The 72,089-nt window shown below is 42.3% G+C and overlaps 1 protein-coding gene across 1 annotated transcript; it reads left to right on the forward strand.

Moving 5' to 3' along the window:
• The first annotated feature begins 8,227 nt into the window (after positions 1-8,227).
• SLC38A1 (solute carrier family 38 member 1) lies at positions 8,228-48,177 on the forward strand. Its single transcript, XM_056482057.1, has 16 exons — positions 8,228-8,258; positions 14,429-14,511; positions 16,512-16,730; positions 23,777-23,801; positions 28,253-28,327; positions 29,949-30,041; positions 30,340-30,421; positions 31,578-31,660; positions 32,554-32,612; positions 33,284-33,403; positions 35,530-35,609; positions 36,743-36,843; positions 39,986-40,104; positions 40,660-40,801; positions 40,911-41,008; positions 42,038-48,177. The coding sequence occupies exons 1-16, from the start codon at positions 8,228-8,230 to the stop codon at positions 42,137-42,139; spliced, it is 1,512 nt and encodes a 503-aa protein (XP_056338032.1). The 3' UTR covers positions 42,140-48,177.
• The last annotated feature ends 23,912 nt before the right edge of the window (positions 48,178-72,089 follow it).

Raw genomic sequence — 72,089 nt, forward strand, 5'->3', positions numbered from 1 at the left:
TAAATAATGTATTCTCCTTTTTCCCCCAAGTTTTCAATTTGCAATGGGACTAATAATACTTGCCCCTTGTAGCAAAATACTAAGATATTCTGAGATGAAAAAAACTGCTTAAGTTCAAAGTACTTAATGTAATCAATAATTCTGCAATATGATAGACTCCTCACTTCAATCAAGTGCACTTAAAAAAATAAATTATGTGCTCTAAAGATAATTTCCCAAACACTATCCTTGAAATCAGAGGATTCAGATATAGAGTACTTAACTAGATTGCAGGAGCACATGCCATTTCTAGTCCTGTAATTAGGCAACAGAGCAGATCTAATCACTTCATTACTGTAATGACAGCTGCTACACAAAGCCCAAAACCAGGGAGAGAAATAGGTTACTATACAGGTACCTCAGAATGTGTTTAAGCATGACTGCTAATAGAGCTGCATTCTTTGACATTTTTGCCTCTTTGCCTTTTCTCCTCATCTGCAGTGTGAGCTCAATAGCTTTTCTGTGAGGCACAACTGCTGTTGACCTGCACATGGCAGCCACACCAGCAGGGCTTGAACCTTCCCTCTCTTGAGCAGATCAGGAAGTCTTGCTGTATTTATAACATGAAATTCCAGTGTGTTTAATTTATTAGTTTAATATTTTTTCTATGGACCTTTACTCTTCCATAAACATGTAATTAAAGACATGCACATTTCATAACCACTGAACATGGCCTCGGCCTCCAGCACTGTCACAATCTAGGACTTGCATGGAATATGCAATACCCAAAGCCTTGCAAATGATGAGATAAATTCTGTTTTCACTGATTTAATTTATATTTAATGAATATTGAATATGTTTGTATTTTACAGAATTGCAAAAGCTAATGTAAATACTAAAAGAAGTATGGGATGGGTCCTGGGTACCACATGAGGCATCTGCCTGGTCTTACAGATGTGTTAACAACATCAAATTTTAAATAAACTGACTATTTCTGCCAGATTTCAGCCACAATTCCTGAAAAGCCCTCAGGCATGTCAATAGCTTTATTTTATTTTATTCTTATAAAAAATATTTGCCATGAAGATGTTATTAACAGACTTCATTTTAACCTAGTCCTCTACTCCCTGAGTCTGTATTTCTTGTGTGTAAATCTAAGCTTTATTTGTTGTTTGTTTACTGTGGTGATTTAAAGAATTCATCATTTTTCCACCATCCTGAAAATCTTATCTTATTAGATAAGAATTGTAAAAAAACCCTCATTCCTTTTTTCCAAATTCTCCCATGTTATAATGTTTCATGATACATGATGAGGTCAGCAAACCACATTTTTGCAGGGTTACACTAAGATCAGTATGTACAACCTGGATACTTACAAGTCAGCTTTTAATTTCACACACAGGCAGGTGAACAAGCACTCTGCTTTCTGAAGATACTGATTTCCCTCAACACCCATGGATTTAAGCAGAAGTGAGATATGCTCATCAACTTCAAAAGCTTTTAATTAATGTTATGGATTTAGATATATAATATTTGGCACCTAAATTCTGAACTAAGGTTTCATTTCTTTTCTTTCATATCTATCTATCTATCTATCTATCTATCTATCTATCTATCTATCTATCTATCTATCTTTTTAATCTGTCTTCTTAAACAGAGGATAATTTCATTACTGGGCTCTGCACTAGCAGGCCAGTTCTAGATTAAATGAATTGTATTTAGTATAATTTAATACAATACATAACTAAGCATTTTTAGGATAATTTAATTCACAACAGTTATGAATGATCTCATGTTTCTAGACACATCCCATTCTCAGTAGCTGTGCTGTATATGCTGGGACTAGGAGTTGCAATTTGCCAGGACAATTTCTGACAACATGACATCACAGGTATTATCCCTCAAAATGCTAAGCAAGCCCTTGAAGTTAAATGGAATGGCAAAACCCATTATTTTCTGGGGAAAAGAAAAGAGGATCTCTATGTTGTAGCACAACTCAGCATCCTGGTCACCACAGTCTGAATTTACTCCTTTCAAAAAGATCAAAGTTTTATGGTCTACTCAGACCATATAAACTGGTCTATAGTGCTATAAACTGACGTCAAGAAGCAACACCTTAAAGGCAAGTAAATAAAAGAGCATTTTGTTACACCTACTTTTAAAATCTGTTTAAATGAAACTTTTAGTATCACTGCAGGCATCTATCATATTTGTAAATCTCTTTTACTTTAGCCACTGCTGTTTCCTTAGCCTCATGCAAGAAGTTTGAAAACTTTGTATCCCAGTAAAACACTTGTTCTGACCAAAGAAAAGAGTTAGAGCAGATGATCAGGAGTTAAGGAGAAAAAGCACAACTACCTGGTTCGTAGGGTGAATTCCTGAATCTAAAGAGGAAGTGCAGAGGACAACTCCTATTAAACCTGGATTACTCATCACCATATAGTTGTATACCATACTTTGGCCAGGAAACCAACGAGTGATAACATCTCATGGTCACAGCATTACAGACATGCATGCGAGATTTTGCAGCCCTGGAAAACTGATTGTCTCAACATGCAGAGATGGAGGCGGCTGAACACATGTTTAAACAGAGTTGATGCTATCAGTGTTCACGAAATCTGTGACAAGTGTGGGCAGTTCTTTTCAGAGTATCACACAAGACCAGTCATGTACAGATCGCACATTATGCATCGTAGTCAGTGATGTTCTCCCTTGCTCACTTGGCTGCCGGGCAAAATATCCTCCTCTGCTAATGTCACAGACTCAGTGTCAGGACCCTGCTAGCACCAGAAGGCTTTTAACATGGTGATAGATATCCCCAAAACCTTTACTTTTGTTTGCTAGTAAATCCTGGCATGGCAGACTAGAGAATCCATAGATATTTGTTGAAACATTTACTTTATTTCCAAGAATAAATTTGTACTGTGCAGTCAACAGCTTGCTGTTCCACCCTGAAAGACTTCATCCACCTCAGCAAGCCCCATGGTGTGTTTGGGCTTGAACTACACGCAGCTTAAGCGAGAACCAGTATTTTGTTTGTCCTTGCAGCACATCCCCAAGACTTTTTGAGCCCACAGTCTCTGTGAAGCCTTGGTGAGAAAGGGATCTGCCTGTCTAATTACTTCCTTTAAGAGGACCAGTACTGCCCCCTTCTGTGAGCAGCCCCATGGCAAAGACACCGTGTTATCAAACCTAAGCTTGTTGGCTCTCCGCAGCAAATGGACACAAATTCCTCTTTCCAAAAATTGAAAACAGAGAACAAAAGAAAAAAGGTCACAAAGTTCTATGTGCGTTTTAGCTCAACTTGATTTAGGTGTAGTACTCGTGCAAAAATAGCCATTGCTCACACCCTGTGCTTCATCACTATTCTTGAATGGCAGGCAGAGACTTCAAAGATGCTCAAGGTCACTTTCTGGCAGCAAGCACCTTCTCTGAAAAACACTGGATTTTCTCCTTCAGCTGGCTTTTCACTTCTGATCTGCTCTCTTTTATTCTCCTCTCTTTCACACAAGCACTAACACGTAAGTTCAAGCATGCCAATGACGGATGTACTAAAATAGAGGTGAAGAGAACTCTGTAAGCACCTCCAGCTCCACCTGTCAGGCTCATCACATCAGCCATGAATTCCTCTGCCCCAGGCACAGCCACCTCCAACTCCAGCAACTCCATTCCCCTGGGCTGTAGCCATATATTTGCCCCAGGGTAAAATAGTTGAACGGATAATCATACAAAATTAATGATGCTCTGTCATCAGCTTTGTTTCAGGTGTAAGAATTGTGTCTGGAATGTCTGGTAGGCTTTGCTGCAATTTGGAAGCAAAAGACAACAAAGAAGCCAAACAAGCCCCACTTTCAACAAAATGCGCGCCAAATCAAACAGCATTCTGAAACTGCAGGAAGAAAATTGCTAAATGTTCACACGTGCAATAATTTAGTCAACCAAAGAAGTATTTGGTGTCTTTTGATTTGAGTTCACTTTTATTATGTAGATTTTTTTTTTGTTGCATACCAGCAGTTTCCACTAGTAAGTGTAAGTTAGTCAATAAGCATAAATTTTTGAAGGACAGTACAGAAGGGAATTTTCCAGACTCTGGAAGAACATTGTACTTCAGAGGGTAGTTCTGAAAATGAACATGGCTGCTGATTCATATTAGGCAGGCAAAATATAATTTAAAGGATATTTGGAAGTTGCAAGTCTGAACAAAAGCAGGATGAGAATGGTGATACCACAAAGAGAGAAAGGCTCAGGGTTATTTCAGAGGAAAGAAAAGAGGATCCATTTTGACTTGATAAAAGCACATTGAAAGGCATCCAAGAAGAGATTTGAGATGGATGCCCATCTTATACCAGTTTAAGATGGGCAACAGAAAGAAAAATATTACAGTGAATTCCTGCATCTTTGTGGTTTATCTCTAAACCAGAAATAGGAATGAGATAATGAGTGAAAAGAATAAAGAGAAAAACACAGGAGGAGTGGATAGGGTCAATAAGGAGTGACTATCATGAAAACCCGTTGAAGAAAAGCTTACAAGAAACCATGCCACAAGCATCAAAGTTTCACAGCATATCAATGCAGAGTCAAGAGTGATAAAAAATCAGAGAGATATTGAGAGGGAGAGTGGAGAAATTTGAAACACTAAAGATGCCAAGTAAAATAACTTACATTCTTGAGAAGTGCTATCATTTTTGTGGAGCTGTGTTAAGATATATTAAAAATATTTTTTTCAAAATTCTATGAAAAATAATTACCTCTATTCTAAGGATGCACATGACAAAGTAAGGATCAAATAACCTGCCTTTACAACTATAAAAGGAGAGCAGGTAGCAGAACACATCAAATCAATGACCATTCACCTGATAGCCTGATACATGTCTTGTTTTAAAGAAACGAAAGTGGTTTCCTCTTATTCCCTACAGCAACACCACCTGACCTCATCCACTATATAATACACATTTGTATTCAATAATCTGGGGAGAGATTGATTTCCAGTTTACAGTATGTAAGTCTAATTGAGTCAGAGTGAATTGACACTATTTGCTTATTTGCTTTCAGGCATGGTACCTTTCACAGAGGGCTGGGTGGGGACTGAGGCCTCTGACTTGGAACCCAGTCCCACATCTTTTGTCAATTTTAAGTTTTTCTGGAACTGCATATGATTCTGATGTGAGAAGTTTAATCGTATGAGTAAGGCTGAAAGATCTGCCCTTGCCTTAATGCCCTTGTTCATCTAGCTCTTCCTCAGGCTTCACCCTCAATATTGGGATGATATTGCTCTTGACCTTGTGTTAATCAAATTACTGTTTGCCCAGTATTTCACATTCAGAGAACTCTGGAGTCCCCAGAGCACAGGAGGCTGTTAGAGCAGAAGGGCCATGATGATGATCATAGGTATGGAGCACCTCTCCTATGGGAAAAGCTGAAGGAGTTGGTGTTGTCCAGCCTGGGGTAAAGAAGTCTCCAAGGAGACCTTATTGTGGCCTTTTAGTGCCTAAAGGGGGCCTATAAGAAAGAGAGTGACAAATTTTTTAGCAGGGCCTGTTGCCATAGGACAAGAGGTGATGGTTTTAAACTGAAGGAGGGTCAGATAGATGTAAGGAAAAGGAGGGTGGTGAAACACTAGAAGAGGTTGCCCAGAGGGGTGGTGGATGCTCCATCCCTGAAAACATTCAAAGTCAGACTTGGTGGGGCTCTGAGAAACTTGATGCAGTTGAGGATGTCCCTGTTCATTGCCGGGGATTGGACTAGATGGCCTTCAGAGGTCCTTCCAACCCAAACTGTTCTATGATTCTGTGAACTGCCCTACTGGAAAAAAAAAAGAAAAAACGTGGTGAAAGCACCAAAACAGGAATCCAATTTGTATATGCAAAGTCAGTAATTTGAAAACCACAGTTCTTCATGTGTGTCATCTGCCTTTTTGGCCTGACATTTAGCAGACCCAGTAGTGGAAATTCCAGAGCAAGCACCTCAAGAAGCTTCTGAAAGAGTTGCCATGAAAGCTTCCCAGAAGCCATCACCCTCCATGGGTGGCCAGGCAAACTGTTCTCAAACCCACAGGCTCCATCACCCTTTCATTCTTTGCCTTGTGATATCCCATGCAAGTCATGTGTTTGCCAGGGGGAGGGGGGGCCAAGGACAGATGCAGTATCTTGCTTCAGGTAAGTTCTTGAAAAGTTTTTCCCAAGCCAAAAAATTCATACTTTCTAGATACTAGTATGGAAATAACAAGCTACAGCAAATCATCTGTGCATTGAATTCCCCATTCATTTTGAGGAAGTGTCTTGCCCCAGCAGGAAATGCTCTGACCTCTTGCACAGGTGGCAGCATTTTCAGCATACACATTTTGCATGACAAAACAGGAAATAATAATGCCAAGACAATAATGCCAGATCTCCCGTAGGCATTTCAAGCCACAAAAATCCAGCCTGGCTGTCGGGAGGGATTCTCCTGTGGCCAACCGGGGCGTGAAAAAAGAGAGAAAAATGGTGGTCCGTTGAAAAAAGTGTAAAATATAATTTAAAAAAATAAAAATAAAGAAGGAAAGGCGCTGAAGGTCCCTGGTGGGGGGAGCTGTGTGTGCCGGGGCCCGGACACGCGTGAGCGCTCGGCCCCGCAGCACCTGGCGGCGCGGCCCCGCTCCGGCCCCGCGCGGCGGCGCGCACGGCGCGCTCCCGCCAGCCCGCCCACCTCCGTGCGCGCACACCCGCGGCGGGAGGAGGAAGGGAACAAGGGCATCTTCCTCGCCGTTTGCGCCAGTTTCATTTCCCCCCCTTCCTCGCCCCTTTTTCTTCTTATTTTTCTTCTTTTTTTTTTTTTTTTTTGTAATTAAATTTTATTTTATTTTTATCCCTGTAATTATTTGTGGGGGTTCTCCAGCCGGATCCCGGCGGGAAGGCGGATCGCTTCTCGGAGGGTCCCCGCGGCTCCTGGGGAAGGTAGGCAGCGCTCGCAGGCAGCCGGAGGCTCCCCGCGCCCCCTTTGTCTGGGCGCAGCGCGGGCCGGACCCCCAGCCCCAGCCCCAGCCCGAGCTCCCCGCGCTTTGTCCCCGCCGTGTGCGCAGCCCTGCCCCATCCCCCGCACGGCGTGTCTGCTCGCCGCCCTGCTGCCCGGCGCAAACGCCGAAAATGCGGGCAGGGGCCGGGGCACGGACGGGGCGGCCATGCGGCATCTGCCGCGCCGGAGGCGGGGGGCGATGCCGTGAGGCGGGCATGGAAAAAACCCACCGGCGAACAGATAAATCCCGCGGAAATAAAACCTGGCAGTCTGCGGCTGCGGGCTTTCGCTGGCAGCGAAAAGCAAAAATAGTAATGCTAGCTGAGCTTGCCCCTCATGACGGGCGGGCGGCGGGTGCCGCAGCCCCCGCAGAGCGCGGCCGCCGTGCAGCCGTGCCCGGGGAACATTGCCGCCTCTCCCTGAAACCCAGCGCTGCCGTGGGGTCAGCGCGAGTTTTACGGCATTCGCAAAATGCAGGCTGGGCCCGGGGCGCGCACGCGTGTGCGTGGTGCCCGTAAATTCATAGTAGCAGCTGGGGTGGGCGCTTGCGGCGAGCACGGGCGAGAACAAAAAGAGGCCCGAGTGAAGAGTGCCCGGGTGCGTTGGCTCACGTGTGCGTTCTCCAGCTCGCCTTTGTGGCAGGCGGCTGGTTCCATTGTTTTGCAGAGTTCGTGGTGCAACCTGTAGCTGGGATGCGTCTGTTTCCTTGAGAGAGGGAAGGTGAGGTGTGTAAAACGTGCTTTGTTTATGTGGCATTGGAAGGAGTGAAATAAACCCTGGATCTGGCAGCTGGTTTTATGGAAGGCGAAGCTGTAGTTTCCCTGTGCCACCGTCCTTAGGCTGTTCAGAGTCCCAGACTGATGTGGGGCATTTCTGCCAATCTCTTGTCCAAATTATAAATAGGAACCTGTGCTGTGCTTCGTTCACCTTCAGGTTTGGTTGGCTTTTACTTGTGCTTGAAAGGCAAAATAATAGAACAGACGTTGTTCTAAAAGTAAAATGTAAGAAAAAGATACGTGTTAGTTGATAAAATGTATTGCAGGAATGACAGGCAAAACAAAGCAAAGCAAAAATCTCCTGCATTCTGAATTTAACCTTCATAGTTCAGAAGTAAAACAGCATCCTTCATCTGAATTTTACTTCATTTGCTACCAAAACACCAAGTTTGTTTAAAAAGCCTCTCTAAGGAAATTCCATCTGTTGCTGAAGGATGTGGGTATCAATAGCTGCCCTTCCCAGGCTAGGAGCCCCTGCCGAAATGGCGCTGCAATCCGCTTTGCAAAACCTGCGTGAGAGCTCCGAGCTGCCATATTGCTGGGAAGCTGGGGCCTTCTGCTGAGGCTCGGTGGAAATTCACTGACTAAAACGGGATCTGCTTCACTGTCACACCGAATGACTCCTATCTGACTTTGCCTTTTCAGAAGGTCGGGGTTTTTTTTCTTTTTAAGAGGCACCATAGAGAGAGCACTTCACTGAAGCACACTGCAGCATCCTCTGTCTTGTCACTTGAGACTATTTATGCTGTGGTTGGACCAACTGGGCTCTCCAGGCTGGCTGAGGATGGGAGACAGTTGTTGGCAGTGAGCACCAAGCTGCACATTCCCGTGTGAAGAGGATTATCCCCTGAGTTTGAGGCTTTCTGCAGACTGCTGTAAAACGTGGAGGAACAATTGTCCTTCGTGCCCAAATCCTGCTTTTTACAAGGGCTTTAAAGGATGCAAGGGGAGGCAGTTCTCTCTCAGCCTTCCTGCTTGCAGGCTGCTCATCCTGGGTCTTTGTCCTACATTTTGTCTGTGTTTGCTGTTTTGGGAGCTTGTTCTTAGCAGTGTAAGAGTGGTGACCGAGCAGAAATGGGACTCTCTCCTGTGCTCTTCTCTCTCTTTTTAGCATCTTGCTCATTTCTGTTGGAATTTGCCAAGCAAGTGACATGATAATAACCATCACTTAAAAGTTTGTATTGTGAAGGCAAGTGGGTGTTGTGGAAATACTTAAATATTTTAAGCCTGAATTCAGTTTTCTTTTTGATGGATACTTACTTCTGTGACCTTAATCAAATCCAAGAAGTTTGAGCAGCTGCTCTTGGGAAAAATGGCAGCTTTTTCATGTTTTGCAGATAACTTACAATATTTGCCCAAGCTTATCAGGTAAATGATGCTTTGAGTCTCTACAGTCAAGAAAACTGAGGCAGAGAAATTACTTGTAAACTGGGGCTGAGGAAAAGTGAGTGACACATGAACTTATACAAAGCATTCTTCCTTCTGTAATACAAAAGTTTATTTAAATGGGAATTTCAGAGCTGCTTTTAACCCTTAGAAATACATCTGGATAGTGTATTTTGTTGCAGTGACCCATAAAGCCCCACTCATACAGCATTTCCACTTTCTGTGGAAGACAAGAGTGCATTTATTTGTGGCAGTGTGTTGTGGGATCTCTTCTGAAAACCAAGACTGTCGAGAGGATTTCACAAAGAAATATAATTAGGAAAAAATGCGACTATATTCCTCTGCCAAATGCCTTTCCCAAATTGACTGGGAAGGGCTCTAAACAAAAATGTACTTAAAACCATTTTCCTTTATGGCTCATCCTTAAGTGTTTTGCCTAAAGTAATGAATCACTTGGTGAATCAGACTGGGATTTTATGGTTTCTTATTTGCCTGCCTTTGATCAGCTGAGTAGCCTGTCGAGACTTAATTTGGGACTGTCTTCCCTTCCTTTATGGCAGCATGGAAGGGCAGTGTGGAGAGAGATGGGGCAGAGCAGGAACTTTCCTGTTGCAGCACAAGGTCATGCACTGCCAAGAGAAATGTTGACAATCCACATTTGTTCTCGTCGCTTGCTTTTTATAATGCCCTTTTCTGAGCTTCCTTCCCAAGACTTCTGCCACTTGTTTTCCCACCCCCATCTTATCTTTTAACTGTTTGCCAGCACTTTGTTGGTCGTCTGTGGCACCTTGGGGCCAGCTGGGGCACCACTGGGGCCAGGGTGAGCCCACTTCCTTCCACTGCTCCTGTGGCTGCTGCCTGCTGCAGAGGGGCAGAGCTCAGGAGCTGGAGGCAATGACATTTCAAGCACTGCAGATGTTTGCTCAGTGGATGTGAGTCAGTCTAATTTCCAAGCTCTTTGTTATCTTAGTGGCTCTTCTCTAATCTGTCCATTTTGTCCTTTCTGTAGATGAGGAGTAAGTCTGGAGCTTTATGTCCCTCATGTCAGGTGTCACCAATGCAGAACAAAAAGGAGATAGTTGCTTCCCTGCCTCCCAGTGTGATACTCTTACGTATAAAGCCTATTCTTGCTTTTTGTCCTTTAAGTGAATAGTCCATATGCAGAGTTTCAGTCTCTGTGTTTCATTATTTATAATCCATGGTGTCTTACTGGTCATATTGCTCTTCTTTGAAAGAACTTTCAGAAGTGTGAGCAAAGAAAGACGTATCACATCTCAGGCTTTGCAGGAATAAAAACAGCTTGTGCGAAACTCAAGTGCAGAGTTCTGATGACTTGTAAGCAAGAGGAGTTCTTGGCAAAACTCCCTTTGGGAAGAAAGTTGAGTCACATTTTGTCTTTTGAGAAAATTACCTTGAATTCCATAGTTAAAAGTGCTTAGTGTGTCTCGGGTGTGTTTACCAGCCCCGACACCGTTTGGCCGCGGGAGGCGCGCAGTGAATGAAGCGCCTGGTGAGAGGGCACATTGCAAAACCAAACCCAGAGATGGACTTGGTGTTGTCCAGCTTGACCACTTACCCAAATGCCTCTCACATACTGGGTCAGCTTTTGAGCAGCCATGTGCCTTAAGATGACACTTTTGGAACTGTGTCATTTACAGGATATGACCAAAAAATGGCATGTGAATTAAGGCGTTGTGGTTACTACCAAGAGTGATGATGTTCTTTCTAGAAACACAACTTCCAGTGAAGTGTTTTCTGAGATTATACCTCTTCCACATGTGGCCTAGAAAGGATTCATGCATGAACCAGAAGAAATAGATTGTCAGTATTACCCTTTTTTTTTTTTCAAACATAAAATTCTTGATCTCATTACTGTGCTTGTGGAATTTTAACAGGAAGCTCCAGGAAACTAGATTTTTATTTTTTATGTTTCACAAGTCAACAGAGAAAAAGACCAGAGTTCGTGGAATGTGTTTTAATGGCTTGTGAAGGTCTTGGTATCCTTGAAAATAATAAACTCATTTTATCTTCTTGTGTCATCTCATAGTCCTCCTGAAGTTGTGACCAGTTGTTATCTTTCCCATAGGAAAAGCAGCACACAACAAATAAATTATCTGTAACGGCTTTAACAAGACCTATCATGGGATATTTAAAGAGAAAGATATGCTGCTAGGCCAGAACAGTGCTTTTTCTGCTAAACAGAGATGCTGGATCAGCTAGCAAACACAGATCCTTGAGGTTCATTTTGAAGATTCATTAGCTCTTAGCTGGTTTCCTCTTGGTGTAATGTCTTCTTCAAGAAGGAGTGCTTGACCATCTGGGTAGAACAAAAGAGCAAGTAGAGCAAGTAAGAGCAAAATTCTGATTTGTCCTTTATGATTGACTGTGTGTCTGGAAAGAGAGATTTGATGGCAGATCACTGGACGTTTTCCCTTTGAGGGGTTTAAGGGTGGACAGAGCAGTAGGCACAGTGACTGAGGTAATTGGGATTTCTGCAGTCACTATTCACGTGATTCTTTCCTGTCTTTCAATGTGAATTAGGAGTAAAGCTCAGCCTAAGAACTCTTGCCAACATAACATTTTTATTTGCATTTCTTTTAAGACATTTCTTGAATGAAAAGGCCGTAAAAGTACAAATACTATCCTGCTGCTTCCAATATAGCTCAGTATCAACATATGGTGAATTTTTATTAGTTGAAGCAGTTTTGGGTTTCTTTCTCACAGCACTAGTGGCACGTACACCTGAGGTGGCAGCTTGCTTAGCTCAGCTATCCCAGCGTTGAGCCTCCTTTTGGGAGCAAAGCTATTGCAATTTCAGGGAACAGCTCAGTGTGACTGCAGACCCCTCCCATGGGTCAGGGGGGTTATCCTCCAGCAGCACCAGGCTCCCCTGAAGAGGCCAAGTGGCAGGCCTGCAGTGGACTTTTGGCTTGTAGAGAATTACACTAGTTGACATGAACCCTAACCTTTGGGATTTTAGATTTTATTTAGGCTGTGATTTGTCACATGGGTGAACTTGAAGGTTAGAGTAGGTGGTTTGGGGATGAAATTCATGTGACCACCTACACTCCATTGACTGTGGAGAGTGCCCAGAGGAATTAGCCGTGACAAAGGTTTTTCTCTGTTTATCTCTAAGATAAAGTTATCATTGCAAAAATTTTGTGATTTGCATGGTGTTTTATTCCAGGTATCACACTTCTATGACCCTCTGTCTCTGAATCTTCAAGCATTTCACAAACTGAGTGTTAGTGTGGCTGTTATCATCTTAATTTTATAGGTGGAGATGCAGAGGACATATGGGTTCTACTTTGCCAAAGGTCTGTGATGAGTTCATGCCACGACAATGAAAACTTCAGCTCCCAGCCCCACCACTCTCTCCTCACCCACCTCATGTTTTGACACTGACATCAAGTTTTCTCATACTTGGAAGTGCTGTGCATTATTTCATTCAAGATTTTTTTGTTTGTTTCAGGGTTTTGTTTTGGTGGTTTTTTAGTAAATTACTTACCCTAACAAGAGCCTGATGCATATTCGGAGATGTGCCCACTGTCACAATGCTTCAGGAGCAACTGGCCTGACTGAAACATGGGATCTGCTGAAATGATTGCTGGTGTTTCAGCTTGCTCTAAGATTTTGCTCTGCCTTATAGAATCCTTGAAGGGTTTGGGTTGGAAAAGACCTTCAGGATTATCTCGTTTCAGCCCCTCTGCCTTGGGCAAGGACACCCTCCACTACACCAAGCTGTACAAAGCTCTATCCAACCTGATCTTGAACTGTTCCAGAGATGGGGCAACCACAGCTTCTCTGGGCAACCTGTTCCAGTGCCACACCACCCTCACAGTAAAGAATTTCTTTCTAATATCTAACTTAAACCTGTCCTCCTTCAGTTCAAAGCAATTATTCCTTGTCCTATCACTACATGCCGTTGTGAAAAGTCTTCAGTTAGTTTTCTGTAGAGGCAGGGTTTTGGTTGAAACAGACAAAGCTTGTCACTTTTGTGCTGCAGAGGTTCCTTGGGAGTGAGGCAGGGAGCTGTGTTGGTGCCAGTCTGGGGCTGTGGTGTTTCAGAGGGGCAGAGGGTGAAGCTGGAGGCACACGTCAGGGGCTGTGCAGCCGGCTCTCCTGTGCGCCGCTTACCTCACACGCTGCTAATTCCAGCACCTGCTTTTGAAACACTTCAGGGGCAATTTATTTAGCACAGGCAATGTCAAGGCAGTTCTGAAAATCCTCCTGGGCATCACTATGCAAAACGGTGCCCAAAGGAAAAGCTTCTCTGCTTGAATCTCAGATGAACCTTTACACAGGCTTTAAAATGCCAGGAGACACAGATCCTGGTGCAGAGCTTTCCAGGTCTCTTAAGAAATTGGTTATTTTAGGAACTCCTGGTCACAAGAAATATCAGAATTCAGTGGGCTTGGTCCTTGCCACCTCAGCAGTCACCATCTCCTGTGGCTTTATCCTTTTATAAAAAGGTTGTGCTTCTCTTCCAAAATAGGTAGACTATTTTATCCCTGCAGCCTCCGGGAAGACTGTTCCAGAATGCTAAAACCACCCTCTGCTTGCCAGTCTGCATTTATTTATCAGCGACCTGAATCTTTTTCCTTTTTTTTTTAAAGTATTTTATTGTGCCAACATTTTAATACCTGAGCAGTTTTCTCGTGGTATCTGTAGTGGAAATCTTTTGCAGAGGAGTTGAAAAGTACCCAGCTCTCACAGCCCAAACTCTACCCTTACACCAGGCAGTGTTCCACCATAATCACATGCCTGGCTGCTCCTTCAGCTGAAGAGAAGGATCCTGCCCTGCTGTGCTGTTAGCCTTTAAACCTTGCACCTGAAGGTTAGACAGGGTGGGCTCGTGAGGAATTGGTAAGAGCATGTGTAAACTTAAATATGGCATTTCTGAGAAAGTATTTACAAGGAAAAAACTGCTCGTTTGCAAAGCCATCTTCTACGTGGTGGGGATGTGGTATAAAACAGAAGCACTGGCTTCTGCAGACTTAATTTGAAACAGGCAGATGTCATAACTGAACAAGTGAACTACATCCTCCTGTCTCGCCCTGCAAGAGCCTGGGGATGCTCATGCCTCTTCAGTTGCCTGTAAGCAGTTTGATGGCTTTGAGGTAGCCCTGAGAATTTAAAAATATTCCCAAATTAATCTGGTATCTGAGAGTTCACCACGTACCCCAGGCTGAATTGTTATTTGGCAATACTGCAGGAAATTCATTCACAAAGTGAAATGGAGAGAGCTGTGGTGCAAGAGCTTGTTTGTGAGTAACATGCTGTTGCCTCACTACCAGGCTGGAGTTGTAGCTCAGCCGAGAGTGGTTGGACTCCAGAAAATATTGGTCTTTCAGTTGATTTGCTGATTGCTGATGAGAAAGTATGTCACTGTAGCAGACTTCTCTGATCTGCCTTTGGTGTTATTCTCTGTGCTTTTATGGAGCACATCTATCAGAGGAGAGATCACCTGATCTCTAGAAAAAAAAACCTGCTTGATAAAAGGTATACATTGCTCTTTCTGTGATACATGAGCTTAGGGATTTAGGTTTTTTCTGTTTCTCTCCTTGTTCATAACAAGTTTGACCATCCAAAAACTTAAACAAAGCATCCACTGCACCTCTGCTTTCCCAGAAATCCTTAACAGGTTGGAATACGTGTATTAGTAGAACATACTGCTGGGGTAACTCTGTCCCTCTTTCTTAGCATCAGCATGTATTTTGTATTCTTAAGTAAGAATGGAGAACACACAGAAGACAAACACCAGATATTGAATTAGGGCTTGGACAAGCAAATAATTTTTGTTTCTTAGTTTGTAGGAGGTTAATCTTTTTCTTGAAACACACAGGCTTGGTTTGCTCACAAGTTAAAAAAAAAAAAACTGTCTTCAGCAATTGATTGCAGGATGGGGTAAATTTATAAGGTTAGTGACGTTGATCTCATTAAGACATACAAGGTTACTACTGTTCTGCAGTGTATTTGGGTGATAACCTGAGGTCCACCTAACAATGCAAAATTGGTTGGTATGGATGTCCCTCCTGTGCAGGTTTCACTGGTTTTTCCTGGTGATATAGCCTGCTGATGGTGGTGTACATCTTGGATTTTTTTGTTTTATTTAGGTCCTGACACTGTGGCTGCAGTTTACCCACGAGATACCAACCAAACACTAGTATTTGAAGAACCACTTGGATAGGCAGAGTTCCTCACCCAGCATGCATTTCAAAGCTGGATTAGAACTGACTGAATTGCAGAATATGACTGTCCCTGAAGATGATAACATCAGCAATGATTCAAATGATTTCACAGAGGTGGAAAATGGCCAGATAAATAGGTGAGTATTTTTCCACTGACGTTGCCTGTGCTAAGAAACACACTGTTTAAAAACAGCATTCTAATTTTCAATATATGTCTTGAATTATTCATTACCAAGTCATGCTCCATTTGAAGATGTAATTTGAATTTCATACGTAACATCTGTTGGGCATAGGCTGCAATAGCAGATAAAGCAAACAAAGTAGCGATTTATTCATCATTTTGAATATTTCAAATTAGTCTAATAAAATTCACAAGCATATAATGCAGCAAAAAAGCCAAAATTTTTAGATGTCTGCTTGCACACAGCATAGAAGTAATAACAATATGATGGCATAATTTTGGGGAAGTCTCTTAGTTGACCTTTGATCTGTGATATGACAGCTTTAACTTGACTGGCCACCTCCATATATTCAAGCTTCTGGGGAGTTACAGCTGGTGTGGTTGGCAGCAAATGTAGTTCCAGTCTGCATTTGCAATTTGGCAAGATAAACTGGGCAGCAATTTGCTCTCTTGAGGCAGAAGTGGCAAGAAGATGGTGAAAGAGTCTTACACCTAACTCAGATCAAGTTTAAAAAATTGCTCAGTTTTGGTGAAAATTATTAGTTACCATTATTATTGATACAATTATTAGGCTGTTGGCTTTTTCCATAAGCTCACAGTCATTTCTGAAGAGCTGCCTTTTCCACCAGAGAGCAGTTCTCCAGCCCTTCCTGCCAGCCTCCAACAGGTGCTGAGCCATCCAGTTTACAGCAAAGACCTGCTGACAGACCCTGTTTGTATTTTGTGAGCTGTAAAATAGGAAGCTCTGTTTTGATCAAACTTCCTGTTCAAATATTGCTAACCAAGGTGGAGCACAGGGCCAGTCAGTGCCTGCACAGGGATCCAGCCCTGATGGAAGCCTGTGCCGGCACATCATTCTGTGCCCTTCTGCCGGGCTGCCTCCACCTAGCTTATGATCTTTAAAATCTTCTTCTCTTGCCTTTTCTTCCTGTTGGCAGTATCCTCTCCAGCTACATAAGAATCTCACTTTTCAGTGTTAAAACAAAATTCAGAGCTGTTTTTTCCCAGGTGAGATTAGAGTCAGTTTTGGGACCCACAACTGCATGGGTGGACACGGATTTGGCGACAGTTGTGGGAATAAGCACCCAGCATTGCCCACAGCATTCAGGTAGCAAAACCAGCCAGCCATACCGTGGGACAGAGCAGGGCACCGGGCTGGTGGCAGGGGAGGGGCAGGAGAGAGCAGCCTGTCCCCCTGGGGGAAGTCCTGGGGCCGTCACCAGCAGGGTGGGTGGTGCTGTGACCGCAGCGCAGCTGCGCTGATGGAGATTAGAGCTGGTCAGGAATTTTCTGATGCAACTGCTTTGATGGAAAGTGCCAAAATGAAACACAAACCACTTCTGTTAAAAAAAAAAAAAAAAAAAGCCAAGAGAGAGACAAAAACCCCTCCAACTTTGCCAAAACAAAACAGTTCCAGTATGAACCTGCTTGCTTTCCTGCTGGTTCATGTTGTAAGGAGAGGAGCTCAGGGGCTGACAGCAGTAAATTCACTCCCTGGAGCCTGTTGAGGATTTATATCCTTGAGACAAGGAGTGGCTACACCGGGCTGGCTGTGCCTCCCCAGCACTTTGGCTGATGCCATCAGTAACTGTTGTGGGGAAAAACCCTGCTGGCACTTCATTGTTGGTGAATGTTTATGGAGGGTGGGGAAGGAGCGTGCTGTATGTGCCTGGTCCTCTGTGGTCACAGTGTGCTTTGTGGAGTTAGGGCACAGTAAGCGTGGCAAGATCTGGGCTGGATCCAGACTGCCTGCAGAAAGAAGAAGAAAAGTGGAGTGAAGAAAGAGGGTCAGAAACTCAGAGGCAGAATTTCTGATTGTTGTTCTGGCTCTGAGGGCAGGTTAACATATTCCACAATTTTCTGTTGCTTTCTGGAGAGCTTGCTTCCTCTGCAGAAGGAGGAGCTATCATCTGGCTATAGAATATAGCCTACTGTGGTTCTCTTAGCCCCCTGCCCAGGCACTCATGGGACACCTGTTGCATCCCATGCATGACTGTTTTGTCCTGTGTATCCCAGTTTGTTCATGTTCCTTTCCATGTCCAAACCAAGAGTTTCAAGGCAGCTGGCCTTGCCCACAGCTTCCAGTGCAGCCCTGCCAGCGTGTCCTGGGCTGAGCTGTCCCTAAGCCACCTGCAGCCACTGCCCTGTGCAAGCACCTCCACGTGTGAGGAGCAGGAGGGCATAGCCTGCTCTGCACCCGTGCTGAGCACATCCTGAAAGGATGTGGTTAGTCCCTTTTGATAACTATTTTGGCAAACACCTTTTTTTCCATGGAGTAAGAGGTTAACAGGCATAGGGAACAACACATCCTGTGCTGCCTGGCACATGATGTGAGGCCTTGTAAAATGCCCAGGTCCATCAAAATCAGTGGGACTTTTTCTGTTGATTTCACTTGAGCTTTAGATTAGATCTGTAATTTTCAACTAACTTACCTTTTTGTTGTTTCAACTTGTTTGATTTTGCACTCTGTATTTAATTTTAAATTTTTTTTTCTCTCAGGACGTAGTTTATCAAGCTCAGTGTAGAGCAACTTTTTAAGGGTCTTTTGGAAATAGTACACCAGGCACAAGCTGATTCCAAATCTGTCTCTAAACTCCAAATATTTCTTGATCTTGGGAGGGAATCCTATATGTTCCTTTGGCTTTCCAGCCTTTTATATATATAGTTATAGTTAATATATAGTTATATGTAGGGAGGGGATGTTGATTTGAAGAGGCTGTATTAAGAGGGGTTTTTCTTTGTATGCAGATGTTGAATGAGAATGTCTTCTGAAAATGTCGATTCAGAGATTTGCATGAAACCCAGACATAGATTTTGTGACTTCTAACTATGTCTCCTGGCTATAAAACTTTGCAATCTCTGCACATAATTGTAAATCAGTATTTAGATAACTTGCTCCTTAACTATAACTATGACAATGCTCTCAGGAAGCTGGTGTCTAAATGTGTGTTTTGGTTTGTAGCTGCTAGTAAGTTATCAGCACCCCTTGTTCATTTAACAAGGTTGTTAATAGGTATGCTAAGATCTAGTCCAAGTTTCATAGTGTAATTCAGATCAAGCATTTCTTGTTCATGCCTGCTCTGGAAATCTTTGCCACTGCTGAAGTTAACATGCAGTTTAGGAAGCTGCCTAAGGATAAAGTTCTGCCATCTTGGCAAAACTAGCTTTCCCTAACAAATGTTTAAGTCATTGTAAAATACCATTTTAATTTAATTATGTTTAAACGTATCTGAGATGGCTAAATGGTTTTTGGCTAACTGCTTAGCCAAAGTGGTTAGCATAGGGGTATCACCTTAATCAAACATTTCTCATTGAAGTCCTTAAATAAATTAAATTTGGAAACCATAGTTAAACATCATCCTTTTAAACCACTTTATCAATAAGGCTAAGTTTCTACTTTGCACTAAATCAAACCAGGAAAATAATTAGATTAAGCTATTCTTTCCAGGCCAGCTGTGAGGCTTCATGCATCACAAGGATGAGCTCATTATATCTTGGCCAGGATATTTCATTAATGTATCTGAAAAGTTTTGAATAGTCTCTTCATACTCAGCTGTGATACAGGAAACAAAACAGGAAAGCACAAATATGTAAGAACGGGTTATGTCTTTCAGTGATGGGTAAAGCATTTGAAATGAAGACAACAAACAGTGCAAATGGATTTCATGCTTGTCAGGGAGTCTCAAGGTTTTGATGGCACAGACAGTTCTACAGTGCATTGCCACAGCACCTCTCACAGTGGCCTCTGATCCTTGGGAGGGCTGGGAGAGGCTGGCATGAGCAGGCATTTCACTTAATTTGTGTCATATTCATAAAGGTCAAAAACACAACATTCTGTGACAATGAATGGCTTGTTTTCTAAGCACGTTTATTAAGCAGAGCAGATGCGTGGCACAGTTGAAATTCCAGTATTCCAACATATGTTTCCTTTCATATGCTCTAGGGGGAGAAAAAAAACCACCCTGAAATAAAAAAAATCCATGTTTATAAAAAGCAGTATCTTGATAAATTTTGTTTTTGCTGAATTCATTGGATTACCTTTCACCCTACTTTTTAAAAATGTTATTTTATTTCATTTAAGATCAATAATATTTTTCACGTATGGAAAGCTTGTCTGTGCTATGGTGTGGCTGCACCAAGCATTGTCCCAAGGCAGACCTCTCCTGGATTTGCAGGTTAAGTTGCCTGCAACAGCAAATGCAGCACAGGCAGAGCCCACATTCCCCTGTGCTGCATTGCTGCTGAGCTGTCTGGGCACGCTGTCCTGGGGCTGGGAGGCAGGGGCTGGGAAATGCCCCATTAGAAAGCTGAGCTCAGTGCTCTGTACCTGATGGTTTGGGGTCCCAGAACCTGCATTCCCTTGTCTGACTTTGCCCTCCTGTACAGATCACTCAGCATAAATGGAGAAATGTGCAGTGTGACGTGGGAAATGCAGGGTAGAGCTTGCTGGTAGGAGCCCAGCTGGACAACAAGCCCACTCCATTTTTACTCTAGAACTAACTCAGAAGAAGATACTTTGGATCAATTTATCAAATCAGACTGGTTTTCTCAAAGTCCCATCCAAAAGGAAATAACGTGCTTGTTGGCCATGGAAGATGGCCAGCTGTGCAGAAGCTGTTTATTCTGTCAGAAGTCAATTCTAATGGAAAGTCCAATGGTCACTTTTATATTCAAGCAATGTTACTCAAGTGTTGTCTTTTTCATCTATTAGTTTTTTAACAATAATTTTCATGGAAATTTAATACCAGAAGGCAATAATAATAGTATCTACAAATTTGTTATTTCTGTAATTATTAAGGGGGAACTGGCTGCAGGGGGATGAGCAGAACTGGCGGGAGCAGACTAGTGACTTCTATCATAACTCTTGACAAAATCTAAAATGACACATGGTCTCCATAAATGACAGAAGAAGGCAAAGTCCACAGATGTTCCCAGCAGCAGTTACAAATCCAAAAGAGACAAAACTTTTCTCTGTGCTCCTGCCTGTACAAATTGCCTGCAGGGTGTTTCGAGAGAGAGCTGGAATGTCTTTTTCAAACTGTTCACACTCTGCTGCCTGTGTTCAAGAGATGGGCTTTAAACAGACATGAAAGAGAAAAAGCACATGCTCTGAATCAGGTTGAGATTTTGTTCCATGAGGATGAAATACCTACAAGGTGTGCTTTGGAAAGCTAATTCCGGATCAGTCTATCTTGGAAGTGGTTGCTTTTCACTTCATAAAACGGTGGGGGAGGTTCAGCCATCTATTCCAACTGTGTTAGGGCTGGTAAATCTGATATCATGTCTATATTTTGCAGCAAATTAGTTGCTGGAGTTAGTATTTTAAAAATACAGGAGAAGTCTATAGTTCTTTTTTATTGATATAAAGGAAGTCAAAGCAGACCAATGGGCAGCAGTCAAAATTGAAAAAAACCCAGCTAAAATACTACTTACATTTTGCCATCTATGGCCGGATTTAAGGCATAAACACAAAATGTTAAAGACACAAGGCACAGTGTATCAGTGGAAGCCAAGTCAGCAGCATTATGGCTGCATGGTTTTGGTATAGCCTTAGAAGCTGTTCTAGCATACATATCACTAGTAATTAGGCCACAGCTGGGGCAGAAAGGAAGTTTGCTCAGTCTCTGTCTTTACAAGCTCATGGATTTATTACCAGCCTCAATACTGCTCTATGTACTGAGATGATGCAAGGTCTTGAGTCACAGTTTGAACTATACATCCCTGGCCAGTAGATGTTTCCCACTGGGAAAAGACCAGCAGTGCTGCTGTTTGTGTTCAGTGATGTTTGTCTGTTTCAATTTAAGAAGAGCCAGCTTAATGTAGCTACAGCTAAAATGGGCTCTGACACTTGGTGACAGCCCCTGGTTAGGTATGTGACGTGTACGATGGCTGAGGCATTAGCCAGTGCAGACTAAGAACCATCTGTGGATTAGCAAAGATGCCAGGGACTTAATTGTGCATAAACCTTCCAAAGATGAAAAGCTGAAAGAATGCTTTATACAAACTAAAATGTTTGCTGAAGAGACGATCTGTGAGAACATAACAGCTTGTCCAAATCAGCAGTGTCGTAAATCCCAAGGATGCCAGCACTGCCACAGGGGGACAGTAAGTTCCTAAATGTGGATACATCAAGGACACAGAACAAGTAAAGGGTAAAGAGAAAGAAAAACTGTTTAGTCTATGTTTTCCTGCACAGGAATGTTTAATTTTGCAGTATGATGAATTCAGCGCTGAGTTTTGAAAGACACATGGAAATCCCAGAAGAGTGTACCAACAGACTAAATTGCCTGGTTCAGGACTGTCCAGCCAGCACTGGCACGTGTGTCACATCTTCCTCCTCTTCACTCCAGCCATACCAGCCCTATGTGGCTACTTAAGGTTTTAGTGGCAATGTTGAGTTTTGCAGTGCCACCTGACAGGGAGAGGACAGATGAAATCTTCTAGGGATTCTTGGCAGAATGATTATGGCAGTAGTTCATAGTTACAATTAAAGTTTTATTTTTTAGCAGGGTGTTATGATTAATGTAGCACAAAATTTATTATTAGAATGGCACAGGATTTAAACAAGCAGAATCAAAGCAGTATAGTCTGTAAGGAGCATAATATAGAATTTACAGTACAATTTGACTTAGAATTTCTAGTCACCTGGATTCTCAGCAGATGGGGTCAGATCTTAATCTATGGTTTGTTTTATCAGTATACAGTCATAATCTTGACTCAAAAATCTTGTAAAATGATATAAGCCTCTCCCATAATCCTTGGAGGATGCAGAGGACAGGGGTTTGTCTCTGGCCAGTGGCAGCTGCAGTCCCATGTTCCCCACTTAGTACTTGAAACTGCTTGATTTTATAGTCAGTGCCCAGGATGCTGTTATGGCTTTCCTCTTCTGTGGAAGGTCATCAGCACTATCTGGTGGGCTGTGTGTCTGGGACCTTCCAGCCTGGCAAGGCAGAAGTAATTGAGCTGATGCCCAGGAGTCTTGAGGTCGATAGGGAGGGGAAGAAGAAGTCTGTTTGGTTTCTTGTTGTGTTTGCTTCACAGGACCTTCAGGGCCTGATAACAAGGAAAAGGGATAAGTACAACCCATTCAGCTGCAGGGAATGGCTGCTTGCCTTGTAGAGTGGTGTTAGTTACGCTCACCCCACATGCTGGGGCTGGGAGCAGAGGGTCACACGTGCCTCTGCAGCACCCTGGAGAAGTATCTCCTCTTAGCTTCTGTGCAAACAAATTACTCTTCCATCCATAAAATTGATTGTGCTTCTTTCCTAAGAAGCCTAAAAGACCATTTTGTATATACATATATTTTGTATATATGCACATTTATTCTGATCTTATAGTGATGTTACCTTTATTGATGCCCAATGTACACTGCCTCGGTGAGGCATAATCTGGCTCATTGAACAGTTCTGAGTTTCACCTCTTTTCACATACAGCTTTTATACATTGTGTATTTTGTAATCACATGCTGCTTATGGAATGAATGTGTTCATATTTTCTAAGCACTCGCTGGAAATAAATCCTCTGACTTTTTTCAGTAAGTTTATTTCGGATCGAGAAAGCAGAAGAAGTCTCACAAACAGTCACCTTGAGAAGAAGAAATGTGATGAATATGTAAGTCTCTCTCATTGTTCTGTTCCCTGTCAGGATGAACTGCATCTTGTGTGTATGAAAGGCCTTCAGACATTGTCTTCAGAAGTGCTGGGCACACACAACTATAACCGAATTCAATTTCCAGTAGGAACTGCCTGGGATCAGCACTTAAATGAAACCCCAGAACAAAACCCCCAAGCTTATTGGTTGGGTTGAGGCAAGGGAATCCCTCTGGCCTGTGTTAAGGCAGGAAGTTGTGGTGGTTGCTTGTGGCTTCCATATATACCATATATAAATTACACGTCCAGGATGTTTCTCAGGTGTAGTGGAAGATGGGGTTTAAAACTGAAAGTGCAGCATGACCTGTGTGTCACCTGTACAATTTGGGTCAGTTTACAAAATCTATCAAGCAGCATAGCTGTGACAGAGTTCAGCAACGCTTTCTCCTCTTTCAAACACTTACTATTAAATTGTTTCCATAGCAGTAGTTACTTATGTCTGATACGTCACAAAACACGGGGTTTGAAGCAGGAGTTATATTTCCCTGCTCTGTTCCAAGCTGTTGCTGACACATCTGTCTTTATTTTTCCAGATCCCAGGAACTACTTCACTGGGAATGTCTGTCTTCAACCTTAGCAATGCAATTATGGGCAGTGGGATTTTGGGTCTTGCTTTTGCCTTAGCCAACACAGGAATTCTTCTTTTTCTGTAAGTATTCATGTGGTGAGTAGCTGATCTCCATGGAATTTCACTGTGTTTTAAAGAATGCATGCACTGCCAGCAAGTGGAGGGATTTATAGTCCATGTATAATCAGGTACAGCATTCAAGCCTGAAAATATTAGCTAGAAGTTTCAGACATCTTTTTTCAGTGAAATTTTTTTGTGGAAAAAGTCACTACTTGGAGTGCTAGAGAAAATTAAGTCCATGTTATTTACTACAGAAGTAGACAGGGATTTTTCTTGTGCTCTGCAAGCTACATAGACATCAAAAATATTCAGTAGTAATAGTTGCAGTGAGTTAGTACCTAGTTCTTACTTGTGTCACAGGATCTCCAGAGCTTTATTCGAAGCGTGGTGCAATAAACACTCTTTTTAAAGCAAGAATATTTATATTCCTTTATATGTTACATATAATGTTTTCATCTCACTCCTACAGTTTATTCAGTGAGAGTCCTTGAAAGCCAACATAAATACAGCCAAGATTTTAGTATAGAAAAGAATTGAGGTAGACTACTTAACTCCAGGAAAAAAAAAAAAAAAAAAAAAAAAAGAGACTTTTTATAAAGGAGAATTTAATAGTTTAAAAATGAAACAGTGCCATTGAATGAGTAAGTGTTATTCTGGATCTCAGTACAAGACGTTTCATTTTGAAAAACAATCGTTAAGAAATCAGTTGGGAATTGTGTGCAGATTTCAGTGATAAATGTTCATTGAGAGAAGAAATACAATAATTTACAATATTTGAGAACTATTCAACATAGTTATTGAGTTTAGAGATTGCTTTAAAGAGATGTCATTTCTTGAATGTCAAATCTAAAAATATAGAACTTTTGTCATTTCTTAGGATTTTGGGAAATACATAATTTGAGCCCTGTGTAAAGCAGAGTAAATGGCCAAAGTGGTACATATAGCCATCTGCTCTGGAGTTTTGTGCCAGCATAGCTAGAGTCATGCTGCTAGCTTACAGTTTGCTGTGGTTGGAAAAATCTAAGAGTAATCAAAGGAGTTAATGCATTTACTTTAGGAGCGTAGAACGTCTCATTATTGTGTTGTCACTAAGCTAGGCTGGGCAGTAATTTACATCTTTTGTTAGCAGAGTGGCCTGAGTTTATTTTATTTTTGCTGCTTTTTTTACCTAGTACTTTAACCTATATGTAATATTCCACCCATGCTCCATCTCTGAAAGTACAAACTGATGGTTGCAGTAACTGATGTTGATGCCTTAGGCCTCTATTTTTAGGTAGCCCTGAAAAGGCATCATTGTAAGGAGAGAAAAAGAAGTTACCTCTTCTGTGATAATAGGCTGTCAGCAAAGGAACATCCTCAATTTCTCCTTACTGCTTTAGTTTTTTATAAACTATAAACCCATCCTCTTCTCATTCTTTCAGAAGTTTTTATGAGAGTTAAGTGATATGCTTGTTCCAAAGGATGTAAAAATGCATTTCTTTTAAGTGATGTAGATCAGACAGGGGTGTGAACACCAGGGAAACTTCTAGCAAGTTGCAGTTGGTGACTAAGCTCAACCCAAGTGTGTAGATCTGCACCAGCACATTGTACAAAAAACTGCCAAACTTAAATGTGGAAGTCTCATTCAGTAAATGACAGCATTGTTCTCCCTAAAATTAACTGTGTGTATTTAGAAGTGGATCATATTTTTTGTTAGATTCATGATACCTTTAGATCTGTTGGCCTTGAAATAGAGCAGCCAGCTGAGATCAAAGGAAGTAAGTTAGGAGGACCTAACTAAGCAGGCTAGTAGACCTTCCCTCTTTGAAGCTTGGAGATGCAGGATCCTAACGTGATGTCTGTAGTTAGGCTTGAAAGTTGAACTGCTTTAAATGCTCTGCTCTCATGCCATAATCTCAGCATTAAACCTAGTCTATTAGTGATAGATTTTTTTCTTACACTCTAATTCTTTCATTTTTCCCATAAATGTATAGTTCTGCTGTCACTGTCACAGATAGATCATTTCTGCTCTGCAGGTGATTAAAGTCCTAACAATACTTTCACTGCTTTTTGCACATTAGAAAGATCTTAAATTCACTGCTTTTGAGAAGTTCTGGAAAGGTTCTAGGTTGCTTTATCCAGTATTGACATGCACCATCCCTGAAAATTCTGCAAATGCAGAAAAATTAAGGGAGCATTTTCAGCACTAACGAAGCAGACCCAGCCTGTTCTCCACTCTCACTCTCACAAGTTTTGGGCTCCTGCAGTGTGAAATGTGCACTACCATGAACATCTGAATCAATTCAGATCTGATATCCTGAGCATAAGATGTGCAAAATAAACATAGCAATGGCACATCTTATTTGCTTAACAGTGCCATTACAAAGCATTATACTTTCTAGGCAAAATTAGTGAGAGTAGGAAGTCAGAGGAACTTACTATAGTTACTGATATCAGTCAATACCGATATCAATCCAGCCCATAGAGAGGCTGTGTGAGAGCAAACCCTGTGCTTTTCCATCCTCTGCGCCTTTTGAGGGTTCAGAATGGCTCAGTGAAATAATTCTTGTGACTTCATATACCTCACAGGTCTTCTGGCCTGGACTTCACAGAGGGGAGGGACAGCACAGGTTTCAGTTTACCTGGTAAATGTGGCATCTGGGAGAAAACAGCAGTGGCATCACAGAAGCACTTTGTTCTTCCCAACACTGTATCAGTCCTCTGGCCAAACTGTTTATTCTTTTGGGGGAAGGTAACTTTTGCATTAGCTGTTGGCTTCCATAGCTACCAGCACTTCTTTGAAAGCAGACAAAATAAGAAATAGGGGAATGCTTTTGGGACTGCAGTGCAAGCTCCCCCTGCTTCTGTTTTGAATTTGTGCAGAGCAAGTGGCATGGACATTTTCATTCCTGTCCATACCCCAGTCCTAGCACAAACAAGTTTTTCATACAGTGCTAATGAAAATGCCAAGTGTCTGTAGGAACCCTATGGGGAGCTGAGGACAGCAGATCAGATAAATACCTGGCTGCTTGGGAGTGTTATTTTTACCACTGCAGAGGCTCCATGAGCTCAGTGCCTGAAAAACAGAAGCTTTTAATACTAAGACAGACTGGATGCTGGCATGCAGAGTTGTAGCCATTTGGGGCTGGGAGTGAGTCAGCCCCAGCAGCTGAGCATTGGGGCTGAGCGCTGTGTCTGTAGGCAGGGGTGGAACGGCTCAGCAGGGAACACGGGCAGGAGCAGGGCTTAGCAAATCCATAAAAAATGGACCAGAGTGACCTCAGCCAGCACAGTCCTCCTTCCCTTCTCCACCTTCTCAAGGAGAAACACCCTTAGGGCTGTACAAAGAGTGTGTTGTTGTTCACCATCGTTCTTTGCTGGTGAAAGGACTGTTCCTCCTATTACCTCTTTATGTTTCTCCCTGCTCATCTGGCCCCAAGAAACTAGCTGGTCATTATTTGGCACTAAAATATTTCCAGTCTAAACTAATAAAAAAGTGCGGGGAGGAGGCTTCTTATTCTGTTCTTTCTGTGTATTCCTATGAAAAAGATGTGTTGCTGCCTATCTGTGGCAGTTTGTTTTCTCTTGAATTTTAGCCTTGTTTTTCTTGATGTCCGGAGGGTAGTTGTCATAAGTAAAGGAAGGAATTGCCAACAGATTGTCTGAATGCTCCTCGCACACATCATGAAAACATCATCGGGTCTTTGTGTGTCAGAGTGTTGGAGAGGAAGGCACACATGGTGCTTGGATTAAAGACATTGAGCAATGAGAAAATGTGCTTTTATGCACTTGGCCCCCAGCACTGACTAATAATCATTTGTGCCTGCAAGTTCCCTGCACAAACAGTTTGGTCATTACTTCCTGCAATTCTTCTGCATGAAGTTAATTTATGGATCATGTCAGACCAGCACTGACATCAGTGAGGGAACACTGAATCCCTACCTGGACAAAGTACAAGCCTTTGGTTACAGCCTTTTTTCCCAAGGGAAGCCAGTCAAGCCTTAACTCCCCACGTCTTCCTCCTTCCTTGGGCACATAAAAAGCCATTTGGGCACCCCTTTGGTAGTATATGAAACATGTCCTGGGAAAAGATGCTTTTGTTTGGTCTGGAAGTCCTTAAAATACAGGACTCTCCATTAAATTTTCACTCTGCTTCCAGAAAAAAAAGCCTTAGAATGGATTTTGAATGACAAATCTGACTTGTCTGTGCTCTGATAAATCTTCATTCCTGTCTGATAAAACAACTTTATTCTTGCTTTTTTCAATACAGCTAAGTTTTATTTGGTTGTGTACCTCTACGTGCAGAGTTTTCTACTTCCATTGTGGAACTGCAGGCATGTGCAAGGTTGTGAATCACATGTATTTTAGGGCTTTTTGCATTGTCAGAAGAATAAAAAACTATCTCAGAATTTATAGGAACATGACCTGACATGAAATATTGTAATGTCAGACCTCATCTTGTATGGTAAACTTTATTTTCCATTCTTTTTTAGGCTGCTTTTGGTTTCAGGTCACACTGCTTTCTATTTATTCAATACATCTCCTGTTGGTGTGTTCAAAGGAAACAGGTAATTTGTTACACCTTTCAGTAGAATGTAGAAATAAAGAGGTGACAAGTGTTCAAATGAGGCCAGGTGCTTTGTGTAAGATATGTAAGATGGGGTTTCTATCACTTTGCTGATTCGATAGGAAGGTCTGACTCACTTTGGGTCAGAAGCCTAGAATTAACAAGAATTTCGAAGAATTTATGGCATGACAATGGAGAACAGCATCACTGTAAAGAGAAAAACTTAGGACAAAGAATGAATTCTGCTGCCCAGAAATGTTATCTTCTATGACCTAGAAGGGACAGCTTATATAGTTTCTTTGCATTACAAATTAAATTGCAAATGAAATATAATGAATCTTTGCCTATAGTGAAGCTTACCTGGAAATAGTTTGTCCTTAGTGGTTAGTGTGAAACTCCTGATAATCTTTGTGGTGAGTTTTCTTAGAATAAAATAGAAGTTCCTTCACAGGCAGAAGTGTAACTGTAACACAGATACACTATATAAACAAAGAAATTAGAAGTTGCCTACAGTATTATGTCAAATTGCAATGTGCTCTGAAGTCCAAGAGCCTCTTTCCTTGTTAACAATGTCTTAAAGCCATATTTAAAAAAATAATCTGTGCACAAGAATACTGTAATATTTAACTATGCAGTTTGGACACACATGATTACTGTTGCAGCATGTATGATGTCAGCAACTGCCTGTTTAAGCTAGGTACAGGTTCCTCAATGTGGATACATTTGTGCCCCATTACTTCCCAAAATCTAAGTCCTGTTTTCTATGTTGTTGGTACATTTAAGCTCAAACTTACTTTTTACATGAACTTCAAAACAGAAGTGTCAGCTGTAAGATAGTATAGAGAAAACCAGATAATGGGATACATTTTAACAATCATCTGCCCAGTATAACATCTGCAGTGTTTTTCTTTCTGTTCCTCTGTATCTCACCATCTTCACAATGCCCAGTCTTTTTATCAGCCTATATCACAGCTGAGTAAAAAAAAATTTAACATAGACACAAAACAATTAATAGAGGAGTTTCACAAGTTTGACAGATATTTGAAAAGAAACTTTAGTTGCATTTTACACTTTTTCCTGCTGTAGCAAAAACACACAGCACTGAGAATTCACAAGTTAAGGCTTTGTCATTAGAAGCCATAAATGATCCTCTAAACCAGTGGCTGCCCTCATTTGATCATTCAGTCAGGGCAAGCAGAGCTGCAGATTGGCAGTAGTGTGTGTCCAGGCTGCCAGGGCTGACTTGTGGATCCTGCTGTGTCGGGCTTTTTCTGGAGAGGAGCCTTCCTACATTACTCTCACTGCAGGTGCAAAACTTAATATGCTGGGATGAGGATGAATTTAACATGTCACTCAGGATATAGACAGACTCATTAAAAGGGTGTAAGACTCTCGTTAAAAGCTTTCATTTCAGAAGTGACTGGTAGCCAACAATAACATTTATAGAAGTCAAGAAAACATTCCTACATAATTTTCAGTCCTAGAAATTACAAGAGGGCTCCCTATTTACTTGCAAAGGGCAGGTTTGGCTGTATAGATGGGTGCTTGGCTGAAAACGAATTGTAAATGCTTTGACTCAACAGCCGTCAGTAGTTTGTTACCTTTCTCTTCTTCTCATGCAGGCTGCATGGTGTATGAAAAGCTTGGTGAGCAGGTCTTTGGTACTCCAGGGAAAATGATTGTCTTTGGAGCTACATCTCTTCAGAATATTGGAGGTAAAGGAAATAAGGAATATTGAAAAACAAAGCCCAAGAATATCTCAAACAAGTCAGGTTCCTTCTCTCCATGATATCCAGGGATCTTCATGCTCATCAGTATTGTTGTGGCTATCATTTTGCATGCAACCCTTTAAACATACTGCATTACTGACTGATCAGTAATTTACAGTCAGTCATAGTTTGGGGTGTCTTCTATCATCAGACACTCATGTGGGAAAAGGTTAAGGATGCTTCTCGGTACTTGTTCCACAAACTGTTTTAACTGTTTTCTAAAATTATCTTCTTCTTCTTCCAGCAATGTTGAGCTATCTCTTCATAGTCAAAAATGAGCTACCTTCTGCCATAAAGTTTCTAATGGGAAAAGAAGAAACTTTTTTGTAAGTTGAATTAGTTCTGGTACTTAGACTATAGAATTTACATTTATAGTAAAGTTTAAGCTTATGTTTACAAAAGCTGTGAAGCATTGGATACCCTTTGGGTTTATAAAAGTAGATTTTCACTGGAATATCTCAGGGGGTTAATAAAAGACAAGACAAATTTGGGAATGAGAAGATGGATAGGAAATGAAAGCTTTAGTTGCCCTTTTTGCACACCAGCTTTTCATTAAGAATTTTGTTATATACAAAACTCTTAACATAGAATCCAGTATTTTACAGTGTTAGGCAGCACCTGAAATATTTGGAACTATGCTAGTTAAAGACACTATGTGTTTCCCTGAGTTCTCAACCTCTTACATGATTTTGCCCCTGAAACAATGTTCACAGAGTGAAATTCTTTGATACTAGCATATGACAACTGCAGAATACAATACTAAGATTTCTGCCCTTTATCACTCTTTGGCATTTACCAGCTACTTTAGTAGAGGGGTGACATTTTTTTTATACTAGTAAATACCCCTTGCACTGGATTGTACGTTGTGCTGCAGTGTAGGAGAAGATGGTAGAGATTCCATTCTTCAGGCTTTCCTGCTATACTGGACCAAGCAATGGAAATAGGTCATACAGAACATCATTAACACTGCCCCTTCTTATCTTTCTTTATTTACAGTAGGATGCAAAGCACTTTGGTAAAGGAGATACAGACTTGAGCCAGCTAGTAAATGCCAGCCTGCTGGAGCCTGGTTTGCTGTTCCACTCCCATGCCTGGGTGGTTTGGCAAATGACTCATGGTGGCCCCCTAGCCCCAGTGTGCTCTCTGGCCCTTTGCACAATCTTTTGTCATCATGGCAGGGTGGCTTGTGTCAGGTTACAGAGGTGGTGGTTCTGCCTCTCAGACCCAGGCACTGATCTCCATGGTAGGATAATACTTTGGTGACCCTGGAAATCTGCCCTACCTGAGTTAGAGCAGTGCCACGAATACTTGGTGAGTCTACAAAGCCAAGATGTGGTCCCTTCTCTCCTTTAGTAGGAGCTTGTAGGGTAAGGAGACCAAAGATAGTTCCCTCAGTATAGCAATCAGAGGATGACTGAGCAAGGAAAACCAGAAAATGTTTGAGATGTGCTCATGGTTTGTTTTTTTTAATGTTTTATGCAGGGAATGGTACGTGGATGGACGGATTCTTGTTGTCACAGTGACATTTTGTATAATCCTCCCTTTATGTCTCCTGAAGAACTTAGGTAAGATGAAAGTATCAAAAAAGGAACCCAGACATCATGCCACTCATGGCCAAAGTGACAATTCAACTATAATAAGAAAAATATGCTCTCATTGTTATCTAAGCAACCTCCCTGATCCAGAAATGATCTGTGTTCTGAGCATTTTGAAACAAGTAGGCCTAAATTATCACAGTGATTGAGCCTAGTATAAACCAGCTTTATCCATACAATTGTGGAAATTTATTTTTAAAATTATAGTTAAGAGGGTCTTCATTTCATAAGGTAATTTAGTTTTATGTGCGATTCATACAAACAAGTTCACAAATGGTGAGATTACAAAAAATGTTACTTTTCTCTCAGCATCAAAATTTTTACTGGTGAGGTTAATTGAACTTTGAAGTGAGATATGCACAAAGAATTGCATTTTCAGATGTGTTTGAATCCACACCTACTGAGATGCCAGTAGGTACAAAGTGTATTTTTTTAAAACCATGCTGGTAACAACATTTGGCACCGAAGTCCATTTGGGATCTTCCTTTTGTGACAAAAAACCAAACTCAGCTGATGTGACTGAGGGAACCTGGATCACATTCAGATTGTAATTGCACAGTTTCAGGTTTTTCTCAGTTATCACAGTGTCTTTTAAAAGTAAAGTTAGTTAAATTGTGGTAAAGGTGACCCTGAGGAAGTCACAACAGGTCAGAGCAAGGCTCAGGCTTGCCTAAAAGCTAGGATACTTGAAAGATTTTGGGAGACTCCCACACCAGCAGGACATGCTTTTGTCTTGCCCAGACATATTAATACATATTAAATGTTTGATACATTTGAACTTCATGAAGAAGCAAAAAGCAGTAAAGACAAAGATAAGACTAATAAAATTATTCTGTATGAGACTTCCTCTTAATTTCTTTCAGGATACCTTGGCTATACCAGTGGATTTTCATTAAGCTGCATGGTTTTTTTCCTGGTAGTGGTAAGTTCAGCTCACTTTCTTTGTTGGATGAGTCACTTAGAATCATAGAATTGTTATGTGAAGAATTCCTAGAATTGCACAGAATTCCTCAAGTGAAACATTCACTTCTGTGTGTTTTGAGCACTTCTAGGGATAGTGACTGTACCAATTCCCTGGGCAGTCTTTCCAATGCTTTACAACCATTTCTATGAAAAAAAAAATCCTAATGTCCAATTTGAGCACCCCCTGGTGCAACTTAAGTTCATTTCCTCTTGTCCTGTCACTTGTTACCTGGAAGAGGAGGCTGAACTCCACCTGGCTATAGCCTCTTATCAGGCAGTTAAAAAGAGTGGGAAATTCTGTGCTCAGCCTCTTTTTCTTCAGGCTAAGCATCTCCAGCTTCCTCAGCATCTCCTCTTGTGACTCTAGGCCCTTCATCAGCTCTGTTATCTTTCTCTGGATATTCTCCAGCACCTCAATGTCCTTCTTGTAGTGAGGGTCCAGGAACTGGGCACAGCACTTGAGGGAAAGCCTCACCAGTGCTGAGTACAGAGAAATTATCACTTCCCTAGTCCTGCTGGCCACCCTATTGCTGATACAGGCCAGGATGCCCACAATTACACTGATATTTTAATTTTAATTTGCTTTTTATTATTATTTTAGCAATTATCTATCTTCTGCTCTTATTCTAGGTTATTTACAAGAAGTTTCAAATTCCCTGTGATGGACAAGGGCTAAATGCAACATTATCTATCCTATCAAATAGCTCAGAACATACGTGTAAGCCAAAGTATGTTATCTTTAATTCCAAGGTATGTTTCTTTTTATAATACTTACTTTTAATTCACATAATATATGCACCTACACCCCATGTTCTTATTCTGATCAGCACCACAAAGGGCCTGATTCTCCATGTTTGCACTTGTGATCCAGTGGTAAATGCACAGTGGGTCTCCTTGCCCAATCTTACAGAGATGCCATGGTGCATGTGCCTCCTTGCAGTCTTGTCCTTCCCTGGTAGTAGATATGTTAAGGCTGTGAGCCCAAGCTACCACTGGACAATAACTGCTTTCTTTAGGAGGTTTTTCCTTTCCACTGCTGCTTGCTATCCATGCTGCAACTGTGCCTTGAGGCTGTTGCTCAGGAGAGGCTGAGGAGGCCACGCCTGCATCCAAAGCCCATAATCTCTGTCCTTCTGCACACAAACCATTTCTTTGTAATAGGGCACATGTTTCTGTAGCCATGTGGTGAACTGCATTGTGAAAAGGATATGGTTGAAAGATAATCCAGCAGAAATTTGGTTGCCTTTCTGCTGGATGCTTCCCTCCATCACCACACAGCTGCAGAAAAAGTTGGTGTAAGAGAATGTGAGATGGCAGCTGTCTGTAACTGGGAGCAGGAGGATGGCTCCTGTCAGCTGTGCTGGGATGCAGTGCTCCCAGTGAAACAGCACCTTATCCATCAGGGCGTGGTCCTCAGGGCTTTAGTCACATTCATAAGGAATCCACATTTATAGCAGAGCTGTGAAAAAAATATATATTTTTAAAATTTAACCTGACAGCTTCAGTTGAAGAAACCAAGTGGAAAGCTTTTCTTTGATTGGGGTACCCATCACCCCTGATCTGGCATGATGGACCAAGAATCAGTTATCTTGTGCTATGGCAGCTTAGGTGCAGGTTTATTTCAGAAAGCATTGAAGGGTAATCTTCTGCAGTGAGTGTCAGCATTTGCCTCTGAGCCAGTGGAGGCACCTCACTGAAGCTGAACTCCAGATGTTTCCCCTCAGGGCCAGCAATTTGCCAGTCATTTTAGCTACTTCAGTGTGTGAGAGGAGAGACAGGACAGTTTCACGGAATAGAAGGATATCTGAGGTTGGCAGAGACCTGGAGGTCACCTGGTTGAACCCCTGTGCAGGGTCACCCAGCACTGTGTCCAGGGATCTTCTGACTATCCCTGCAGATGGAGACACCACAGCAGTACTGTGCTCTGAGTGAGGGAGAGGTGGCAAAGGCCTGGGCAAGGAGGGACATCCATAGAGCAACCAGTGCATTTACTGAATCTGTCAGGCCTGGGGTGCACCATAGGATGTCTTGTGTGGGAAAGGGATACCTGTGACCAGCACAAGCAAATCTCAGGGCAGGACATCATGTAGAATGGACTCATGATGTCCTTAGAGGAGGACCTATAATTTCCTGTGACCTCTGCTCATCCTGTTCCTTCAGGAGAATGGAAGTGCCTGAGCACTGATGCCATTTTTGAAGTTTGGCTGAGGACTGACACTCACTCGAGTTCTTAGTGGAGAAGGGGCTGAGGTCCCACTTGGAGGCCTCCTGCATTTTCTGGTGACATAATGGTCTTTCTCTTTCCCCAAGAAAAAGCATGCTTCCTCCACAGCCCTCCTAGTCCCTTTGTTGGCCTGGGAAATTAAGGGATTCAGTCTGGTACCTTGAAATATCCATTTCTTTGTAAGTTCTGCATTCCTGTTCTCTTTTCTTACAGTCTGGATACGGGCTTCCTCTTGAGGACTTCAGCCTTAGCACCAGGGGTGTGCGCCCCTCTCCATGCCAAGGCAGGGTAGCGTAGCGGTGACACCAGACGTCCCTTTTACTGTGTGACACTGCTAGTAATGCTGGCAGTAGCAAACCCATCCCAGTGGGCACAGCCAGCAGCAGTGGGGCATCCAGCTCTGTGCTCTGTGAGCACAGTCAGCACTGCACTCACACCACCAACTGCAGACTTTGTCCTCCTGTTGAAATAAATTAAATAAAATTAAATACATCCTAAGTGACAGGTCTTCTGCCTTCTCAGAAAGGCTCTCAATGTTCAGTTGAAGAGTCCAGCGAGCTGGGAGCTGAGGTAGTTGAACATGGAACATTTCTTCACACCACTGGGGGAAATTCTTCTTCTTAACTTATTTTCTGGAATTCTCTCTGAACAGACCGTGTACGCTTTGCCTACCATTGCTTTTGCGTTTGTGTGCCACCCATCAGTCCTCCCGATTTACAGCGAACTTAAAGAGTAAGCCTTTCTTTTTATTTTTTTTACAGTTTATTGTTTTGAACGGTTTTACATGGAAAATGTTAGCACAGAGGTGCTCTGAATCATTCGTGCCACTCAGAGGTGTGCTTTAGTAACACTCAACAAGCGTCAGCTAGGAAATCTGGCCTCCCAGGCATGCTGTGTCCCTGGGGCAGGGGCCAGGGAGGTGGAGAATAATGCAATACTTGGGAGTTTTCCCTGGAAGTACACAGCAGCCTGGGGAGAGCCAAGTTCTGGCAGTAGGAGAGGCGTGTGTTCTGCTAACAGCATTTGTTCTGCAGCATTAGTGCAACTAAAAACCTGTTGCAGTACCAGGAAAATTAAAGTGCTTTCAGCCTTACTGATATTAAAAGCCCTTTGTTGGTACTGCTGTCTCACTGACACCTTAGGCTGGTATGGGCTGTGGGGAGCTGGACACAGCCCTGCTGTGACACTGCTGACAGCCCTGGGCAGCAGCAGTGGGGTCCTGGACCATGGGGAAGCCCCAGGGGAGAGGTCAGGGTCAGTCAGATCCCTGACTGCCCTCAGACACTTGCTGGGTGCTTTAAATTTCAAGTGACTTGAGCAGGTTCCCAGGTACCTATTAGGGCATCCTTGTGTGGGTTTAAAAGTCTAAGTTTAGGTACTGGAGTGTGAATATTTCAGAATAAATATCTAAAGATTAAATGTTTACACTTAACCTATTTACTGGTCAGCATAAATCCAGTATTTTCTATCCATGGGGACACAAATATTTGTCTTCACTTATTCTTGGGGTTTTTTTTCTCTCTGTATAATTTTATACTTCTTTCATTTTGACCTTTTAATTTGATTACCAAAGTGTTTCAGGGTCATCCTCTCTCCACACGGTTTCATTGTTTAAGCAAGTACAGACATGGAGCAGACCCACAGGTTACAGCCACTATTTTTTCACTAAGCTCCAAGTAGGGTCCTTTTCCCCAGTCCTTTTCTTTCTTGTGCAGCTGTCAGTGAGTTTCTGTTTTAAATGAAAATGCATTCATGAGTCTCCCCAGAATTACTATGCCTATACAAACACCTAATACATTTTGAAACAGCTATGGAAAAATCCAGCCTAACCATTCTTATGTGTTCTTTTCTTGTTCTTTCTCCAGCCGTTCACAGAAAAAAATGCAGTTGGTTTCAAATATCTCATTTTTTGCCATGTTTCTGATGTACTTTATGACTGCCATATTTGGCTATTTGACTTTCTACGGTAAGTATGCAGTTCTTTACTGATCAGAGTAGAACAAGGATACATGTAAAATCAATAGTGTATCCCAGCTGGGAAGTCCCATCACTTATATTAAAATACTTTTCCAAATAATTTTCCTTAAAGTTCTCATATTGAAGGTATAAATCCTTTCCTCCTTTTCCCCTGTGGATGAAAAGCACAAGTGAAATTACTATTTGCAAAAGGCATTTCCAAAATATGAAGGAGAGATTTGTTTTACAGAATTGGGGATTAGCTGGGCCCCACTAAGATTTTGTTCCAGGGTTCTCACCTGAATGATGTGTGCATTGGTAATGGCTGAAGCATGCATATTTGCAAAAATTGAGACAGATTTCAGTGCAGGTCCTAGGAAATGAGTAACAAATCAGCCATCACAGTTTTTTCACTTTCTTAGTAACGCTTTCATCATAGAGACAACAGACCAAATGTTTTCCCTGTGTCCCTAGAGCTGACCTCTTTGGGTCTTGGTTAAATAAACTGGCAGTGAAGGTGGGGAAACTTTGAGTATTGTCCCAGCTCAGCCGCCACAGAATGGTTATCTCAGTGTGTGAGACTCCCACCCTGTCCCTTTTCCATGCATATCAATTCAGTTGACAAATTATGTTGTATCACTAAAGGATACAATATGTGTGCCCTAAAGGCACAATTGTTATGTAAAGTAGGATAAAATATGAATGTTGCCCAGGAACTCCTGGGAATGTTGCCCATGGAACTCTCATGTTCCAATGTCACTAGAATAGTGTCTTTATCCATGGACCGTTAAGGGGTTACAAGACAGGTGACAAAGCTGATGTTTGCCTTTTACTTCAGAGTCACCCATCAGTCTTCACCACCCTATTCCAAGTGGTATTTCTGTTACAACCTACTCATTCATTATACTGTCCCTTGTGAGCCACCAATTGCAAGAGAAAAAAAAATAAAGTAAATATGAAACATGGCATTTTTTTTCCGAAGGTGTACCTATCTCATATTTGCTTTCTCAGACTCTCATTCTGATTATGAGGCCTTGAGTATACATGTGTTGAAGTAACTTGAGGTCATCTGTTCTAATTTTCCCAATAAACCCACAAATAGGCTGCAAGTGACAACAGCATCAGCCGTTCTCATCCAGCTGCTCCCATCTAACACATTTTCGTAGAGATGCATCAAATTAGCAGCCCCAGGGAGCAAGTGGGTGTAAATCAGCATGGACCCCTTCGCTTTGGCAGGGAGGAGATTCTGATGTGATTGCCCCAGGGATCTGAGGAGGCAGATCTGTGGCGCTCCTCTCTGGGAATCTCCCACATCCCTCAAGGACGAGGGTCTGGAGTCCATGGAGGAGGTAGGGGCTGCGTCCTTCTGGCCCTCCCGAGGGGGAATGGCGGAGGAATCCCTGGGGTGTCTTGTGTGCCTCTCCCCATATTAGGCATCCCTGCTCTCCAGCATTGAGAGCCCACAGGTAGAAGCTGTGGAGAGCTCTGCTGGGGCTTCTGCAGTGTCAGTGCAGTGACAGGCTGCGAAAAAAGACACTGAGGGAATGTAGAATTCCTCCATAAAATTCATTCCTTCTTCCCCTTGAGATCGAAAAGACTTTACCTTTCATATGTTCACTTACAGTGTTCTAACCCTCTTCTCTACCCTTACCTGGGTAAGAACAGTATTTTTATTGTGACCATTTCTTCTTTACACCAATAGTACTTGTCTGTTTGCTGTGTTCTCAAAAGTGTTGCAGTGATGACTATATTTACATTGCAGAATTACAGAAAAGAGGTGTTTTTCTTCCCCTAAAAGGTCACAGTGTGGTTGGGCTCTGTGGTGTATCTAGCTGAAAGGAAAACAGACCTTCAACTGTAAGCCTTGCCCTTCACTTCCTACCTGGCTGCAGCCCGTGAGCGGTACAGAAGTTGCAGTCTGTGCTTGCAGGAGCAGAGTAAGCTCTGTGTTGCAGAAGCTGTGCATGTGCCCGGCTTGAAAGCCCCACTCCTGATCTGCAGGGAGGTGGGAGAGCATTTTCTTTCTCCTGGTGGGGATTCAGGCACTGTCTAGGTGGTGTTGACCTGTGGTCTCTAGCCAGAAGGGCGCCCTGGGGGGAGTGTAGGCATTTTGCCACAGGACAGATCCCTCTGCCTCCAGGAATACATGAGGTTTTACCAAGTGCCAAAGATGGTAAATTAGAAGTGGCCACTGAGTTCCCTTTAAGAGCTGTTATATTTTACCACCAGCTTTCTAAGATTAGCAGGCAGAAACAAAACATGGGTATAAAAAGGGGCTGCAGGTGTGTTTGGTGGCATGCTTAACAGCCACCCCTTTAGATTATTGCTCCTGGATATTTAAAAATTACAAAGCAAACACATAGGTCCCTCAGCAACTTGGTTTTCCTGCTGGTTAGTACACGCAGACCTTCTCTGCACTATTTATCACTGCTTCAAGGAAACATTTTGGCAGGAGATTGTATTAAATATTGCCAGCACCTCCCCGTTAAGCACCCCCTGTGATTTGTCTTGGCTGCTGGGGCTGCTGGCCAGCATGGAGCTGAGCTGCAGGCTCTGCTGGCAGCCCTCAGAGGAGCTGCTGAAGGATTTGAGTGCAAATGTCAGAGCGTCCTGCTGAGAGCTGACCCAAGATAGGTTTTGTTCTCAGCTGAAACAGGGGCACTGCTTTTTGCTGGAAGTTGATTTGCTGTTTAGAGTAATTTAGCTCAAGACCTTGCAGTTTATATTAAGTTCAGCCATTGCAGTGCATGTGTTTATTTTTATACAATTTAAAACTTTAAAAAAAGTCCACAGAACCAATTAAAAATAGCTGATTTCACTTCACCTATTTTTGTATATATGTATATATGTAAGCAAGCCTTCATGTATGTCTCACTGTTGTCTTTTCTGCAGTGAAAATTACCTTAGACTTAGGCATGTGCTGTCATGAATTAAGATGCATTCCTAAATCAGGCCTCCAAAGGATTAATCTGGAATAATAGGATCATTGGGATTTTGTTCAAAGCACTGTTTTAACTCAAGGATGTTTCATTCCATACTCTTTTGTTTACAGATAAATCACTTGTTGTTCAAGAAGGCTGTTGTTAAGCAATGATTTTTGTGAACTAATTGCCTTTTTTGCCAGAACACTTACCTTACTGTCTTTCCCATAGAGAATGTGCAGTCAGATCTGCTTCACAAATACCAGAGCAAAGATGACATCCTCATCCTGACTGTGCGCTTGGCCGTGATCGTGGCGGTGATACTCACCGTGCCGGTGCTGTTTTTCACTGTAAGTAAAAAGGTCTGCCTGGTTTGGAACTTGGCAACAGCTGTACACAGCACATTCCTTCAAACCACAGTCCAGGGGTGGCTGAGACTACAAAAAGAGCTTGAGCTTGGATTAGTCTTTCCTCATGCCAGACTCCTACTAACTTCTGGAGAAGTTCTCTGTGCAGTAAATAAATAAATAAATAAATAAATAAATAAATAAATCACTTTTGGTCTTAAACCTATTTTAAATTGAATCTACAAGGGTCCTCTCTTACATCACATCACTTTACTGGAGCAGGCTCAGAGGTGAAGTTCCTTTTTAAGTGGAGAAGGATTCAAAATGGCATGTTAAAAAGAGAGGAATATCCTACTGCACATGCACATGTACCTACAGTTCTGAAAAAATAAATTAATTTTAAGGAGTATTTCAAAGGACATTACTTCAGGCAACCCAGATCTATGCAGCACTTGTCGCATGAAGAACTAGTTAAAATAAACATGGGAAGCTTTGAATTGGCTCATAGACTGTTTGTGACAGAAAACTTCCTCTCTGTCTCTCTCTCTCCCCCTACAGGTACGTTCATCATTATTCGAGATGGCCAGAAAAACAAAATTTGACTTATGCCGTCATGTGTTGGTTACTTTTGTTCTTTTGGTTATCATCAACCTGTTAGTCATTTTTATCCCATCCATGAAGGATATTTTTGGAGTTGTAGGTAGAGTATCCTGGTTTTGTACTGCTAATAAAAAAACAGTTGCTAATCAGCAACACAATACCTAGCTGTTGCTGACAGTTAACAAAACTCATTCATTTGAATTTTGCAGGGGTCACTTCTGCCAATATGCTGATTTTCATTCTTCCTTCATCGTTGTATTTAAAAATTACACAGCAGGATGGATCAAAGTTGACTCAGAGGATTTGGGTATGCATTCCATTCCCATCAGTGCAACACTTCCACCTCATCATTCTCTTTATTGTGCTAGGTGCAAAGCAGACCTAATCTGAACATATGTGTGAGCTCCTTTACATTATATTCCCTGTGTGCTTCAGTCAGCTGGCAGCTGTGCTCACCCTTCTCCTTTGCTTACCCTGGGAGTCCCCTGGTGGAGGGGCCATGCCATGCATCTTGTGTTTTGGGGAGGCCCTTTTCTGTGGGATGAGGTACTTCCCTGGCTGGCAAGCAGCAGCAGCCTGTCAGCAGGGTGCAGGAAGCCCTCCAGCCCACTTCAGCAAGGCTTTCAGCACAGTGAGCTCTCTCTGCTTCTGTGTGCTGATCCAGAAAGCATGCAAAGTGCTCTGTTAGCAGTATTCCTCATGGCTCTAATGGACCTGAGTCAGACTTAGGGTGGTTCCACAGTGAAGCAGCCAGCTGAAGTGTTATGTTAGCTGTTTGGCATGCAGGAGCAGATAGGAATGGACCTTGGAAAGATTTCCTGTGAGCCCCAGAGAGTGCTGCAGCTGAAAAGATGCAACACTCCTGTGTGTTCCCAGTCTAACTGGAAGCATTGTACAGTCAGACCTCCTCTCTAAGCAGACAGGTAGAAAACATGTTTCACTTTGGCTGCATCCACAGATCTCATGACAAAACTGCTGAACTTTGATGAACACATGTCTGATGGGAAGAATATAGTGATTTCTGTGAGGCTGTGGAAAGAGCAGGGATGATCAGTCCTAAAAACAGACTCACTTAATCCTCTTTAGGGATGATCAGTGTTTAAGAAGTGAATTGAAAGGAGAAAAAAAAATTAGTTTGGTGTTCAGCAAGTAATTACTAATGACGCTAATCTGTTTAATTATCTGTGGGTCTTATCTTTACCAGAAGTGCTAGCTCATTTTGACTGATAATTTTGACACATCACCTTGTACATCTCCTTAAGAAAAGTTAACATACTTGAATTAATTGTCTTTTCTTTTTATTCATTAATCTTCTCTCCTTTTTTTTTTCTTTCAGGCTTCTCTTTTCTTGGCACTGGGGGTATTGTTTTCCCTAGTGAGCATTCCCTTGGTCATCTATGACTGGGTACAATCAGGAGGCAGTGATGAAGGCCACTGAAGTTCACCTTCTTCTCAGAAGAAGATACCCCTGTTTGCTACACACCAAAATCGCAACCATCCCTTCTGTTGTCTATTCCACCTTTTGTGAGTTTACTCAAATCAAATCCAAATAATGATTATCCAGTACTGAAAATACTGTCCTTGGGAGTATTTCCTCACAAAAAACAGACCCATTCTTCCAATAGGCATATCACTCTCCGATCAGCAAAAAGTCTGTGTTAATTGTCCATGAGATTATATAGAGCATTGCTCATAGAAATTCATCACAATTAGTTTCCCCTCTTCCACCCATGAATTGCATTGTTCCATTATTATCCTTAGCCCTCCAGCCACAAGCTCTGCTCCTTTAGGGCAGCAGCGCCTGTTGCTATCAATTCCAATTGGAGTGTTGTTCATTCACATCCTTCCCCCTTCTTTTAGCCAAAACTCTGCTCTCTAATTGTATGCATCTGGTTTGTTGGTTTGTTTGTTTGTTCTGTTGCTGTTTCAGGCACCATTTGCCTCACTGGGTTAAGTGTAGCATTCTGGATACAGGCATGAAAAGCACCACGAGAGCGTAGCTGAGCGCTGTGTAATCGTAGGTCCTAAATCTGGTGCTTCTCTCTGACGTTTTGGGGGGTGATCTAGCCCCAGGGCTTGGCCCAGTCATGGCTTTGGGGAACAGACTGTGTGTGTCTGTGTGTGTGTCTTTGTGATGTGGAGCAGGGAGCAGGAGAAAGACAGCCACTACCGCCAGCCACTATTCCCCTGGCACACTTGAGTTGGAGGTTGACCAGAACCTGACCCCAACCATGAATACTTGAATCTGAAGAGAAGCAGACATTTGGAGATTTCCATAAGAAGTCTGCATTTTCTTCAGCGTTAAACTGTTTAGTAATGCCCCATTGCTCTCAGAAAAAAAAAAAAACCAACAAGCTCCAGTTTTATCAAAACCTACGCATTTAATCATACCTTATGCCATTTTCCATACCTTGTAGGGACTGGCTCCTCTCTTGTGTCTTACCCTCCTCCCACTGAAGTCAGTGGGGTCTTTGACAGCAGTGGGAGCAGGATTTGACTCACTCTGCCAAACTACTAGATTTTTAATGGAAATTGAAATCTGCAACATTTCTTTAAATGAACAGAAATACTTTTTATATTTGAAAGATTTCATTTACATTTTTCATTAGTTTTCCATAACAATACTGAATTACTACTAGGAGAAACACTGTAACTTGCAACAGTTGTCCACAGAATAAGCATTTGCCTAATGCCTTATAGCTGGTGTAGAGAACCACTTGTAGAGACTCAAAAGCTAAGCAGGTGATCACTCACCATCCTGAGCAGACATCTGCTATTAGTGCACTGCCAGCAGCGTAAACATGTTCGCTTTGTGTCATTCACCGTGTGAGCTAAAAGGTGTCTCAGAATATGAACATGGCTCCCACAGAAAGAACTGATGGCTAAAGGAAGCCTCATTTCACTGCCCAAGGGCTGTGATGCCCTTGGTATGCTCGAGCCATACCTGTCAGTGTGCAGTGACCCTCTTGTTGTCAGTAGCTGGTTCATTGAAAACTCCATTTGTAACTCTGGAAGCAGACCATCATCAGCAGCTGTGAGGAACCTGTCATTGCAACTTGCTCTTTTTAAAGTTAGGGACAGATTATTTGGGGTCTTAGGATTTCTGTGAGCTACTGAATTGCCTCAGTTGTCATTGCTTTGTCCTACATGGCTTGAAGCCACTGAGAGTTGAGATCACAGAACACATCTCAGGACCCTGAAAGTTGGTTTCTGAAGATAATATCCAGAGAGGTTAGTTTGGGACCTTCCTAGGAATTTGGGCGTTGAGATGCTGATGGTTCATGCTGCAGAAACTAAGCCTGCTAAGCCCAGACTTCCAGATCTGTACCTTAGCATAGGTAGTGAGGTGCTTGCCTCTGACTATTCTTCACTGTGATCCAGAAATAAGGCAGAGTGGATTCCACAGGCTGCCCTGGAGTAGCCCAGTAGCAAGAACAACACTGGAAACCTTCTCCCAGCAAGGTGTCTGGTGCATCATCCTTCCCCCAAGCACCCCCTAGGCCAGCCTTTAACACAAAAACCACTGAGCTACCTGGGATCCCTGTACTAAGATCCCTTGTACTTTACTGTGGCTGGTCCCAGACCTTTGCCTGTGATGGTGCAGGTCACCAGTTCTCTCTGTGCTGTCCTCTTATGGTACTGATCCCTGCCCTTATTCACAGAAAAGTCCATACCATAGCCTTCAAGACCAGGTGTTAGGCAAGCTCTTGGGAGCCTGTGCTTTGTTCTTATCTCTTTGCACCTCATTCCAGGCATCTTCTTAGCTTGGGATGTAAATTTGTCATTTTCCTTTTGCAGGCCACTGCAGCAGAAGCCCAGCATCTCACTCCATTCTCTGACTCAGCTTTCTGATGTTGCATTTCAAGTTTTGAGGTCCTTTATAATCTCTCTGGATCTTATCCTAAAAACCTAACTCAGAAATGAGAATGCTGTACAGTGTTATCCTGAAGATGCTACCAGGCTCTCCTGCTTTCCTTCCCCTTTATCTTTCTTCTACTACTGATTAATGAGCAGCACAGCTCTGTGCATTGGGGGGTTGTGAGAGATAAGATCCTGGGAATGATCCAGGTATGAGCTAGAGGTCTCATCTGCTGCAAAGGGTTCCAGCAAGGTCACATATGTGACATCTCCCTCCTCCTTCCTTCTCCCCCCAAATAGTCTGTAGTCTGCTGTTTGAAATACGAGCCATTGAGTTTTGGCACCCAACTTCCTTCGACTTGAAGGGCTGTTGGGTCACTGATTGTTCATCTTCCTAAATCTCCTCCATCACTATTAGTCTCCCTCTCCTCTTTGCTATTCTGCCTTCTCCTTTTCCCCAGTTTATTTGTATACTGGAGTTTTACTTAATAAATAGGGAGATTGAGCTGAGTGTGCATAGAAGTGAAATTACCCAAGGTACTGAACCACCAAAGCATGTCTTATATACTGAAAAATGGATACCCAAAATATTAAGTCTTTAAACAGACTCTGTTTCTGGGTCTCTTAAAAATAAAATTTAAAAAAAAAGAAAAAAAAAAAAGAGGGAATTTTGCTTAGACTGATTTACTGGCATCATATTTATAGATATTTATGGAAAGGAATCATGTGTTTATTGATGTCTGTGGTAATGAACGTGAAATAACGTGCTTTTTGTTTTCTCATCAGGTTTATACATTCTTAACAGAATGCAATAGACCCTGCTGTAACTGTCAACATCAGTGATGGATGACAATATTTGTATGAGGTTATCTGTAAAATGTACTGCTGTTATTCAGTTCATTTGGAATAGTGAACCTGTAGCCACGATTGTATGAGTCCCACATATTAGCTAGGATTTTAAAAGCACAGTGAAATGCTGTAGAATTTTCTCTGTTGTAAAATTAATAGGATCCAGAATACCATATCTACTTAGTAGGTGATAGCATGCTTTCTTTTCATAGAGAGTTTATCACTATTGTGAGCACTGCAAGTGTCATCGACTGGATGCAAAATTGCTCCTAATAACTGCAACAAAAAACTTTAAAATTCTCGTGTGTGTAGTACCAACAGTTGAGTGGTGAGGGACAAGGAAGGACTAATTAGAAGCAGGGATTAAAAATAAGATTGTAAGTGTTAAACTTAAAAGACTGCCTTGCTGCCTCTCCTAGTCCACAGCACATTGCAAAGAAAATAATTATGGGCTTAAAGCAACAGTAATAGATCTGCCCTTCTCTGTCCAATGGAAAACATGCCTAGATAGTAAAACAGAGTAAATTGTTATTTGGGAACAGTATCTCGGGGCAGTGACCTCTCTGGGTGATGCTTGCTCCTGGTCAGAGGGCCAATGCCAAATCTGTGCACCAGCACAGACTTTTTGTAGAGCTGACACAGACCAAGTGGTGCCTGGCACATGTGCAAGCCTAGGGCACAGCAGCTGGTGTCATCCTGCGAGGTCAGGGATGGGGATGTTCATCCACTCCGAGGGCTGCTCTTCTGAGCCACATGTGAACCCAAAGCCTGTGCTCCACCTGTAATCGGTCACACATGCCCCAGTGTGGGTTGGATGGTGTGTGGGTTTTGTCTGTACATCTGCCTTACAATGCATAAGCGCAACACAGCTCTCTGATATTGAGTATTAAACAGTAACAATTAATGGTATGTCTAGCTTACCTTTAAATTTATATATTTCTTTGCTCGAACCTTACATTAAGGCTAAAGAGCACCTTGGTCAAAACAAAACTTCTCATGTGGTGGTGTCCCACCTCCAGTCCTAGTGCCCCACCCCAGTGCCTGTAGGAGAAAGGCACCACAGAATGTACCCAGCTCCATCAGCAGCTCCATGAGATGGCTTTATCAGCTGGCGCCACGGTGCTTTCATAAACAGATCCCCAGAGCCCCTGGCGTCAGAAAATCCTTATTTCCTGTAACGTACAGCAAAGAATGTGTTATTTGTATCTAATGTAAGGATTTCTGTAACAAACTGTGAAAAAAAAAAGATAATGAATTAATAAAAGGTACAGGGCTGGAAAGTCTAGAATTCACAAATTGTACACATACCTATGTTTCTGAAGACAAATCTATGCAGTTGTGTTGTATTGTAGGAAATTTCATTTTTATGTACATACATATTGTAAATAAATAGGATGCTGTATATTTTTGCAGTTGTTTATCCCCTATGAATAGAAGTGTCGAGATAGGCTCTGCATATTGAGAATAATTTTAATAGAAATACAAATACTTTAGCTTCTTAGCAAAATGTATATCCTTTTCTTTCTCCCAAGAGTTCACAAGTTAAATCCTAAACTTGAAATTATAATTACATCCCTAAAGTAAAAAGATAAATAAAAGGTCCAGTTAAACTGCTGGGATTAATTCCAGTGCATGACTCCCTGTTTTCTCAACAGCAAGTTTGCCAGTCTTCCTGTTGGGTAAAATACCTCCCTTGTTAAAAGGCCTCTTTGGTACCGAGGTACTGCTTACCTCCTCAGCTGAGGTCAGTTGGTAGTAAAGTGCTGAAAAGGCTTTATAGAAGAAACCATGGCAAACTGCAGCCAGCAATTTGACCTAGCATTATGCCATGTTGTATCCAGGCATGTATTTACCCAACTAGTACAAACAGAAGTCAGGGCAGAGCTTCTGCATTTCCATTTTCAGCCATCAGAAATGCCAGTAGTTCAGAAAAAAAAAGTATGACAAGCCAGGGGTCAGCAGCAACCAGAGTAATTGGTGTCATTTCCAGCCCCCTCCCTTCCTGCAGAGTTCTGTGGCTGCTCTGCCTCAGAACCTGCTGCTGTCATGCAACCAAAACACTGGCACCTGAGGCTGCCAAGATCTTCCCTGGCCGGGGACTGCTTGCATCTCTCACCCTGTGAACAGGCAGAGGTCGTTGGATAGCTGTGTGTCCAGGGGTGAGGATGAGGGAGGGGAGGGCTGGGTATGTTCTGAGAGTGCATCCATCAGAGGCCTTGCATAGACTTTCTCACTAGTAAAGTATGGAAATGTTTTTTCAGGGCTGCTGAAAAATGGAGGTTAAGAAATGCATCTAAAAATAATTGTGGGGTTTTTTTCCGTGTTTACTTTATGGGCTTGGATGAAAATGAAACTTGAAATAACATTTGCTTTTATCATGAGCACAAATTTGAGGGGGAAAAAACTATATACAGTCAGTTCTACTGAGCTTTTCAAATTAATACCAATGTATGTTTTGTTTTCAATGTTATAGCCAACAAAATATAAACTGTAAAGGTATTTTTCCACTAGACTTGAACTTTACATTGTTTATAGAAACCTGTTTTTAGTGTCCCAACATATGCTAAGGCTCACACAGATCCAGTATAAACAATGTTGTTTGAATGATGTATGTTTGATACAAGCTCATCTCTAATAGATTGTTGAAGTGAGTCATCGGTAACATTTACTCCTGTTAACATCACCTGTTAACTTTGTGCTGCTCATGTCTAAATAAACAACACAGTTTTTCAGTTTCTATGTGTAAATAAAATGTATCAAGTTCTATGATCTCTCTGTTACCTCTTAGTTTTTAAACATTAAAATTGTGATCTAAATTAATGTTGGGACCATACTCATTCTTCCAAAGGGATGACGATGTATCATTTTAATGGCTCGAATAGCAAATGCTCTCTTGCTCCTTATCCAAGTATTTTCACTGAATTTAGGGCATGCAGCTCTTACAAAGCCAGCTACATTAGACTTGGTGCAGTATGTAGATCAAAGCATCAGCAAATGGCTATGGATCATTAAGGTGAAGTTTGTGATACAGTTTTACAGGGACCTGAAGGTGGGGCAGATGGTTACCACAGCCTGCAGTTGCTGAAGATGACAGCATTCCTCAAGGCCAGTACTTGAGTTTCTGCCTGCTCCTTGAAGACTGAGTGCTTGCCAGTCTGTTTCAAGGTCAAATCAGGCAATTTAACTTAAAGGGCTGCTGTTAAGTCGGGTTGGAGAAGATGTCAAACTGGTGCCTGCAATGACTAAACCCCTGACAGACTTGTCTCAGCTATGGAAGCAGAAGCCATTAGCAAATGTATGAGGAAGATACCCAAAGACAGTAATGTCTTAGGCAGCTGCTTCTCCCAAGGTACCTCTGTCAAAGCTTTAAAGGATCTGGAACGTGCTAACTTTTTTGCCTTTGACCTCTAATTTTATTAGTGTTCAGATTATAGTGACCACCTACAAAAATTATTCTTGGCTAGAGTCCAAACAACTGAAGAGCTTACTTGACTGCATGGGATGAGTACAGCTCCCCAGGCTTCTCTGCAGGAGAAGAGATGGGACCATTTGTGTGTCAGAGGATCTTTGGAAGCCATTGTCTAGTCCCCAAGCCCAGGATGTATCTTAAAGCCATACACCTGGGAGCACAGAGGTACAAGCTTCTGCACTGCACTTGTCTATTAGTCTCTTCTGTTTGGCATACATTTGCACACACTTCTCTACCCAGCCAAACTTAATCCTCTCATAGCCATATCTTAGGACATAGGAATATAATTTATGGACCAAAGGAAAAAAAGAGAAACTATAGTTCTTTTTTTCTTTGCTTGCAGATTACCACAAATATCTTGCCTTCTGCAGTGCAGTCTGACAGCTTCACCTCAAGTTCACTTAAAACCACACAGCCAAATTTGAAAAGACCGATCTCCTTTCCATGCCACTTTTGGCTTGTACCCCTGAAGTCAGACAGATCTCTTAGACAACATCTGAACAGTCCCTGTTTGAGAGTAAAAAAAAAAAAGGAATAATTACTATTTCCTACGGCAAGCAATGCTTTTATCTGAAGGAAGACACTCCTTCCATATGCTTCATCTGGGGTCTTAGTTTGACTTAAATTCATGTGAAATTGCATTTGGTCTTCACTGCTGAAGCCCAAATTCAAGCCACTGTTAAGATGTCTCATTACACTAATAACTGGGAGTAAGAACTTAGGCCAACTTCAGGAAGTGTGGAGAAAGTGGAGATAGTAGGAACAGGCACAAGTGATACATCCATTTTTAAGACTTTCTAACCACAAACTGAACATGGGCTTTGTTTCCTGTGAGGAAGCTTCCTTCCTTGTTTTCAGCTCCATGCAGGAGCTTTATTTTTTCAGTCAGTTGTGTTAAGGATCTCTGGATGAAATACTGACTTCCTAACACAGATCCCAGTGTGGTTAGAAGTTTTCAAGCAACCCAGCACCTGTGTTTCACAAATCCGAAGTGCCATGCATTTCTCTTACAGTTTACAGTTATGGAAAATGGAGATTCTTTAAGCTGTCAGTGTTACTAAATATCATGGTACTGGCAAGGGACAGTGCTGCTGGCTTAGTGTACTTCAACCTTGTCACAGCTTGCTGCCTGAAAAATGTGAGGTTATTAGGTATTCTTAGAAAATGTTGCTGGTCAGCCAAGGCTTCGACAATATGGCTGGGAAAGCAAACCTGTGGTGGCTGGGGTGGCACAGGCCAGCTCTTCCTCAGAATCCATCTGCAGATAAAGCCACATTGGGAGATCCCTGAGCTATGGGCCCACTGAAGCTGCTGTCCTGGAAAAATGGAGGAAAGTGTATCATCAACACGAGTTAAAATGTACCCTGGAGACAAGAACCACATCCCCTCCTTAAAAATGCTACCTGGCTTAAAATGTCAGGTCCTTTCCCCAGAGGTAACCAGATCCCCTTCCTCATGCCAGCCCCATTTTCTTGGTTTAAGACAATTTAAAGATGTGGACACTTTAAAATGAGTTACCTCCCCTTAGTTCCAACCAATCCCTTTCCACCATTAAAGAACTAATACCACTATATTCAAGTGGAAAAAATGAGTTTACTAACAAGTGAAACAGCATCAGGCAAAAATAGCAGTGAATAATCACTAAATACAAAATTGCTAAATCTCACAAACTCCACAGGAACAAAGAGACACCCAAATTGGCAGGTGTCAAAGACACCAGCCCCGACTGCCAACTGCATATAGGAAGACAAAGGGAAAATGGTGTCAGATCCGAACCTTTTAAAGGGATTGGCACCTCCTGACTGTCCCACACTTGTGGTTCTGGCTGTGCTGCTGGGCCATAAACAGGCAGTAATGATTTTTTTGGACACAGCTGGATGTGGAATACATTAGCATTTTGGGTTACCTAGGACACATGTACCCTTGGGAGAATGTCTGCCAATTTGGCAGCAAACCTTAAGCACTGTCCTAGTGCCAGTTATTAAAAGCTGGTGAAATTTATCTTGTTTTTGGTGGAGATCATCACTTCAGACTAAACTCTTTAAATGTACCAAGTATTGACCATGCCCATGACACTTCCTGGACACTTCTTGGGACCCATGCTCAGCTAAGTTCCCAGAAATTATTCTTTCCAAACCCCACTGTTTTCCCAGCAGTGCTCACTTTAAGCTTTGCAATAGCTTGTTACTGCCTGCTATAGACCTTCCCCACAGCCCAGGCAAACCTGCCAGCTCCCCTCACCTTGCATAGGAAGGGGTTTGCTTAACCATTCATGCACAGCACTGGATGGCAACAACCCTTGAACAGAGGTGTTAGTGATAACAGAGGTTAAAATCAAGTATTAGATGTGAGAGCATCTGCAGCTGCCATTTTTCCTCTTCAGGCTCATGTCATGGGCTCATCCAGGTAAGCAGCTGATGAGGATGAGAGAGGAGGGTCTGTTGCCCAGGCATCTCCCCAGCTACAGGCTCCAGCCTGCCAGAGCTGGATGTGCAGTCTGTCACAGAGATGGGGTGAGTGTGGTGCTCAGCAGCATCACTGCAGGAGCCAAGTGCATTGAGAATAAAAAAACTGTTGTTCTACCCCAGGTAATTATAAGGGAACATAGCAGAGTTAGGCATCAAGGTACTGGAAAGTGTTATGATAACAAAGAAACTCATGAAGAGGGTGGAGAAATTTTTACAATGTGGGATCAGATTAATGACCTGTACAATGGCTGCAGTAAAAACAGCAGCATACAGATGCTACATTTGTAGAACACATTTCTACAAACCATAACCATAGCCTATAATTTACTAGGATGTTAAAAAAAAAATAAAAAGAAAAGAAAAGAAAATTATATGTTCACTGACAAAGCCAATTCTTGCAGTCTCTGAAGTCTCCTCAGGCTTAGTGCAGGAGCAGTTCCCTGTAGCACTATTCTTACATAATAGCTGAATTTCCTATTAATTTTCAGATAGTGTTTGTAGATAATCAGACAAGTACCAGATGCTAGAGAAACAACTTCCCTGACATAACAAGGAATTATATATCTCTTGCAATTAGATCATCACAAAATGAAAGGAAAGCAGGCATCAGTCTGCCATTCCTGCATCCAGTGGCACTTAAACAATGAGCACAGTTTCTGTTACTATTGCTGGCAGCCCTCCAGCAGCACTCTGAAAAGGCCGCGTGGCCTCCATGTAAACTGATAAACAATCTTGTAAAGCAACAGGCACAGGAACATTCAAGTCTTTGTTGAAATTTTACTTGAGTAGAGAACTAATTGGCATCTTTCTGTGCAGAACAAGCAGGGTCAACTTCTCCATTTCCAGAGGCAGATCATTTTAACTAGAATCCACAGTCCCTGTAGTTAGTGGAATAAACCCTATTAATGCGGGCACTAGGAGATGCAAAAATTGTTTTCTCAAAGAGTTCTGGTTGTGAAACAATTAAACTCAGTTGACAAAAAAAGACAAAATTAATGAGTCCTAGCTGTGTTGATGGCTTCAAAACACATCCATCATTACTACAAAAGCAGATGTGTCATCTTCACACGGGATGCTGATGTCCTGAAGTAACGTGATTACTGGCTGTACTATTCAGACCAGTCTCACCCAGAGAGGGGATGATATTCTCATCCCTGCTCTGGGCCAAAGAATAAAGAATGGCCTGAAATCTTTTGTACAAAGCAGCCAGTACCCACCAAGATGCAGAGGAGTGGAAAATGTGCTCAGATAAATGCATGCCACCTAATTATCTTCCTTCATGTAATGTTCTGGTATGTCCTGCCTGCTACAAATTACATCAGGGCAAATTCAGCCCTTGGTAGGACTCATGCTCTGGACAACTGGGAGGAGAAATCTTGTCCCTGTGTGTGACCAGAGTATGAGTTTAGATATACCATGATAAGTAGGTGCACCAGAGCAGAAGATGTACCCCATGCAGTCTGCAAACACCATGCAGGCAGCTAAAACACTGTGCACACCTCAGCACATCAGGCAAGCACATCACCAACACCTTAACCTCTCTAGGGACAATTTCACTATCCTAAAAGAGAGCACAGTAATAAATCAGTTCATTCAAGCAAGAACATTTCTATATTTAAATTATAACCCTCCATCAAGCATAAGAGACCACTAGTTCTGTTTACTGCAAAAATAAGCAATACTTCCTCTCAGGCAACTGAATACCAGTCTGAGGGCTCAAAACAGTTGTCTAAAATTGGAAAGCATCTTTTTGGGGGTATTTTTTGTTTTACTCACATCTGGACAAACAGTCCAGATGCCAATAAATAAAATAGGTCAAAACTAATAGCTAAAAAAGAAGTCTTGCAACACACTCTTTACATACCCATTTACCCTTGAGAAAACAACATGGTTAGCACAGTTGAGACAGGAAAACAACACCCACAAAGAGCAGGATTCGTCAAAGCCAGCTCTGAGAGGTACTTTTCATAATGGGGCAGACAGGAAGAGGGTATTTACCCTTTAGGAGAACATGCAGTGTTTTCAACCCCATACCTTTATAGGTGCTGCATCAGTGGACCTCCAGCAAAGGCAGCATTGTCCCAACACACATATGGTAACACTCCTGCTGCCTTGCTGGGGAAGTACCAACTTTGGGATGTTCTATGGCTCAAAGCCACAAAATAGAATTCATGTGTCCTTGCTATGGATCACATCAGCCGATTTTCAATCCCAGAGGCCTTCCAGGGAGATCTGGATGAGTCCAAGACAGAAAGCTTACACTATAGTTACAAGGGACCAGATTAGCTTTATAGCGCCCATATACAAATGCTCTGCATTTTTTTAAGAATTAATTAATGTCTCACAAGAATTTCAAATGCCAAGTTTTATGAGCAAAGAAATCTAGCCACAAATAATCTTGAGTTGGTACAGAGCTTATTTCACAAGCGGTACTAGCAAGCACTACTAAATGGTAGACACCAGGCTAATTTAGTAATTAGATACACAGAGCTATTTCCAGGCACTATTTCCACAGACTTTCCAAGGTTCACATTCTGCTGTGAAGTGGTTGAAGTCTGCTGTGATCTGTGGAATTAGCCTTAGATTTATATAACCTGGTAAAATGTCTTAGGCTTCTGAAGAACTGCCTTCATGCATTTCTACTAAGTTGTATATGAATTGCTTTGAGAAGTTGGAGGGGATAAGAGAAATGCTAGATAAGCTTCAAGCCTTTGTATCTTTTAGTGCTGATAAAGTATTTATATTGTATTTGTTTCAACCTTGGTAAGAAATGAAAAAGTATCTAAACTGACTCTGTAAATGATTCAGAGGGTCAACAAAAACCCTGGAAAACAGGCAGCACTACTAAGGAAAATATCTTTAGGAATAAAAATTCACTGGAGTTGTATGAGCTCCAGGTCTCTTAGGACAATATTACTTCAAATCCCCCCTGAGGATAAAAAAAATTAAAGGCAAGTGCAATTGTGGTGATAGAGTTCAGTAAAGCACCATCTAATGCACAAGGCCCAAGCTGTGAGCAGGTAGCCAACATGGCTGGTGATGACTACTGAGAACTGCACAACTAGGTACTAAAGTCTTCTCTGTTCTTTTGGCAAACGTTATTTTGCATACACACTCATATTTATAAGTCTGTCCTTAGTTATTGCTGCAATTTTTCTTTGTCTCCACAGTCGGCAGGGCAAAACCATTACTGCCTATAGGATTTGTCATTGCAGGCTACACATGAAGACTAATCCCTAATACAAATTTGTCATTCTTATCCAAGTCAGGAGGCAAATCAGGGCAGGCACCAGCAGTTTAGCATTTCACCATTTTGCAGCAATACTGCGTGCTGTAGAAAATATATCTATCTGTTCTCAGCTTCAGGGAAACTGGGTCACCAAAAGTATTTCCTCCTTCACCATTGTTTTGCATTTGAACACACAGAAACCAAAGTGTTACTCCCATGTCCAAGCTTCTGATGACCCATGAAACAAATCCATCTCACCCAACCAAGTTAGTGAAGGGCAAACACAAGCCTCTCTGGGAACTACTTTTCAAACCATTAGGGCTAGGATAAGACAGCCACATGTTTTGATTCAACAGTTGAAAAAAAAAATAGCCATACTACTGCACTAATGCGTGCATGTCATTTAGCAGCCCAGTTGATGCTGCTTGTCACAGCCTTAATTTCTCTGCAAGACACTGTATGCCTACTGCTTTTCCTGTTTCAAGTCAGAAGATAGCACTTTTAGAAGGACCATCTTTTCTGTCCACTGATTTACAGCCAAAGAAGTTTGGTAAACTCTGTAAAGAGGTGCTCCTGCAAGCTACACCTCACCTGGGAAGCCTACAAGGAGAGTAAGAAGAAAAGGTTGCACATACATAACTTTACTACTGGTTGAAATAAGGAAAGATTGACAGAGGGATCAGAAAGCTGTGTGTGGAAATATAGGTCTCTAGGTGAACCACGCTTTCATTTTTAGTAATGTGCTGGTCTCTTATCTCAGCATTTTATGCTGCTGGTTCTCCTGACAGTCTCCAAATGCCCCCCAATACAGTCAAGATGGTGAAGTCTCTGATCAATGTACCCTAATAAGAGGCGCAAAACACACTGCAAAGGAAGAAAGTGCCCCCAAGTGACTCAACATCTCCTCAGAGCTGGGCAGGCAAGGAGATAGATGCTGGTCCGAAGGCTTTTTTGAGTGTGGTCCTCTGTTTGACAGGCCTTGAGGAGGAGTGGGGAAGAGAATAAGGCAAATCAGTTTATATATAATTCCCTTCTTAATGCTTCTTTTTCTGTCTGACTCAGTCTCTGCCCCATAGCTGGAATTCCCATGTCAAAACACAAGCCATTTTAATGAATTTTAGTAATATTGATCCTTATATTATTCATAATATTGCTACATTATTAGGATAACTGTAATAAATCAGAAAATGATTATGTTCTTTAAATGTTCATTCTGTTTGCCTTTTTAAAGGAAATTCTATTTTTCTTGAGTTTTTATAAAGATCCCAAGTACTTTCAAGTGTCTCCCCTCTCCCCCTTACCCAGGCAGTGTAGCCACAGTTGGATTTTTATGGGGGCAGTTCAGACCTGAGACTTCCTTTCGTCATACACGCGATCCTCACTCTCTGCCTGCCTGCCTGATTTCAGAGGCTGGCCAGGAAGGACAGAGACAGCTTCTTGGCCCCTAGATGAGTTCACAAACCATAGGAGAGCAAAAGTAACTCACTGCGTGTGCCAGACAGGCTCACTGAACTGTTCCCAAACTCTTGGGGTCACTGCTAGGACTGCTGTCCTGCCTGTCATCCTTTTCTTGCCATAACAAACCCACAGTTTTCAGTCACTGTCCTTGTGCTTCTGAGGGAATGCCAGCAGCCTAGCTCCTGTAAAACTGAAGGGAGCAAAGCATGGGACAACGTGCTCACCCACAACCAACCATGCTGCTCTTTTGCTGGTACTGAGCCACCTTCTCTCTGTGCAGCCAGCAACCCATTTAAGGGTTCACATTTCTGCACTGTAACCAAAGTGACATCAACAGTGCTCCCATTTGGCACTTGTACTTAGGGTATCCCAACAGCATGATAGCAATAACATAAACCAGATCACTGCAGCTTTGACAACTCCTTTCTAATAACTCAGAACTAACACAAACATTACTCTGACATCATCCAAGCAAAGTCATAGCAAGTTTTGGACCTGTATAGAAAACATTTTAATAAATGAGGTCTACATCAGTTTTCTTACTGTTTTACAGAAATAACCTTGTTCAAAACTTTTTAATTTTAGCACAGTCAATTAGTGATACTAAGCATGTTTCATAGATCCAGCAAAAATCAAAGCAACTTAAATCAAATTGAGATTCACTGGGTAGCCATATGCAAGAGAAACCACAGAGGGTTATTAGTCCCAGGCACGTAGCAGGTAGCCAATATGGCTTTCCTGGTAGAAGACCAGCAGATCTGCAAACATCAAGAAGGTGTTGGCTCTCTACAGTTGTCTGAACTACCTCCTGCAGTTTGTAATAACATCACTTGCACATGGAAGCAGATGGTTTGCTACATATCAATTTACTATGCCTCTCTTTCACTGATTTTTTTTCAGCTCCGTCTGTGCATTTTTATTCAAAAGGGGACCATATGGCCCCTCTGAGGTAGTTTATAAATAATTGTATATTTACAGTAGCAATTGAAACCAGTCACATGCTTGCCTTCAGGAAAACAGCTGAAAGTAGCTGGGTACTATAGGATTTGGAATTATTTTCTCAATACAGCATAGAAATATGCAATGAATAATTAAACAAAAATTGATTTCACATGGCCTTCCTGATTGCATTTGTTCTGCTACTGCTGCAAAACACAAGGTTCCTAATTAGAATTGGTTGAAGAGAGATGGGGTCATGCACACTCTGACAGTATTGCTTCCATCTGTCATTTGCAGGCTGGAGCAATGATCCCATGTCCCTGCTTTGTCAAGGGCTGGATTCAGCTCTCAGTGAAGGAGGGCCTAGGAAAGATGGTGCTGTGTCCCTAGGAGACCTGACTTTACTCCATCTTTGAGGCCTGCAGGAGCTGGTTTGAACACCTAGTTCAGCCCTTCCCCAGCAGGGCAGTTTTCCAGGTGAAGATTGTTGGAGGACAGCCAATATTTAGCTAGCACCACTTCCTCAGACACTCTGAGGATTAAAAGTTCCTGTGAACGACTGTGACCCTAGTGCTTCTCCTTATCCTTCCCCTTCCTCCCTGTGGGTCTGTTTGGCCAAATCCTACTTCAATCCCAACACAGAGCAAATTACTCCAAGAAAAAAGCCCAACTGAAGAAAAAAGAAACTTGTCTAAAGCAGCAAGACCAAAGTTACTCATATAACTTAAAGTGAGTGAATTAGGGGCCAGCCTTGCCTTCCCCTGCCCTCCTGCCCCATGTATTTTCAGCACCGTCCTTGTTTTTGCACAAAAGAATGAAAGACAAACCTGCACCACCCCAGTACCAAGGGAGGGCGTGTAAGGTTAGATGTTCCAAATACTCTGTCTTCCTACTGGGAATAAATTGCCAGAAGAGTTCATCTGCTGCTTAGATCAATAAATAAGAGCATATTTTTAAGTGCCTTACATTGATATTATTGGCCAAGATATGAGAGTGAGAGTGCTATTCTGGAAGGTTCAATATCTCTTCGTAAATCCTGCCTACTTACTTGAGGGCTTAATGGGGACACTGGAATAAGCATGGCCCCTGACCCACTAATCCCACACCTTCAGCCTGAGATCTGGGCTCCACTAAAATGGAAAATCCTGTACTCCAATTCCTACCTCATTTACCACCACCCTCTGGCACAGTGCATTTGTGTGTCTACGAATTAATACTGAATAAAAATTAATCGAAAACTGATTTCACCAAGGTGGCAACATTATAATTCTCTTTACTTTCCATTTTCTATGTCCTGCACTGCTGATGGGTAATGAGATTTGCTTTTCATCATGATCCTCTGGGTTGATGCCTAAGAAGAGAACTGAAAGCTGTGATTTACCAAGCTAGGAGGCAGGATTAGGTGGGTTATATAAGCAAGACAGCAAAATCTATCATGAATGAAATCTAGACTCATTCCAGTGTTGTGTTGAACACAACACTCCTCTCGCCTTCAGCTTGAGGAGAAAAATTGCAGAGATCTGTACAATGATTTGAGAAGTGGCTTTGAGCACTGTCCCTTCTATTCCTTTGCATCTTGGCTGTTCATACTGCCAGATGCTGCCAGCATCTTCTGCCTTGCTTATCCAGCATATTCACCAGTACTACATGCAGCAATATGTGCTGATGTGTTTCTCTCATGCAAATACGAAAGAAAAGTAGTATAACATATACTTGTAGCCCCAGTTGATTAAATCTGCTCCTCATTCAGTTATCAGTAAATATGGACAGGAGTAAGGTGATGGTTTGCCCACAAAGAACATGGTGAACATGAGGACAAGAATTGCCAGCCCTAAGCTTCCCCAGGGGAAATAGCGGGGATGGCATGTGGTGGGCAGTGGAGCAGACTGGGTTTGCAGGGTTACAGAATATCTCTTTCAGAGACATCAGGTCTCTGTGGTACTTCAGCTCTTTGCCTTAAGAAAGCTAGAAGATGCATTGCCTGGAATTGTTGCTTTTTTGCCACTTTGTGGTTCTTTCACTGAGAGGGTGAGGAGGGATGCCCACCTGTCGCCACTGCAGCTGCTGACTGTCCTGTCCACCCCTGCACCTTGGTTAGGTCACTTTACAAAAGCATTTGCAGCAGCATGAGCTGCTAAGTGGAAAGCCACTCACCTGCTGTTACCTTCCATGTTGCTGGATGGAACCTTTTAGCCCTCCTTCCTTATTTTAATAGCAAAAAATAAGTTTTGGTTTTCACTGTTTTTCTTTCTAAGCTTGACAACCAGACTGTTCACAGTAACAGAGTAAGGTACACATTAATGTGTTTCCATTAGCAGGACCTCTTACTCCATAAAGTTCTTTAGGTTCCTAATAATAAACACAAGAACCAGGCTTGCCCTGGATTTCCAAACTGAAATGCCTCTGAAGATCTGGATCTAAGTGGCCATATCAACAAACACATCAAACTAATTTTACATAGACAGCTATCAAATCCATAATTTGGATCCACTAATCAGCTAAAAAATAGAGATTGCTTTTTGCTAATGGTTTTCATTAATAACTATTTTACTGTTATTGATAATAAAAGTTTAGACTCTTCTTCTCCTGATAGGATCCCCTTAAAAGTCCCAATGCAATGCTTAATACAAATACAGTGTATCCGTTCTGTGCTTCTGCAAAAGTTCCAGATGGTAAAATTTGCATAAAAATGAGAAATATATATTTTCCTCTAAACTAGTTCACTGTGATGACAGAAGTTAACAAAATACCTAAGAAACCTGAATTTTTAAAGTGTTATTGTTTCATACAGTCTACACTGTTATTGGTTTAGCAATTCTTCCTTTAAAGGTACAGACCCTAAATACACCAGACCAGATAATACACTGATGCAAATAATAATTTCACTGATTTAATCAAAGCAGATTTAACTTTTGTTAAGTGACAAGCAGATCTAATAGTTCTATTTTATTTATAGCTTTACTCCAGAACTCCACATTGTCCCTGACATAAGAAAATGACACCTTCCACAAAGGCAAGAAATCCATTGACTTCATATTCTAAACAAACCATTGTTAAAATAAATTGAAGTCTCTTAACAATAGTGAGTCAGATGGATCTGACCTCTGCGGGTGGGACTTTAATTATGCTCTCTATGTTTAAGAAAGTACAGTATTGTAATAATATTATTCATTGCATTCCAAGAGTTCCATCAAAGGCTGGACAATCCCAGGAAATGATGCACATCCTCACTTACAGTACTGCTAAATTGCTAAATATATCCGGTCATATAAAACCTGATCCGGTGAAGTTTTGGCATTGTCACTTAATAGGAACTAATAATATCTTTGGCTGTCCCTTTCCTTAAGCAAGTCATTGTGCTCAATCACAGATTTTAGCCCTCTCTAAAAAAAGATAATCAGAATAAAACTCCAGCAAAACTCAGTGGTATCAGTGCTGTACAATGGAGTGCTTGTGATGGGTGGAAGGAAGAGGGTGAATAAGTGGTCATCCGGTGGGGAAAGCCAGGGATGGGTAACGTATAGGGGCCAGAAGGCTGCTGGAAGGAGGGAGATTGCAACATGACATAAAAGTGGCGTCTCCACCGAGTCTGTGGTTTCTGCTCACCAGCTCAGTTATGAGTCAGAACTGCCCAGCACCAGACTGCCCTTCTGCAGAGGTGCCATGGTGCCACCTACAGCTTCTGCCTGGCTGCTGGGAAAGTCCATCAGGAGAGAGAAACTCCATGTCTCCTTCAAATGGTGTGGTTAACTGATACCTAACATGACAATTAATTTTGAACTGATTTCATTGCAGTGAACAGAAACGCTGTCTGAAAGAAGTTGCTGCCGTAATCCTCTTTATTTATTTGTTTATTTTTAATGCATTTTTTTGGATGCTATCTCTCAGTTCAACCTCTCAGTCACAGCCAGCGATGTCCAAATAAACTGCAGCCTTATTCCAAGTCATAGGCTGTATTTTAGATCCTGATGAAATACAGTTTATTGGTGGAAATTAGCCATGATATTCAATATCTAGAAAATTAAACTTTTCCCCTAATCTTATGTTTCCACTGCAGCAGTTAGGTGCAATGCGCTCGCTGGCACTCAATCTCGCTATTCAGCTTTGCTGAATTCCCTGTTGACAACTGTTTTTTCTCTGTGTGTTTGTGCTCTCTTTGAAAGCCTACTGATCATTTATGTCTGGAAGACAACAAGCAGGAAACCTGCCAGCACTCTGGGAGACAGCATCTCTCTTCCCAAGCCAGAAGGAGCATCTCCTGGGATGCTTTGACCTCCGTCTCCTCAAACCTAGCTCCACCATGCGGCTGGTTGTGTTAACAGGCATCTTCTGCGGCTGCTGGCATACAACAGCTGCTTGCTGCCTGCTTTAGAGGAGCTGCCCCAGGAAGGTTCTCTGATGGGGCTTTCCAACTCTCATCCTGATGCTCAGTTGGGGAAGAGGTCCTGTTTCAAAAGGACTTTGCATTGTTTTCCACAGTTAAACAGTTTTCCACATTTCTACAGTTAAACTGTAGTTTGAGAAAATATGGACAATTGTAACTAGCATATGCAGTTTTTGTTTCTATTTAAAATTTTGAAGAATTATTAGTTCAGAATCAAATGAAAGTCCACATTTCCTGTCTAAAACTTAGAAATCTGCTTTACAAAAATTAGCACAGAAATCCTCACAAGCTACTGCCACAGAAAATGTTCCCAGGAGCTGGAGGGAAGAAAGGGAGGAGGAGCATGTACAAGCTGGCTCACAGGAGTTTTCTTCTTGCTACATGCAAGTTCCAGGGATCCAGCTTGCTCCAGGGCTACCTCATGAACTGCCTCTCTAGACAGCTTGCTGCATGGCTTTGAGCAGTGGTACAAGAAGGCTGTCCATCACTTCGACCACAAAAAGAAGAAAAAAAAGAAGTATCCAGAAGCCAGCAGGTGCCATTTGGTAATTTCATCTCAGCCTTAGAATGGTTCTCTACTAATTTGGAAATATTTTGGAAAGTGGGGGAAGCAGAAAAATTACTTTCATTGGCAGCAGAGCTTTCCTCTCCAGGCTACCACAACATCAACCTTCCACATGACCTAATATTTTGATGCAGTGATAGGGAAAATGGCATGAAAGAAACACAGAGTTTGCAGGCCTAGAAAACATTCAACATATCCAGCATTCTGGAGGAGTTGGCTGAACTCTGCTGGAGAGATGCAATCTCAGTGCTGGACCTGTTAAAAAGGTAAAAAATTTTATTTGAAGTCTCTTTACCACTTGTTTTATAGACTTTAGAGCAGCTGGAAAGAAGCTGGCAGGCAAAAATAAATACTCTTATACTATGTGCTTAGAATATTAGTGGACAGTGTACCCACTTGAAAATACAAAGTTTGCCACAGATCAGGTATAAACTCAGCCACAATTTTAATGCTGAATTAAGCAGGTGATTACTGACTCCCCTAAAGAGCTCAGTATTATTAATAGCTACAAAATATATAATGTGCTCCCTCAGCAGAAATGTGGCTATTTTATTCACACTTTAGCTTCCTTTTCACTAACCTGGGAAGATGGCATTAATAGGATCTACTTAGCTGTTTTGGAAATTTGGAAATTTATAGAACTATAGAACTATTCTATTTGATAGCTTATATATATATATATATATATACTCATACTGAAAAGCAGCTAAGGACCATAGAGATGAAGAAGGGAAAGGAGTACCTCACATAGGAGGCAAGGCTAAGGGATCTAGGACTGTCCATCCTGGAGAATAGGAAGCTCCAGGGAATCCCATCAGTGTGTACAAACACTTGCAGGGAAGGTGTAAAGAGGATGGAGCCAGGCTCTTTTCAAAGGTGCTCAGAGACAGAATCCTTTACAACAGACATAACCTGAAACACAGCTGGTTCTCTCCGAATATCAGGGCACAGACTGCCCATGGAGATTGTTATCTCTGTCTCTGGAATATTCAAAAGCCATCTTCCTGGGCGACTGGATTTAACAGCAAGGTGAGGTAGGACCAGAAAACCTTTAGGGGTCCTTCCAAATCACAAGAACTCTGTGATTTTGTGAATCTGTCTGATAAACAAGTGGACACTAAGCATCCTGTGTAAGCACATCACAAGGATATATCCAATGTTAAAAGAAGACACTGACCACCACTGAATGACAACATCTCACTAAGGAGCTGTGGGCAATGACAGCATTTACCTGCAGTCACTCCACCTAAACAGGTTTATGGTAGCAGCAAGGTGTGGGGGGAAGAACACTATTAAGATGTTCTTTCCTTCAATAGCTGGGTAATTGGGTTTGATGGCTCAGATCCCTTCTGAGTTCTGACATTACATGATAGTTACAACCCTCTTTCTATCCACTGGGTCTGTTGAAGAGATTATGGCTTTTCCTTTCAGACTCTACTCCAAAGTTTGTCTTCTACCTCTGTGTCCCATGAGCCTTGCTTGGGTGATGGCAGCCTCATACCATGGCAGCCTCACTGTTTTGCAATCCAGAGCTGAGAACAGCAGGGACAGGGATCCACAGCATGTAATGTGCCATACAGCTCTGGTGCCAAAGACTGCAGCAGAGGGGGTATCAGAAGGTGCTCAAGTCACAGAATTACTATTGAGAAGCTTACTTCCCTATTTTTACTTAGTATATACAGGTGTGCAAGTGCTTAGAGTTTTGGCTAAATTTTTCTTTCAGCATTTTAAGTGCAAAGGACAAGCAAATTTCAAGTGGAAAAAGCTTCACTGCAAAAAATAATGGCTTAAGTGGCAAGAATATTTTTTAATATAACCACAGAAAAAAAAAAATCTAAATAGCCTAGAAAACCTCAGAGCATAGGATGATGAATTAAGAAATAATTATATTTCTCCTTAATTTTTTAACCTGTGGGTAATCTCAGAAATTCAACAAAGTTATTCTCAGAGCATAAAGCTAACACCTCTTCTAGTCCAGCCTTGATGGTGGCTGCAAGAATGTGAACACCATAACATTAACAACTCCTCCACCTAGCTGCCTTCTTCCATAATGTCATCCTAAGCAGCTGCAGACAAGCAGAGGCTTGTTAAAGTGTTATTTTGGGGTAAATGTCAGAAATAATTAATTTCAACACGATTTTGAACATACTGTTCTCAGAGTGTATTAAGTGGGGTGCACTTTTAGTAAAGTGGATGCTTAGATATTCTTTTGAGTAAAAAGATTGTTTAGTATGCACTAAAAATACTCCAGTGGTATTATACATGATTAAGGAATGTTCTTTTTAGTGGTGCCCCTATTAGCAAGTGTGCTATGAACAAATGTGTTTATTAGATGGTGAACAGCACTTAGTTTGTGTTGGACCATTAGCTAGCAACCTCTCGGCTGCTGACTGACTCGACAGGGTGAACAGCTGGGATTACTGTCTAGGGACTGTAATAACATAGCCCATTTTGGGTGCAGTAAATCACTAATTATGCTGTCAAGATAAAGTATTTGATAGTAATACAAAACAAAATGACTGTTTGGAAAAGCTGATGGTGGTGGTGTTGGCAACTGATGTAATTCATGTGAGCTATACAGCAAATAATCTGAAGCCTGAAATGATTTTTTAAAAAGTTATGGCCAAGTTTCGTTCTTATTTTAGTCACTTGGATTATTGCCTGTTATGCTTAGGATGTGACATTTTCTGAATGCATTTAAAGAAAAACACACAACTCTAAAATTAGTTAATAGAAGAAATGGCCTGACAGTCCTTCAAGAAGCTTCCCAGCCCCTCAGAGCTGTTGACTTAAGAGCAATTCCCTTTTCCACCTCTGAGACACTGAATTACATTTCTGTTTTCTGCCTTCTGTGAAGAAGAAGAAAGAAGAAGAAAGAAGAAGAAGAAAGAAGAAGAAAGAAGATGAAGAAAGAAGAAGAAAGAAGAAGAAGAAGAAAGAAGAGGAAAGAAGAGGAAAGAAGAAGAAAGAAGAAGAAGAAGAAGAAGAAGAAGAAGAAGAAGAAGAAGAAGAAGAGGAAAGAAGAAAGAAGAAGAAAAGAAGAAGAAGAAGAAGAAGAAGAAGAAGAAGAAGAAGAAGAAGAAGAAGAAGAAGAAGAAGAAGAAGAAGAAGAAAGGAAACAGAAGAATTGTCTATATTGTGAGTGACTATACTCTCAAAAAATATTTTTAGGTGTTAGACCAAACTTTTACATTCCCCTTGGCTAAAAAAAAAGTCTGAAATTCCTCACTAATCTGTGTTAACTCATCCCACTTACTTTTATTTATAGACTATCATGCTGTATCTCTAAACAACTTGCAAGCAAAGACATTCTGCATGTAAATAAAAAAAACAGTCTCTCAATCAATTTTTAAAACAAGAAAAAAATGAAAAGCACTATCACTGAAATAATTATCTCTATGCAGCCAAGTATCCAAGGTATCTTGACAAAGAAAACATACAACCTACTTACTTGGAGATATAGATATAGATATAAGCAGAATTTCTAAATTAAAAATTCCCTAGAAAGAAATGAGAATGCCAGTACCAAAGACAGAGACTTCAGAACACCACATTATTGGAACAATGAGCTAATCCACTTGGTTTATTTTCAGTTAATTGGGGTCTTTTTGCATAATATTTGCACACAAGACAAAGTTGAATTTCAAGTCAAAACAATAACAAAAATTGGAAAGGAGAGACAGTCCCAAAAAAACTCTCTGAAAAAATCATCAAGTTAACAATTTTTAATTACTCCAAGAAGAAGACAAGGTCCAACACTAATTTTTCAAGAACAACTTCTGCCAAAGCACTCTCATTTCCTTTTATATGAAAATATCAAGCCCCTTGGATAGGGCAGACAAAGCACTTACCATATATTTGATTTGAGTAGACCTTTCAATGTTGTTTAACCTAAAAGAGAGACTGAAAAGGAATGAAAAATTATAGAAGCAAGTAAAACTCTGTTTCAGACAAAAAGGGGACAATCTGATACCAGTGCTTATGGTGGACAGGGATAAATAAATGGCTTTCTGATGCAGTAGGAAGGATCACAGATATGAATCAAAACAGCTTTTCAAAACTATAAATTTTAAACTTGAGAAATTGCCTGCTTGGTGAAGGAGACTTTGGAAGGAGTGTCCACCACCAGAGATTTTGAAGAACAGACTGAGTGAAGGAGCATTATATACATGACTGACCCTGCATGGGGCAGAGAGCATGAATGAGCTCTAAATAAACTCTGAGAGTCCATCCTTTTTATGCTGTTTGCATATATCTACATTCTTTTAAAGCTCAAAATCCAAGAGCCCAATAGAAGAATCATTTATTACTTAAATGAGCATCTGAAATTGGACAGCAAAAGTATGATATCATCAATAGTTCTTCTGTCCCTTGGGCAGAGCAGATTTCAGTGACTTAACTGATGAGTCCCAACAGTGTCACAGTAGGAAGAACAATCCACTGTGCTAAAGTTTTTTCAGCTCCTCTCTTCTAGAGAGAGAATGTAGTACTGGCAGCTTCAAGACCCCAGAAATACCATTTCAGGCTCATTACACTGAAAAAAGTAATAATAACAAGAACAAGAACAAGAACAAGAACAAGAACAAGAACAAGAACAAGAACAAGAACAAGAACAACAACAATAATAATAACAATAACAATAACAATAATAATAATAATAATAATAATAATAATAATAATGTCACTTACCTGTGCCTTCATTGCAATGTTGTGTTAATGGCAAATGGTGTAGAACGGCACAGAATACTCCATCTCAAAAGTGAGTGAGAGAGGGCCAAAGCCACTTGACTGTTACTACATATCTTGAAGTTGTGTGAGTAGACATAAAGGCCAGTGTTGGGATGGATCTGAGACAGACAATCAGAGGATTAAATGAAAGTACAGACAGCACATCAGAGGTGATGAGTGTTTCTCTTTGCCCTCATCTCTCACACGGACACTTCTCTTCAGCTCGCCTGGCTCTTCTGTGCAACACGATCTGTGCAGCATAAATGGGTGACAGCAACATCTTTCTGACAGAAACAGTGAGCATCTGTGAGCCCCAAGTGACTTAGAAAACATGTTAATTAAAAGATTCAACAGTAACAAAGAATAACACACAGTAGCTGTGTATAGGATGCCCTCCTTGCAACAAAACCTTACCCCCTGATTGGCTAGGCAAACACACCGTGCTAGTTTGCTGCTATGGTTCTCCCTTCCTAATTGCTTCAGGGTCTAGTTCTAGGGTCATTCAAGATCTCAGTGTAGTCAAAACACAGCACTAGTGTTTATAACAAAGCTCTCTTTAATGCCAACTTTCCTAACATCTTATTCATTTACTTATATAATCCCACTGAAGAATCTGAGGAATTTGTTAAACTCAATCACTTTAAAGTCAGACTTACCTTAAACATTTAATCTCTATTCCTAAACCTATGTCTTCCAAACTATGGGAGTAGTCTTGCTTCTTATTACATTTCCCTGCAGCCTTCCAATGAACAGTCTTTTCCTTCCTTCCTGTGAATCTTCTACATACTGTCCCACAGCCTGCTCTTACTTAATTCAAGTTCTTCTGAGCTGATCCTAAATTAATACTCTCTCAGTAATCATGACAACTAATAAGGTATTATAAGTTTTGATAGACCGATGCTGACACACATTTTACTATATTCAGGCTGTGACTTCATTCTAAACGCAAGGAGACACTCCACCAAGCCTGCGCACCAGCGGGAGCTGCTTCCCCTTCCCATGGTGTGTTGCAATGCAGGCGCGTTGCCCTGGGGGTTCAGCTGAGGGCTCGGCCCTCCCGGCGCCTCCCAGCTCCCCGTGCCACTGAGCCTGTGTGGGCGAGTAATGCAGATGGCTGTGCACTGAGCTGCTTTGCTGCCTGCCATAACCAGGACGTACGACACCACGGCAAACTGCTTTTAAAATCACTGGTTATGGAAACGTGCAAGGATTAGATCTCAATGTGTCCGGGCGGCAAAAGGCCGCATCCAGCACGAACCAGCGCTGACCCCGCGGCGCCCGCACGCACCGCATCCACTCCCTGCAGGGCCGGACCCGCACTGCCCCGGGGTCACTCTTGTGGTCACAGGGCTTCGTCCAGTGTGCCTGTTGCCTAACTGGATTAAAATATTACTATTACTAATATCAATTAAACACATTTTCAAAAAAGAGGTTTGGCACTCGGGGCGCCCCGTGTCGCGGAGAGATGACGTCACCAGCCGCGCACCGCTCCCTCGCCCGCGCCGTGCCGCTGTGCCGCCACCAGAGGGCGCCCCTGCCTGCGGCGCGAGGCCCCGCCCCGCCCCGGCCCCGCCTCCCCTCCTCATTGGCTCCCGGGCGGGGCGGGCCGCAGGGTCACGTGCCCTCCCGCTCCCGCCCTCCCCGCCAGGCGGTGCTGGAGGACCTATCCCATAATGCTCCCGGGGGGCGGCGCGGGGCGGTCCGGAGGCGTCTCTCTGTGCCGCCAGGGCGCCGCCTCTGCCGGAACGGAGCAGCGCCCCCGCCCGGTCCCCGCCGGCGCTGCCGCCGCGCTCCCCCGGCCACGCGCGGACATGTGGCGGCGCGGCGGGCGCTGAGCGCGCGGGGCCCCGCGAGCCGCGGCAGCCCCGAGGCGGCGGAGGGGACGCGGGCGGCCGGACCCGGACTCGCCGCTCCCTGCGGGGCACAGACCGCGCCAGGGAGCGCCGCGGCGCCAGGTGAGCACCGGCGGTTCGCGCCGGCCGCCTCCCTCGGGAATTTCCGCGCGGCGGGGGAAGTGCTCGGGGCTGCAGGCCGGGGCCGGGAGGGGAAAGCAGGCGGGAGGCGTTGCAGTCCCGCTTCGGCCCGGGCCTTCGCCCCGCGCGGAGCCCGCCGGGCTGGGGCGCTCCCGCCGCTCCGCCGGGCTGGGGCGGAGTTTACTGCCGGCTCCGGCCGCGTTTCCCCCCTTCCCTCCCCCCTGCCCCTCCTCGCCGCCCGCGTCGTGGCGCCGGCCGGCAGCCCGGCCCGGCCCGGTGCTGGCGCTCGGCCGCCGCGGCGAGGCGCGGGTCCGGCTCCCGTGCCCGCCGGCCCCCTGGGGCGAGAGGGGAAACAAAGCGGGGCGGCCGGGGCGATCCGCCGGCTCCCTCCTTGCCGAGAGCTTTTGTGGAGCCGCCCCGGGAAGAGCAGCAGCCCTGCCCGCTGACCCGTGAGCGGGGCTGAACAAAGATACGGCCCGCGGAGCGCCGCCACCCCTCCGCTCCCGGCGGGGTGGGCGCACGAGCGGGCGTCTGGAGCTGTAAACACGGCGGCTTCTGGGACCTTAGAGTTGTGGAGTAAGTTGCACGGAGAGGCTCAGCTCTGCTCAAAGCTTAGCTCTGCTTTTGTGCTGCGGTGGGATCGCGACCTAGACATCAGCAAAGTTGCGCAGGGGAGCCCTGGAGCCTGGAAGCAATTTACCGAGCCAGTGAGATAATCTCCAGTTCTTGTGTTTTATAGTACATGGTGTCCTAGATTCTTTTTTTTTCCTCCCCGTTGGTGAGTATTAAAGAATATTATTAGCCTGAGCCCAAAATGTAACTCGTCTTTGACAGTCCATCTCCACGTATATAACTTCAAAACAAAGCAGTATTGTTAGGACTAAAATTGGTTCCCGCCCTCTCACGATGTTTTCCTCTTAGACTGCTAATTAGTTTGAAATTCTTAGGACGAACGAGATAACAGAGAAAGGCCAGGTAGTTACCGTGTGTTTAGTATCAGTAACTAGGTGCTGTTGGCAAAGAGTGGTTTATTTAAAATGTCAAGAGACAGTTAAGGCTGTGCCCATCTAAGTAATTATTGTATGATGGATCGGAATGTCCCTGATTGTTGAATACGGTAAGTTTTTAAGTAGTTTTATAGGTTCAGTAACCATAAAGGGAAATCCAGCTAACACATTGTCCAGTGTTCAGTTTGTAGATCACTAATGTATTGGGGGCTTTTGATTTTCTTTTTAGTGGATCATAATTTTAAGTATAAGCTGACTTAAAGTTTTACTGCGTAAGTATTGAGACTCTTATACATGGGAGGGTAATTTAATCATGATTTAATTTGCTCTTAGCAAGAGGGCTTCTTAAATGAAATGACAGAGTGACAAAAATTTGGTGTTATTTGGTTGATTATATGTGATAATATATGTCTCTTCTTTTTTAACTGGAAAAGCTGTATTTAGAAACTCACAGTATTGAAAGAAAATGGATAGCATCCTCTTCAGTGACATGGAAAATACTTGGAAATTATCCCAAGTACTTTTTCAAATGTTTCCTTTAACATTTCTAGGAATACAGTATTTGATTTTGTGATTTACTGAGATAAAATGAGACATGCTGGAGGTGGGGAAAGCCGTTTAGGATTTTAGTCAGAATATTGAATTTTTTGAATCTTTCTTTCCAGCAGTTTGCATTTGCTGATGTGTCAGCTATCAGTGTGACAAACTACACAAATAAGATTTTTTTTTTCCTTTTTTTTTCATGTTTCACTGACCTTAAAGTCTGCTGAGCAGAATGAGCAGAGCAGACGACAGCTTTGTGTCTGTGAGGAGAGCTCTCTCTTCCAAATGGTCATGGAAGAGAATGCTTTTTCTGACCTTCTTGAATAGCAGTAATCCTGAGTTGACTAATTTACCTTGTATTCAGATTACCTTTGGAAACACCTTTCCAGGTATATGGTGAGTGTTTTGGCCTTGATTTTATGGTTCTCCATCACATGTGAAGGTTGAGTTTGTTGTGTATGTGAAGGTTGTTGAGTTTGACCCAACGGGCAGTTGGGTTTATCTTATTCTCTAATTAGTCAGCTATTGCCTTGGGAACATCTAGATGACCCAGAGTTTCTCTGTGCTCTCAGCTGGCTGTAGTTTGATGCAGTTGTTGTATGGCTTGTAGGCCCTGGTTTTATAAAACTTGTAGACAGTTCTGCTCATCATGCATGATTGTTCTTCTCAGGTTACATACATCTATTTTTTTTGTTTTGTCCTGTTACAGGGTTTTTTGCAGAATCTTCTGAGTCTTCCACCGTCCTGAGTACTAAAAAAAAACCTGTGCAAAACCTTTAAATTTCGTAAGATGGCTTTATATAGTAATTAAAGGGTAGTTTGTCTTTCAAATAATGATGTATTTAGACATACTTTGCATTAAGAGGGGTGAAAAAGCCACTGCTGGTAAAAGTTTGACAGGCCTTGCCAAACCTACACCAAAATTGTTGAAGCCTGGCTTTCTCTCAGTCCCCTGTTCAGTGTTCAATTTTCTTTACCAACAGTCTAAGGTGAGGCAGAAAAATTGTCTTTCCAGTTAATACCTATAAAAACATGCAGAACAATTCCTCATGATGGCTAAACTGACTATTCAGTGTTGTCCAGCATTGTTATTGGTTTTTTGAATGAATTCTTAAATGGTTACGATTGATCTGCTAAACCATTTAAGGCTGAAGTAGATTTTATAAATCTTGACATTGTCCAGTTGTTCTGCCTTTTTTGAATTACAGGTTGGAGATGCAGTGTTAAGCATCCTCTGTACTCATCAATGCCAGAGATCTCTAAGTGCATGGGTTTCGGAACACTTCAAAACTAGGGCTAGTTCGTGGCTTTTCAGCAGTGTAGGCACATTTTATTTCATCTGTTTGTACTAGTCCACTTTGCCCTGGAAGGCATCGAGCTTGACTGGAGAGGGTCTGTGTGCAGTGATATTGTATCTTCCCTACTTGTTTAAAGCTCTTTTCACCCAACTAGTGAGGATATGGACACAATTTGCAAGAAAGTTGCTTACTTTTGATACTCTGAACTACTTTATTCTTTTGTGTAGCTACATAGCTACAGTCTTGAAGTAGCAAAGGGAGGACTGGAACTGGAAGATGGAAGGTAGAATGTACCTCTGCCTTTCTGTTTGCTCAAGCTGCAGCTCTGCTGTCTCTAACAGCTTTGTTTGAGAGGTTTGTTACCTCTTCATCTGGATTGGTGAAGCACCAAAGGCATGATGAGGGTGATGCCTTGGAAGGACTCTCAAGGGAGGGTTTTATGTGCATAATCTGTATTTAAGTACCCCACACAAGATCCAACAAGTAGTTTTTCTCTCTTGGGAGCCTTAAAAAAAACAACTGTGTTGGTTTAATACAGCCTGGCTTTTAGTGGGGGCAGAGGAAGCCACCGATGCTGCTTCTGAGAGACAAGTTTCTTGAAACTTCTACTATGTGCAGCA

Source organism: Oenanthe melanoleuca, chromosome 1A, assembly GCF_029582105.1.
Source record: "Oenanthe melanoleuca isolate GR-GAL-2019-014 chromosome 1A, OMel1.0, whole genome shotgun sequence".
Lineage (NCBI taxonomy): Eukaryota > Metazoa > Chordata > Aves > Passeriformes > Muscicapidae > Oenanthe > Oenanthe melanoleuca.

Coding starts and splice junctions, on each gene's coding strand:
- SLC38A1 (XM_056482057.1), top strand. CDS start 8,228: ATGGCGCTGCAATCCGCTTTGCAAAACCTGC. Junction 16,731..23,776: donor CTGGGGCCGTCACCAGCAGG/GTGGGTGGTGCT, acceptor CTTTTGCCTTAG/CCAACACAGGAATTCTTCTT. Junction 23,802..28,252: donor ACAGGAATTCTTCTTTTTCT/GTAAGTATTCAT, acceptor ATTCTTTTTTAG/GCTGCTTTTGGTTTCAGGTC.